Raw genomic sequence first — 71089 nt, 5'->3', positions numbered from 1 at the left:
GATGGACACTGGGAATGCAAGAAAACAGAGACACAGATAAAGGGCTAAAACGAGGGCTATAGAGTGAGAGAGGGCAGGAGAGAACAGGGTGACCAGAAGGAGTCTGCTGTCTGTTCGGTTAGGTCCAGCCCTGCTCTCTTATCTGAGATGGATCCTCCTCCTACCCCCAGTGGCACCAAGACCCTGGATCAATGGGGCCAGACCTGGAGTCAGGCCGTCTGTGTGTGTGTGTGTCATATGGACCAGCCCAATAGGACTGGAGCCACTGCGGGTCATTGGGACTGGATAGTGTTACACACCGACCCAAACGGTCCGGACAATCTATGACGTTAAATACAGTACCAAGGCCTCCCGAGTGGCGCAGTGGTCTAAGGCACTGCATCGCAGCGCTAGCTGTGCCTCTAGAGATTCTGGGTTCGAGCCCAGAATCTGTCGCAGCTGGTCACGACCGGGAGACCCATGGGGTGGCGTACAATTGGCCCAGTGTTGTCCGGGTTAGGGGAGGGTTTGGCTGGCAGGGATGTACTTGTCCCATCGCGCACTAGCGACTCCTGTGGCGGGCCGGGTGCAGTGCATGCTGCCACGGTCGCCAGGTGTACGGTGTTTCCTCCGACACATTGGTTTCCGGGTTAAGTGGGCATTGTGTCAAGAAGCAGTGTGGCTCCGTATGGGAGTTGCAGCGATGAAACTGTAACTACCAATTGGATACCACAAATTTGGGGAGACAAAGGGGTACAAAAACTATTTAAATAAATAAATACAGTACCAGTCAAAAGTTTGGACACACCTACTCATTCAAGGGTTTTTCTTTATTTTGACTATTTTGTACATTGTAGAATAATAGTGAAGACATCACGTTTGTGTGTGTGTGTGTGTGTGTATGTGTGTGTATGAATCTATTTTCCTCCACAGACACAGCGTCTCCACCTCTCCAACCCCTCAAATAAAACAGTCTCTTGTTTTTCCAGTATTCATCTACTTCAACAATCAAATATATTGACACAGATCAACTCACTGGAGCTCTTCCAGTCTGCTAGACGCACACACACACACACACACACACACACACACACACACACACACACACACACACACACACACACACACACACACACACACACACACACACACACACACACACACACACACACACACACACACACACACACACACACACTGTGGTCACAAATACAGTTGTTCTTGGTCCAAACACAGACACACACGCTGACTCCAGGCTTGTCTCATCAACTAATGAATACACACAAATGTCCTGTAATACAGTGTCAGTCCAAAGTTTGTACACACCTACACATTCCAGGGTTTTTCTTTACTTTGACTATTTTCTACATTGTAGAATAATAGTGAAGACATCAAAACGATGAAATAACACATATGGAATCATGTAGTAACCCAAAAAAGTGTTAAACAAATCCAAATATATGTTATATTTTACATTATTTTAAGTAGCCACCCTTGATGACAGCTTTGCACACTCTTGGCATTCTCTCAACCAGCTTCATGAGGAATGCTTTTCCAACAGTCTTGATGGAGTTCCCACATATGCTGACCACTTGTTGGCTGCTTTTCCTTCACTCTGCGGTCCAACTCATCCCAAACCATCTCAATTGGGTTGAGGTCAGGTGATTGTGGAGGCCAGGTCATCTGATGCAGCACTTCATCACTCTCCTTCTTGGTCAAATATCCCTTACACAGCCTGGAGGTGTGTTTTGGGTCATTGTCCTGTTGAAAAACAAATGATAGTCCCACTAAGCGCAAACCAGATGGGATGGCATATCGCTGCAGAATGCTGTGGTAGCCATGCTGGTTAAGTATGCCTTGAATTCTAAATAAATCTCAGACAGTGTCACCAGCAAAGCACCCCTACACCATCACACCTCCTCCTCCATGCTTCACGGTGGGAGCCACACATGCAGAGATCATCGTTCACCTACTCCGCGTCTCACAAAGACACGGCGGTTGGAACCAAAAATCTCAAATTTGGACTCATCAGACCGAAGGACAGATTTCCACCGGTCTAATGTCCATTGCTCATGTTTCTTGGCCCAAGCAAGTCTCTTCTTCTTATTAGTGTCCTTTAGTAGTGGTTTCTTTGCAGAAATTCGACCATGAAGGCCTGATTCCTCTGCAGCAGAGGTAACTCTGGGTCTTCCATTCCTGTGGCGGTCCTCATGAGAGCCAGTTTCATCATGGCGCTTGATGGTTTTTGCGACTGCACTTGAAGAAACTTTCAATGTTCTTGAAATTTTCCGGATTGACTGACCTTCATGTCTTAAAGTAATGATGGACTGTCGTTTGTCTTTGCTTATTTGAGCTGTTCTTGCCATAATATACACTTGGTCTTTTACCAAATAGGACTATCTTCTGTATACCACCCCTACCTTGTCACAACACAACTGATTGGCTCAAACACATTAAGAAGAAAATACATTTCACTATTTAACAAGGCACACCTGTTAATTGAAATCCATTCAAGTTGACTACCTCAAGAAGCTGGTTGAGAGAATGCCAAGAGTGTGCAAAGCTGTCATCAAGGCAAAGGGTGGCTACTTTGAAGAATCTCAAATATAAAATATAAAAAATAAAAAAAAATGGTTACTACATGATGTGTCATTTCATAGTTGCGATGTCTTCACTATTATTCTACAATGTAGAAAATAGTCAAAGTAAAGAAAAACCCTGGAATGTGTAGGTGTGTTCAAACTTTGGACTGACACTGTATTACAGGACGTTTGTGTGTATTCATTTGTTGATGAGACAAGCCTGGAGTGTGTGTGTCTTGCAGACTGGAGGAGCTGCAGTGAGTTGATCTGTGACAATATATTTGATTGTTTCAGTAGATGAATACTGGTTTTATTTGAGGGGTTGGAGAGGTGGAGACGCTTTGTCTGTGGAGGAAAAGGAATAGATTCACACACACACACACACACACACACACACACACACACACACACACACACACACACACACACACACACACACACACACACACACACACACACACACACACACACACACAAACTCCTGTACCTGAATGTCCCTCCCCCAATCCATCCCCTCCTCCCCCACACCCCTCCCTAATGTGTGATTTTTTTATTCATATCTAATGATGTTTTGGATCAAATCAATAAGGTAATCTACCATAGGAGTGTCGCAGCGCTTCAAAAGCGTTTGCATATTCTCTTGGACTGACATCATTAAAAAGCCATCCATCGTAGGCCGGAGCAACGACGTGTGTTTAATTAGTTTGCACAAACATATTGAGTAGCACACACACACATCTGTGAGGAACTGAGTGCGATAATGCTGATGCAGTATGATTATCATAAAACACTTTCAACCAGGAACAGAAGAAAGAGTGACACGCTTTTTCCTTTTTTTCTACCAGCATCTTTCTGAAAAAAATTATCCTTCCCTTCCACAGCCTCACTTCAATTAACACAGATGCAATGCATGCACATTTACCATGTGTGTGTGTGTGTGTGTGTGTGTGTGTGTGTGTGTAGTGTAGTTTGAATGTGTTAAGTGTGTGTGTGTAAGTGCCTTTGAAGTGGCTAGGCCCTATCCTCTGATGGGATACTTCTCATGTGTCGAAATGACCGCATCACTCCCCACCACCACCACTCTCTCTCTCACACACACACACACACACACACACACACACACACACACACACACACACACACACACACACACACACACACACACACACACACACACACACACACACACACACACACACCCCACACACACTCACCCCCATAACGCCCCCGCAAAGCCACAATGCATCCTGGGAACCATTAGGGAAACCGGAGATCACCGCAGCGGGCAGAGGACACACACAAACACAATCAGAGAGAGAGAGAGATGGAGAGAGAGAGGGAGAGAAAGAGAAAGAGAGGGAGAGCGAGAGAGAGAGATGGTGGGATGGTGAACATTATCGATTCTCTTTTACCTAAAAGTATAAGAAAGTCGTTTTTGGTAGAGGACTTGGTAACTATGGTAATCGTTACTACTCACAGTTAGTACACACAAATTCAGGTCATCTGGGTTGCAGTAAACATTGAATCTCCACCCCATGTAGTACTGGGTGATACCCTTGAGACATGCTGTTCCGCTAAGATCCTCTAGGGGGCAGTATGGGGGCTGGGGATTTGTTGATCACTTCAAATCAAATCAAATTGGACTTGTCACATACACATGTTTAGCAGACGTTATTGCGGGTGTAATGAAATGCTTGTGTTTCTAGCGCCAACAGTGCAGTAATATCTAACAATACACACAATACACACAACCTAAAAGTAAAAGAATGGAATATATAAACGTCGGCCAGTTCTGAGAAGTGCAATGCAGCTCAACAGTCCCTATTCAAATACATGTGACTTGTCCCGGATATCTGCACGCTCCACGCTGTGATGTTCTCATTCATCCAGAGTCAGATTGGTCCTCCCCGATGTAGACAGTCTTAGTTGTATTAGTGGCCGTGAAGCCACTCTCACAGTTGGTGGCGGTCTGGCAGAGCAGTGCAGTACTGAATGTGGGTGGCTAGATTGGGACGGAGGGTGTGAGGAAGGGAGGGAGGGAGGGAAGTGGTGCGATGGGTAGATGGATGTGAAAACGAGTGAGCGGACTGACAGTCCAGGGACCGATTGATCCTTCGCTCTTCTCCTCCTCCCCTCTCCCCCTATCCATCCCTCCCTCTTCCCTCCATCTCGGCAGAACACAGATACTGTTGAGCTCCACTGTATTGGATTTATGAGTTAATGGGGATGTCAGAGCATAACGGATGGAGAAATAAGGAAGAGGAGACAGTCTCTCTCTCTCTCTCTCTCTCCCTCCCTTCCTCCCTGTTAAGTCTGTATAATTTCTGTGCCTAGACTCGGTTCCTTCTGTCTCTTGTATTCCCATATCTTGTAGGAAGAATGTGAACTATTCTGTGTGTTTGAGCATGTGTGTGTGTTCTTTGAGGGCCTGTAGATCTACTGTCAGACTCCAGCCTCCCTCGGTATTGATCCCCTCTCAGGCCTCTCCTCTCCTCTGGCGGCTGCAGCCGCTCCTGTCATCAGGAGAGAGGGGGGGCGGCTCCACTTTCAGCCCCCGATCGATGGCCTCACTCACGGGGACTGTGTTCACCCGCTTCCCTGGTCCCAACAGGCCCGACTTGTCCGACCAGTCCAGGCCCAGTCTACTGAGGTCTAACTGTTGGGGCTACAGTGACAGTGCCCAGGCTTCTGGAAATGCTTTCAAATATGCACATGCACACGCATACACACAGTAAGCTATATAAATGACCATGACCTCACTCCACTGGACCTCAAGGTCATGACCTTGGTTTTAACCACATTACGGCAGAATCCCCCTCTTTTCCCTTCTCTCTCTCTCTCTATCTATGTCTCTCATATCTCTAACTATCTATGTCTCTCATATCTCTCTCTCTTTCTCTCCATCTATGTCTCTCATATCTCTCTCTCTCTATCTATGTCTCTCATATCTCTCTCTCTCTCTCTCTCTCTCTAGCTCTGTCTCTCTGTCTGTCTCTCATCTCTCTCTCTAATGCTCTCTAATCTCTCTCTCTCGTTCTCTCTTCCTCTTAAAAAAACAGTGTTTTCTCTGCTTTTTCTCTGCTTGCCATATTGAAGCACATCGATACAGGATATCGATAATAAATTAGAATCACAACAGCATTACAACATGAGTAGCACTGTGCACAATCTCTTATGCATGTACCTTGCCGGATATAGATAGTGAAACAAATATGCAAAAGTACTTCAGAACTCTGTGGCCTTGATCGATGGCCCGTGTTGGTGATTAGTTATCTCTGCTGACCAAAGGTTCGTCTAGATTGTGGTTTCTGCAGCGTCATGTCTTCCTATATCACGATACTGGACCCAAAGTGAACTGCACTTGAGTTACCTGTAAGGGGAGTGGGGAGATATTATCAGGCAGGTCTATGAGTTACCTGGAAGGGGAAGGGGAGTGGGGAGATATTATCAGGCAGGTCTATGAGTTACCTGGAAGGGGAAGGGGAGTGGGGAGATATTATCAGGCAGGTCTATGAGTTACCTGGAAGGGGAAGGGGAGTGGGGAGATATTATCAGGCAGGTATATGAGTTACCTGTAAGGGGAAGGTGAGTGCGGAGATATTATCAGGCAGGTCTATGAGTTACCTGTAAGGGGAAGGGGAGTGGGGAGATATTATCAGGCAGGTCTATGAGTTACCTGGAAGGGGAGTGGGGAGTGGGGAGATATTATCAGGCAGTATGATTCCTGTAAAGGAGTGCGGAGATATTATCAGGAAGGTCTATGAGTTACCTGGAAGGGGAAGGTGAGTGCGGAGATATTATCAGGCAGGTCTATGAGTTACCTGTAAGGAGGAGGGGAGTAGGTAGATATTATCAGGCAGGTCTATGAGTTACCTGGAAGGAGGAGGGGAGTAGGGAGATATTATCAGGCAGGTCTATGAGTTACCTGGAAGGGGAAGGGGAGTGGGGAGATATTATCAGGCAGGTCTATGAGTTACCTGTAAGGAAGAGGGGAGTGGGGAGATATTATCAGGCAGGTATATGAGTTACCTGTAAGGGGAGTGGGGAGATATTATCAGGCAGGTCTATGAGTTACCTCTAAGGAAGAGGGGAGTGGGGAGATATTATCAGGCAGATCTATGAGTTACCTGGAAGGGGAAGGGGAGTGCGGAGATATTATCAGGCAGGTCTGGTGATCTCACACGTTACAACACTAAGACCAGGGTTCTAATCACACATTGGCACTGGAAAGTACCCTGGATGGAAATAGTGTCAGACATGCAAAATATCTGATTTCTTAAGGTTATGGGGTTTGTCTGTCCGTGCGTCTGTAACCTCCCTCCCTCCTGACCTCCCCTGACCCCGTCTCTGCTCCCTTCTCCCTTATCCATGATTCCCTCATTTATCTAGATATTCATATACATTTAAACATTCTCCTCTCATCCCATCCCTTCATGCCGCGCTCAATGTCCTGGGGAGGGGGGTTCATAGAGGGAGGGGAATTAAATCTAACCGGCGGGGTTTGTAATGTGATCAGCATGACAGGTGATCAATGCCCGCTGCCACACCCACGACAAGCACTGATGCATGTCACAAATACAGGGAGGAGGAGGAGGGATGAGGGGGAGGAGGGAGGTAGAGGAGGAGAGAGGGAAGAGGGAGAGGAGAGAGGGAGGGAGAGGGGGAGGCTGACCACTCTCACTTTATCACCGGCCAGCGTCCTCCCTCCCTATCTCCCTTTCTCTCTCTTCTCATACACTCTCTCTCTCTCCTCATACACTCTCTTCCTCTCATACACTCTCTCTCTCTCCTCATACACTCTCTTCCTCTCATACACCCTCTCGCTCTCCTCATACACTCTCTTCCTCTCATACACTCTCTCTCTCTCCTCATACACTCTCTTCCTCTCCTCATACACTCTCTCTCTACTCATACACTCTCTCTCTCTACTCATACACTCTCTTTCTCTCTCTACTCATACACTCTCTTTCTCTCTCTACTCATACACTCTCTTTCTCTGTACTTGGCTCCGCCTCATCCTATTCTACTCATCCTATTCTACTTTTCTCACTCATTCTAACCTAGTCTATGAGAGAAAGATAACCTAGTCTATGAGAAAAAGATAACCTATAACCTAGTCTATGAGAAAAATAGCATATTCCATGTTACTGTAGGTGCTGAAAAGGCTCAAATTAACCCCCATCACAGAGTCATGTCGAGGTTGATCTGGTTCACACGTTTCTGAATGTTCCTCACACAGACAAACTGTAGGCATCCTGACTTTGACCCATAACCCCTAATCTTTAACCCTTGACTCTGTTGCACATCTCAGTGATGTCATCGCCCAGATATTCCATCGAATCTACACACAACAATAAGCTATTACTTCCCAAGAACCTTATCACTGAACTAACTATTATTACCTCAGAACCTTATCACTGAACTAACTATTATTACCTCAGAACCTTATCACTGAACTAACTATGATTACCTCAGAACCTTATCCCCGAACTAACTATTATTACCTCAGAACCTTATCACTGAACTAACTATTATTACCTCAGAACCTTATCACTGAACTAACTATTATTACCTCAGAACCTTATCCCGAACAAACTATTACTGCCCCAGAACCTTATCACTGAACTAACTATTATTACCTCAGAACCTTATCAATGAACTAACTATTACTACCGCAGAACCTTATCACTAAACTAACTATTAGTACCCCACAGTATTATCACAGAGCTCACTGCTATGACACTCTGTACCAGGCCTCTGGCTCTCTGTCTGCCTGCAAAGTCCAACACACAGATAGACACACAGATAGACAACCACATGGACATGCACATGAAGTGCACACACAGACATGGACACACATGCTGTCATGCACGTTCACACACTCTTACACACTTAAGGGTGACAGGTAGCCTAGTGGTTAGAGAGGTAGCCTAGCGGTTAGAGAGGTAGCCTAGCGGTTACAGAGGTAGCCTAGCGGTTACAGAGGTAGCCTAGCGGTTAGAGAGGTAGCCTAGCGGTTAGAGAGGTAGCCTAGCGGTTAGAGAGGTAGCCTAGCGGTTAGAGAGGTAGCCTAGGGGTTAGAGAGGTAGCCTAGTGGTTAGAGAGGTAGCCTAGCGGTTAGAGAGGTAGCCTAGCGGTTACAGAGGTACCCTAGCGGTTAGAGAGGTACCCTAGCGGTTAGAGAGGTAGCCTAGCGGTTAGAGAGGTAGCCTAGTGGTTAGAGCATTGGGCCAAATAACGGAAAGGTTGCTAGTTCAAATCCCAGAGCCGACAAGATGAAACATCTGTCGATGTGCCCTTGAGCAGGGCACTTCACCCTAACTGCTCCAGGGTTGCGGTTGATAATGGCTGACCCTGGCCGTGACCCCACTCTCTGAGGGTGTCTCAGGGAGAGTTGGGATATGCACAAAAGGGGAGAAATGCGAAGCGATCCCCTGGTGGTTCGTGTTGACCGCTTCGTCTGACCGCAGTGGTCAGCGGGAGATTTATAGCGACCGCGCATAAGTGTGTGTGGTCAGCTCACAAACCCACACTGGCCACAGACACACACACACACACCCTGGCCACAGACACACACACTGGTCCAACGTTACATCTTTATTAACAGAGAAACATCCCTATTGATCTGGCTCCCCCTGCGCCTCGCGTTACACCAGAGAAATATGTATGGCCAGCGCTAAACAGGTTATATACACACACACACAAAAATACACAACCACACACACAGAACGGGCCTGACCTGGTCCGGCATTAGACAGGAGAGGTAGAGATATGTATGTGCAGCAGGCAGTAAACAGGTTAAGTCCAGTGGATTAGCATTGAGCTGGGTCTTTATGGTATTATCTATGGGCCGGCCAGTCAGTGGGTGTCATAACTGTTAGAGCCTAATGGGGTAATGGCCAGCTGGGGGGGAGGGAGCGGGGAGGGCGAGAAGGGGGGAGAAGGGGGGCTAACTCAAATTGTCTCACAAATATCCCTTCGACATCCAACTCATGATAACACAAAAGTCAAGTCATTCTCGTGCATCTAACAGATTGATTTCAAAAGGCATATAGAATCTCCCCTCCCATTCTTAAGTATGTTTTAGCTAACCTGCCCTGTCCTGTCCCATCCTTCCTGCTCCTCTCCCTGCTATTGATCAGTCTGATGTCTAATAGCTACTTTATGATTATTACTGTCATACCGTTGGTCTGCAGCTAATAACACTATAACTCCAGATTTAGAGTGTGTGTTCATTTATCAGCACTGTGTGTGTGTGTGTGTGTGTGTGTGTGTGTGTGTGTGTGTGTGTGTGTGTGTGTGTAGTGTCATCATTCTTCAATGGAGTGTGTGTGGGACAAGTTGTCATTTTTCAGAGGTCTCTAAAGGGAGAATTAATCTCACTTTACTGATGTAAACGACGGGGACAGACGCTCAAGGACTTTGGTGCTTTACAGTAACTCTCTCTCTCTGTGTCACACAAACATGGACACAGAGACACACAAGCACGAACACACACACCCACGCACACACAGACCTGTATGCATCAGTATAGCCTACTACAGTATGTATCAGGTAGGAGTGGGGAAAATCTACGTGGAATCCAATTTGTCTGAGAGAGAGAGAGACACAGAAAGATAGAGAGAGAGAGAGTGGGACAGAGAGAGAGAGAGAGAGAGAGAGAGAGATGGTTATGAGTGACAGTAACTCAGATAGATGGATACAGGAGCTGCACTGTACACATCAATCTCTGCTGGCAGCACTTCAAACCCTGAACCAATCCTGTAAGTCCACAACAATAACCCATCCCATCCAAACTCCCCAGTAAGCGAATGTGTGTGTGTGTGTGTGTGTGTGTGTGTGTGTGTGTGTGTGTGTGTGTGTGTGTGTGTGTGTGTGTGTGTGTGTGTGTGTGTGTGTGTGTGTGTGTGTGTGTGTGTGTGTGTGTGTGTGTGTGTGTGTGTTTGACAGGCACCCCATACGTCCAGTACAATAAAGCCTCACATCCACCTTCATTGGGCTGGAGCTAAAATCAACCGGGGCCCTGACACACCGGCCAAATCCAATCACAGGTCAATACTCCGCATGATTGATTGGCTTCCAATCCAATTGCGTATCGTCAGGGGGCAGCTCCCCAGGCCCTGTTAGACATTGGCATTGGCAGGGTGGGGGGTTGGACGGGCGGGTTGGGGGTGTAGAGATGTGGCTGAGGGGGTGGGATAGAGAGGTGGTGATGTGGGGCTGTGGTTGTCTGCAAGCCTACCAACCCTTGTTTAATTGCCTTGTTAGTGGCGCCGGCTGGTACTGTACTGTACAGGGCTCACTGGGACAGTGACTAAACTGTCCTGATCACTGATCACTAAGGAAGTTGAAATTTAAGTTGTAGAGGGACTTTTCATTTACAGCCAAATCTCAACATGCTTCATATAGTCACAATTACAGTAGGTAGTCATAAGTACATCATTTACCCAGCAACACATTCAGTATCATGTACATGGTTAAAAAGAGTTATGTGAGAAATAAAATAGGGTTTCAATCTAAAAAAAGATTTGAAAGATGATGACATGTCTACAGAGAGAGGACAGTGGCCTCATTGTAACACAGCGTTTGTTTCCAGTTATATTCCTTTCTGTGTGTGTCTGTGTGAAACAAACTAACCACAAATCCCTCCGCACTGCCAAGAGGATATCACCGAGAGAGAGAGAGAGAGAGAGTCACAGGGAGAGAGGGAGAAAGAGAGACGGCGAGATAGCACATCCAGAGCAACCCACAGACCACAGTATGGTTGGGCTTCAGTTCCATGGCTAATGCGCTGGTTACGAATGATCTGAGAGGTCCGTGAATGTGACTACCAGCACAACACAACGCTGTTTACCATACTGTTACGATTCTTAGTGCACAGTTAGATACATGTAAAAGACCTAGCTAAAAGACAGTCAACAGGTTACTTTAAAATGGGCTAATGGGCTAATGTAGCAACAGGTCAAAGCATCATTAGCTAGCATAAAACCACCGGCCATAGAAGAGGTTACGCTCAATGCTCAGAGTATCTACTCGCAAGATGCAATATTATTTAAATCACCTAAATAGAGAAAGTTATGATTTCCCCAGTAATTTCTCACATGAATGTTTTAAGAGCATTCTCTACTGATCAGGTCTTAGAAGTGAGGAGGGTTCAAAGTTGGAGTGGGGGGATGAATAACTCTTAACTCTTCCTCCTCTCCTCTCCTATCAGTGTGTTCTGCGCAGGCCAGGGCTGTGTTATGGGTCGTAAAGCGGTCCTAAAGATAAGCAGCGGTCCATAGGTTCCTCTGCGGTCCAGAGGTTAGTGATAGCAGGGTAAGACCTAGCTGGCATAGGGAGCGGGTTCAACCATTGTGGTTCTGGCGGAGCTGAAGACAGCATCGGTCCGGTCCGGGACCCAGCGGTCTGCTGCTGCCCAGCCAACATAGCCGACCAACAGGAGGCCAGGTAAGTTGTCTTATATGACCCGATGCAACAGAGTTCACTTGACCTCTTCCTTTTAGCTCATAGCGGAGTAACAGCCATCCTTCAACCGATAGACAGGCTCAATTACTCAATTACTATTGCGACTGTTACTGTGTTTTCAACAGGGATCACATTAGTCGATACACACAAGATACGCTGGAAGAAAAGAAAGGTACAAGGACAATTCAGAGAAGGGTTCTAGGTCTTAGAGACAGTAGGGTTTTTTGGGGGGGGGCTTCCATTTATGCCTTTGACTCCCTTCTGAAAAGAACAGCTGTAAACTCCTCACAGACCGACTTCAGACACTATGATTAGAGTACAGTATATTGTTGTAGTAGGGCATTATTGCAGGGAATGTGTCAGACATACAGTCCAGACACACAAACAGAGAGTGAGTGAGTAAGTTTAGAGAGTTGCTGGGTGTTAATTGAGGTACTTGATCTGAATCCAATAGTGTCTGATGCTGCGAGCTGACAGACTAAAAGGGTTGTGAAATCAACATCACACACACATACACTGTAGTTACTCTGCAATTAACAACCTGTGTCTGGGCAACCCGATACACACTGACTAAGTAGAGAGGGAGGAGGGAGCGAAAGAAAGAGAGGAAGAGAAGAGGGGACAAGAGAGGTAGGGTAGAGAGTGAGTGGTAAAGGGAGAGAAAGAAAGAGAGGAAGAGAAGAGGGGACAAGAGAGGTAGGGTAGAGAGTGAGTGGTAAAGGGAGAGAAAGGGGGAAGAAGGGTTGGTAACCTGGGTAACCTGGTTCCTCTATCTTCTCCTCTCACACTTTCTCCTTCCACCTCTTTTTACTTGTCCTCTCATCTTCCTTTCTTCCCTCCTGTCCTCTCTCCTCTCATTCTCCTCTCTCCCCCTGTCCTCTCTTTCCCTCTTCTCCTCCTCTCTCCCCCTGTGCTCTCTTTCCCCTCTATTTTCCACTCTCCTCCACTCTCTCCTTTCTATTCATCTCCTCTTTCACCTCCCCTCTCCTCCTCCTCTCCTCCCTCTCCTTAACTCTTGCAGGTGTTATCTCTCTCTCTCTCTTAAGCGGAGGCAATTACCCGTCGACCTAATAAATAATTAATCTGATAGGCTCGTTAATTATTAATGTTAATTGCTGATTTAGGTTTCCTTCAACACAAAAAGACACAAGGGAGGGGAGAATGCCAACAACTCTAAGGTCAAAGAGTCTCACTCGCACACGCACACACACACACACACACACACACACACACACACACACACACACACACACACACACACACACACACACACACACACAGGGTTAGATGAAGGTGGTAGGGTTCAGGGTTAGGGTTAGATAAAGGTGGTAGGGTTCAGGGTTAGGGTTAGGTGAAGGTGGTAGGGTTCAGGGTTAGGGTTAGATGAAGGTGGTAGGGTTCAGGGTTAGGGCTAGATGAAAGTGGTAGGGTTCAGGGTTAGAGTTAGATGAAGGTGGTAGGGTTAGGGTTAGGGCTAGATGAAAGTGGTAGGGTTCAGGGTTAGGGTTAGATGAAGGTGGTAGGGTTAGGGTTAGGGCTAGATGAAAGTGGTAGGGTTCAGGGTTAGAGTTAGATGAAGGTGGTAGGGTTAGGGTTAGATGAAGGTGGTAGGGTTCAGGGTTAGGGTTAGATGAAGGTGGTAGGGTTCAGGGTTAGGGTTAGATAAAGGTGCTAGGGTTCAGGGTTAGGGTTAGATAAAGGTGGTAGGGTTCAGGGTTAGGGTTAGATGAAGGTGGAAGGGTTCAGGGTTAGGGCTAGATGAAGGTGGTAGGGTTCAGGGTTAGGGTTAGGTGAAGGTGGTAGGGTTCAGGGTTAGGGTTAGATGAAGGTGGAAGGGTTCAGGGTTAGGGCTAGATGGTGGTAGCGTTCAGGGTTAGGGCTAGATGAAGGTGGTAGGGTTAAGGATTAGGGTTAGATGAAGGTGGTAGGGTTAAGGATTAGGGTTAGATGAAGGTGGTAGGGTTAAGGATTAGGGTTAGATGAAGGTGGTAGGGTTCAGGGTTAGGGTTAGGTGAAGGTGGTAGGGTTCAGGGTTAGGGTTAGGTGAAGGTGGTAGGGTTCAGGGTTAGGGTTAGGTGAAGGTGGTAGGGTTCAGGGTTAGGGTTAGATGAAGGTGGTAGGGTTCAGGGTTAGGGTTAGGTGAAGGTGGTAGGGTTCAGGGTTAGGGTTAGATGAAGGTGGTAGGGTTCAGGGTTAGGGTTAGGTGAAGGTGGTAGGGTTCAGGGTTAGGGTTAGATGAAGGTGGTAGGGTTAGGGTTAGGGTTAGATGAAGGTGCTAGGGTTCAGGGTTAGGGCTAGATGAAGGTGGTAGGGTTCAGGGTTAGGGTTAGATAAAGGTGCTAGGGTTCAGGGTTAGGGTTAGATAAAGGTGGTAGGGTTCAGGGTTAGGGTTAGATGAAGGTGGAAGGGTTCAGGGTTAGGGCTAGATGAAGGTGGTAGGGTTCAGGGTTAGGGTTAGGTGAAGGTGGTAGGGTTCAGGGTTAGGGTTAGATGAAGGTGGAAGGGTTCAGGGTTAGGGCTAGATGGTGGTAGGGTTCAGGGTTAGGGCTAGATGAAGGTGGTAGGGTTAAGGATTAGGGTTAGATGAAGGTGGTAGGGTTAAGGATTAGGGTTAGATGAAGGTGGTAGGGTTAAGGATTAGGGTTAGATGAAGGTGGTAGGGTTCAGGGTTAGGGTTAGGTGAAGGTGGTAGGGTTCAGGGTTAGGGCTAGATGAAGGTGGTAGGGTTCAGGGTTAGGGTTAGGTGAAGGTGGTAGGGTTCAGGGTTAGGGTTAGATGAAGGTGGAAGGGTTCAGGGTTAGGGCTAGATGGTGGTAGGGTTCAGGGTTAGGGCTAGATGAAGGTGGTAGGGTTCAGGGTTAGGGTTAGGTGAAGGTGGTAGGGTTCAGGGTTAGGGTTAGGTGAAGGTGGTAGGGTTCAGGGTTAGGGTTAGATGAAGGTGGAAGGGTTCAGGGTTAGGGTTAGGTGAAGGTGGTAGGGTTCAGGGTTAGGGTTAGATGAAGGTGGAAGGGTTCAGGGTTAGGGTTAGGTGAAGGTGGTAGGGTTCAGGGTTAGGGTTAGATGAAGGTGGAAGGGTTCAGGGTTAGGGCTAGATGAAGGTGGTAGGGTTCAGGGTTAGGGTTAGGTGAAGGTGGTAGGGTTCAGGGTTAGGGTTAGATGAAGGTGGTAGGGTTCAGGGTTAGGGCTAGATGAAGGTGGTAGGGTTCAGGGTTAGGGTTAGATGAAGGTGGTAGGGTTAGGGTTAGGGTTAGATGAAGGTGCTAGGGTTCAGGGTTAGGGCTAGATGAAGGTGGTAGGGTTCAGGGTTAGGGTTAGATAAAGGTGGTAGGGTTCAGGGTTAGGGTTAGATGAAGGTGGAAGGGTTCAGGGTTAGGGCTAGATGAAGGTGGTAGGGTTCAGGGTTAGGGTTAGGTGAAGGTGGTAGGGTTCAGGGTTAGGGTTAGATGAAGGTGGTAGGGTTCAGGGTTAGGGCTAGATGAAGGTGGTAGGGTTCAGGGTTAGGGTTAGATGAAGGTGGAAGGGTTCAGGGTTAGGGCTAGATGGTGGTAGGGTTCAGGATTAGGGCTAGATGAAGGTGGTAGGGTTAAGGATTAGGGTTAGATGAAGGTGGTAGGGTTAAGGATTAGGGTTAGATGAAGGTGGTAGGGTTAAGGATTAGGGTTAGATGAAGGTGACAGTGGTAAGGTTAAGGCTGTTGGGGATATGATGAGTTAAAAGCCTATACCCAAGAATCCATGACAGATTAGCTCATGTACTTAACGTTGATCAATAAACTTGATAGTGTTGAAATGAACAGTGTAATGGATGGGCGTGAGCTGGCACTAACAGATATCTGTGTGTGGTACAATGACACGATTCAGGGACATTAGGAAATGCTTATTGTAAAAACCAATGAAAACTGAAACCTTTTCATATGGATAGCTGTTCCCTAGCCCAAATCATGATGTCACTTCACTAAGTTTGAACTTTGCACTTGAAGCTTTATCTTTTATCTTTGAGTTGTACTTGAAGTTCTGTTGAGTCAAGACTCACCCACTGACGTGTCTGTTTGCCTGTCTGCCTGTCCGTCTGTCTTTCTAGAATGCCTGGAGGAGATTTTTCTTTAATGGATGAGGGAAGGGACCGTTCTTTCCAGAGGAGTTGCTTGGATGGACCAGACGGAGACATAAAGGTGATTGGAGGGATTAGAGAAAGAGATCTTCTGATTGGAGAAAGAGATTCTGACCTCCCGCCTTCAGTAACAAGGATTCATCCTGTTGTTGTATTCTGAACTAGCAGGGAATCTCTGTTACTGGGGGTGAGGGTTCCGTCACACACACGAAGACTCACACACAGACACACACCTTTGTTATTTTACTGCTTACACTTCACCTGTACTGTCCTATGTATGTACTGTATCTAATTTGATTAAAGATGTGAGAAGATGTTCTTGACTTCTGGGGTCTGTATTACTAACTAGACTATGATTGTGTGAGGAATTGCTTGACTAAGTGTTAAGGTTTTGAAGGGAGACAATATTGACTCAGTGCAGAGGTTTTGCAGGGAGACAATATTGACTCAGTGTAGAGGTTTTGAAGAGAGACAGTATTGACTCAGTGTAGAGGTTTTGAAGAGAGACAGTATTGACTCAGTGTAGAGGTTTTGAAGAGAGACAGTATTGACTCAGTGTAGAGGTTTTGAAGAGAGACAGTATTGACTCAGTGTAGAGGTTTTGAAGAGAGACAGTATTGACTCAGTGTAGAGGTTTTGCAGGGAGACAGTATTGACTCAGTGTAGAGGTTTTGCAGGGAGACAATTTTGACTCAGTGTAGAGGTTTTGAAGAGAGACAGTATTGACTCAGTGTAGAGGTTTTGAAGAGAGACAGTATTGACTCAGTGTAGAGGTTTTGAAGAGAGACAGTATTGACTCAGTGTAGAGGTTTTGCAGGGAGACAGTATTGACTCTGAAGATGTTTTTCAGGGAGACAGTACTGACTCAGTGTAGAGGTTTTGAAGAGAGACAGTATTGACTCAGTGTAGAGGTTTTGCAGGGAGACAGTATTGACTCTGAAGATGTTTTTCAGGGAGACAGTATTGACTCAGTGTAGAGGTTTTGCGGGGAGACAGTATTGACTCAGTTAAGATGTTTTGCAGGGATACAGTATTGCAAATTTCCTGTGTGTATTTCCATTTCCCTCCTCTGAAATAAATAAATATTGTGTTTATCCAACACTGAATCACCACTGACCCCCACCCCCACAGCCCTTTGTTGGTCTCACCCTGTTGGGTCCAGGACAGGGCCAGAGCTTTGTTGGTCTCACCCTGTTGGGTCCAGGACAGGGCCAGAGCTTTGTTGGTCTCACCCTGTTGGGTCCAGGACAGGGCCAGAGCTTTGTTGGTCTCACCCTGTTGGGTCCAGGACAGGGCCAGAGCTTTGTTGGTCTCACCCTGTTGGGTCCAGGACAGGGCCAGAGCATGGAGAGGGTGGAAGGAATAATCCTCATGTGGGCGGGTATTTACTTATCTGACACTTTCATCCAGCACACTATGAACCCCCGGGAACCTCTACACAAATGCACACACATGGCACACGGTTCAGTTCCCGTGGTAACGGTCCTAAACTACCCCCTCACCCACCCACCCAACACACAAACTCACACAAACACACTCAGATCCCGGGGGCAGTCCTGTGAGACCTGGTCGACGTTTGGCCGTGACACACTGGCAAGGGTGTGATGCGGCGGAACGACCGGAAAAACAAACATGCCAAAACGATGGGCTGGAGAGGGGTAATCAAACGGAGCAGAGGAATACACACACACACACACACACACACACACACACACACACACACACACACACACACACACACACACACACACACACACACACACACACACACACACACACACACACACACACACACACATACTTAAAGGTTAAGTAAACAAAACAAAGTGCTGATATGAATATGAGAGGAGTTGAGAAATGCTCCAGAGAGATGTATGTGGACCCTGTAGGTCTGTTAATGATTCTAGCTCTTATTACTGGATGGGAAAATATGATCTGATGTTATGTAGTCATCTGGTGTGTTGTTTAAGTCCCTCCGGAGCCCTTTCCCTTAAATGACCTGGATAGCAGTAAACTTCAAGCACGGCATGAGCTGAACACAGCCCTGCTTCCCAAAACTACACCTGCACGCTCAATATTACTGATGCCTACTACAGATCTGCCTGGTCAGGTATCTGGAAAGTCACTGGGAATCTGAAATCACTTATAGGAGGAGAGAAAGACATAGAGGGAGAGAGAGAGGGGAGATGATGGGAGGATGAAGAGAGATAGAGAGAGAGAACGTTTTAATAATAGAAGAAAATAATCATATAATTGCTCCAGGATTGCTCTTCAATGAAGCTTACAGTAAGTTCTAATTGTGTAAAGAAGAAGATTTGGAGACTTACTGTAAATGCAAACATGAGAGAGAAAGTTCTCTCTAACAGCCTGATTTTGATTCCTTTGTGGTTGAATTAAGCCAGCGCTGTGTCTCCTCACTCAGTCTCTCTCTCTCAGACCTGGCCGGCTAAAGTGTATTATTTTCTGGAAATGTTTTCTGTTCAGACTCAGGGTCGCTAAAGTTAACCCTTATGAGCGCACGTACACACTTGATTGATCGCACACACACAACACACGCTCTTACACACACACACACACACACACACACACACACACACACACACCGTCCCATACAGCCATCCATCACCATGGAAACATGGACATCCCTAAACAGATTTCTTCCTGATATCCCATCAGAGAGACGGGGGATGGAGAGAGACAGAAAGAGAGGGATGGGGTGGAGAGATAGAGAGAGGGATGAAGTTCACGGTAGGTGACTTTATGGTCGTCAAGGACAGAAGTATAGCGCTGTCTAACCACTAATCCTATTTCAATCACCAACCCTAACCTTACACCCTTAACCCTAATCAGAACACACCTTTACTTTGTCAACAGCTCTAACAATATCGCCACCATTTTCCTCTCTAGCATGGCCGTCTAGTGCCTAGCACGGCTCTGTATTGTAGGGGAATAGATCATTGGCCAGTGTGATGTCTACAGGTATTGTAGGGGAATAGATCATTGGCCAGTATGATGTCTACAGGTATTGTAGGGGAATAGATCATTGGCCAGTGTGATGTGTACAGGTATTGTAGGGGAATAGATCATTGGCCAGTGTGATGTCTACAGGTATTGTAGGGGAATAGATCATTGGCCAGTGTGATGTCTACAGGTATTGTAGGGGAATAGATCATTGGCCAGTGTGATGTCTACAGGTATTGTAGGGGAATAGATCATTGGCCAGTGTGATGTCTACAGGTATTGTAGGGGAATAGATCATTGGCCAGTGTGATGTCTACAGGTATTGTAGGGGAATAGATCATTGGCCAGTGTGATGTGTACAGGTATTGTAGGGGAATAGATCATTGGCCAGTGTGATGTGTACAGGTATTGTAGGGGAATAGATCATTGGCCAGTGTGATGTCTACAGGTATTGTAGGGGAATAGATCATTGGCCAGTGTGATGTCTACAGGTATTGTAGGGGAATAGATCATTGGCCAGTGTGATGTCTACAGGTATTGTAGGGGAATAGATCATTGGCCAGTGTGATGTGTACAGGTATTGTAGGGGAATAGATCATTGGCCAGTGTGATGTCTACAGGTATTGTAGGGGAATAGATCATTGGCCAGTGTGATGTCTACAGGTATTGTAGGGGAATAGATCATTGGCCAGTGTGATGTCTACAGGTATTGTAGGGGAATAGATCATTGTCCAGTGTGATGTGTACAGGTATTGTAGGGGAATAGATCATTGGCCAGTGTGATGTGTACAGGTATTGTAGGGGAATAGATCATTGGCCAGTGTGATGTCTACAGGTATTGTAGGGGAATAGATCATTGGCCAGTGTGATGTCTACAGGTATTGTCAGGTGGGTCATCTCTGTTCTGAGCCTGGAGGTAACCTCATACTTCCTGGGTATTACTGCTCCTCTCATATCGCCATGGAGATACACTATTAATAGATAGCTGGGAGGCAGCAAGTCTAAGACCTGATCCACTAAGGTCATTTAAGTTCGACATAGCAGATATTTATGATAGTGAGTGCAGTTATTAAAACCAATTAGGTATTATTGTAAATTCCTGGGTTATTCATATCAATTGGTAATGAATGTATCTGTTGCCAGATTGTACATGTTCATCAATGAATTGTCATTTTAGTATGTCTTTAGGAAAATACCAGGTATAGCGGTCTGTAAATTGAAGCATAACCAATAGCATTTACAGAGACTGTAGAAGGCCGTCCTGCCTTTGTCTCTTCCCTGTGACTGTTGTCCTCTATTTCTCTGTATGAGCCAGACCTCAGTCCACTAAAGCACCCATCAATCAACCATAGAGTCAATCAGTGGTATTACTGTCTCACCCACAGCATTACTCATACTGTGGGAAGAAAGAAAGAAGGAAAGAGGAGAATAGATGGAGAAAGAGAGAGAGGGGGAGAGAGAGAGGAGGGAGAGAAAGAGTTCTGCTAGAGGGGGAAGAGATGGAGAGAAAAGATGGAGAGAAGGGGAGAGTTATAGAGAGAGAGGTAAAGAGAGGAGAGAGAGGTAAAGTGTGTGGGTGAGAGAGATAGAGAAAATGAGAGAGAGAGAGAGAAGACAGAGAGAGAGAGAGATAGAGAGAGAGAGAGAGAGATAGAGAGAGAGAGAGCATGAGAGAGACACAGAGAGAGAGAGAGAGATATATATATAGAGAGAGAGAGAGAGAGAGATGTCAGCAGCAGTGGTACAATGTCATTTTTGCAGTAGGACTCTGAGGCGATCGATACACCAGATCTGTCCCACTGTGACATCATCACCCGAGACATCGCCTGTCATTGTCATGGTAACCCGTCTTGCTGTGACCTCTGACCCTGTAGATAATTATGTGATGGAGCAAAGGAAAAGAGGGGTTCTCTTCCCCCTCTATATCCCTCAATCTCTCTTTCCCTATCCCTCCTGTCACCCTGCTAGAGTACATTACCCATCACCATAGACTGTTTCACTCACACAGCTTTTCTTTTCTCCCTCTACACTCTTAGATAAAAGGGTTCCAAAAGGGTTCTTTGGCTGTCCCCTTTTTGGTTCCACATAGAACTCTTTTGGGTTCCATGTAGAACCCTCTATGGAAAGGGGTCCTACATGGAACTCAAAAGCATTTTACCTGGAACCAAAAGGGTTCTACCGGGAACCAAAAAGGGTTCTTCAACGGGTTCTTCTATGGGGACAGCCGAAGAACCGGTCCTAGAGTGTTCTCACCCTTTCCCTTCTTGTCTTTCCCACCCACCTGTCCCCTCCTCCCTCCCTCCCTCCCCTCCTCCCTCCCTCCCTCCCTCCAGTGGGGGTGTGTATGTATAATTCATCCGCGTTAATGGGGGAGCAGGAGGAGGGGCGTTGGGTTTCACCCTCCTGACATTCGACACCCTTCCGTGTGATGTTACATACCCTTTAATTACAGCTGCAACTGGAGCCCAGAGCTCAGGTAGCCACTGACCTCAAGAGGAGAGGAGGAGGGGAGAGGAGGGGAGGGGAGGATAGGAGAGGAGGGGGAGGGGAGAAGAGAGGAGGAGGGGAGGGGAGGATGGGTGAAGTAGGTGGGAGCTTGTCAAAGTCAACTCTTTTTGAGGAGATTTGAAGCCTGTGTGATATCCTTTCATGTTTCATAATGGAACCAGATATAGTGAAACTTTGCTGTGCACTCTAACTTTCAGCGGAACACATACAAATAAATAAATGTTTGCTTTCCCCAATTTAAGGTCATACAGTTTTCCCCCTTTCAGTATGGATGAGATGGTGAGAGAAATGAAACAGACAACTAGAGAGAGAGAGAGAGAGAGAGAGAGAGAGCGAGAGACAGAGCGAGAGAGAGAAGTGGTTCAGTGTGAGAGGATGAACTGAGACAATCTCTTTTCTCTCTCTCCATCTCCTTTTTCCTTTCTTTTCTCTTTTTTTCGGGGGTGGGTGATTAAATATTTAGAGTTGTGCGTCGGGGGGCGATGGGGAGAGTGCGAGAATGATTGATGTGCTAGCGGGAATGCAGCAGTTAGCACTAAAAAACAGGTGACTGTGTTACCCAACCCATCGATGGACCCACCATTAGTGTCTGCTAATAGACAGCGATCACAGGATTGTCCCTTTCCATATCCTTCAGGACACGACACATCTCCAAGCTAACTACATGTCAGGGAGCCCTCTCCCCATCCATCTATCTATCTATCTATCTATCTATCTATCTATCTCTCTCTCTCTCTCTCTCTCTCTCTCTCTCTCTCTCTCTCTCTCTCTCTCTCTCTCTCTCTCTCTCTCTCTCTCTCTCTCTCTCTCTCTCTCTCTCTCTCTCTCTCTCTCTCTCTCTCTCTCTCCTCTCATTTCTCCTCCACCTCTCCTCTCCTCATCTCTCCTCTCTATCTCCCCTTCTATCTTTCCTCTCCTCTCTCTATATCTCCTCTCTTTTCGTCTTGATCTGTCCTCTCATCTCTCCTCTCTTCTCCGCTTCTCAACTTTTCTCTCTCCACTCATCTCTATCTCTTCTCCTATCCTCCAATCTTTTACATTTTCTCTGTTTTACCTCTTTTCACATGCTCTCATTTTCCTCCTGTCGTTTCCTGATAGTTTCCTCCATTATCATGGAGTCTGGTGTCTGGAAGCTAGTTTCTCAAATCGTGTAGCTATATCAGTGGCTGTCTGAAGGCAAGGGGAGCAGGCAGGCAGGCCGGTGTTCCATCCTACACCGTGTCAGAGAAGGCCGGTGTTCCTGGTCGGTTGGCTCCATCCTACACCGTGTCAGAGAATGCCGGTGTTCCTGGTCGGTTGGCTCCATCCTACACCGTGTCAGAGAATGCCGGTGTTCCTGGTCGGTTGGCTCCATCCTACACCGTGTCAGAGAAGGCCGGTGTTCCTGGTCGGTTGGCTCCATCCTACACCGTGTCAGAGAAGGCCGGTGTTCCTGGTCGGTTGGCTCCATCCTACACCGTGTCAGAGAAGGCCGGTGTTCCTGGTCGGTTGGCTCCATCCTACACCGTGTCAGAGAAGGCCGGTGTTCCTGGTCGGTTGGCTCCATCCTACACCGTGTCAGAGAAGGCTGTGATTCAAACCACACTGGACACACACACAGACACACACACGCTGTGGTTAGAGGTTTCCAAACCCCTCTGAACCACACTGGCCTCTGGTGAGCCACAGCGTCCGCGGGGTGTAGAGTGACAACTGAACTGCCCTCAGAGCACAGACACACACACACACACACACACACACACACACACACACACACACACACACACACACACACACACACACACACACACACACACACACACACACACACACACACACACACACACACACACACACACACACACACACACAAGCTCAGATAATGATACAGTGAGGGAAAAAAGTATTTGATCCCCTGCTGATTTTGTACGTTTGCCCACTGACAAAGAAATGATCAGTCTATCATTTTAATGGTAGGTTTATTTGAACAGTGAGAGACAGAATAACAACAACAAAAAATCCAGAAAAACGCATGTCAGAAATGTTATAATGTTAATGAGGGAAATAAGTATTTGACCCCTCTGCAAAACATGACTTAGTACTTGGTGGCAAAACCCTTGTTGGCAATCACAGAGGTCAGACGTTTCTTGTAGTTGGCCACCAGGTTTGCACACATCTCAGGAGGGATTTTGTCCCACTCCTCTTTGCAGATCTTCTCCAAGTCATTAAGGTTTCGAGGCTGACGTTTGGCAACTCGAACCTTCAGCTCCCTCCACAGATTTTCTATGGGATTAAGGTCTGGAGACTGGCTAGGCCACTCCAGGACCTTAATGTGCTTCTTCTTGAGCCACTCCTTTGTTGCCTTGGCCGTGTGTTTTGGGTCATTGTCGTGCTGGAATACCCATCCACGACCCATTTTCAATGCCCTGGCTGAGGGAAGGAGGTTCTCACCCAAGATTTGACGGTACATGGCCCCGTCCATCGTCCCTTTGATGCGGTGAAGTTGTCCTGTCCCCTTAGCAGAAAAACACCCCCAAAGCATAATGTTTCCACCTCCATGTTTGACGGTGGAGATGGTGTTCTTGGGGTCATAGGCAGCATTCCTCCTCCTCTAAACACGGTGACTTGAGTTGATGCCAATGAGCTCCATTTTGGTCTCATCTGACCACAACACTTTCACCAGTTGTCCTCTGAATCATTCAGATGTTCATTGGCAAACAGACGGGCATGTATATGTGCTTTCTTGAGCAGGGGGACCTTGCGGGCGCTGCAGGATTTCAGTCCTTCACGGCATAGTGTGTTACCAATTGTTTTCTTGGTGACTATGGTCCCAGCTGCCTTGAGATCATTGACAAGCTCCTCCCATGTAGTTCTGGGGTGATTCCTCACCGTTCTCATGATCATTGCAACTCCACAAGGTGAGATCTTGCATGGAGCCCCAGGCCGAGGGATATTGACAGTTCTTTTGTGTTTGTTCCATTTGCGAATAATCGCACCAACTGTTGTCACCTTCTCACCAAGCTGCTTGGCGATGGTCTTGTAGCCCATTCCAGCCTTGTGTAGGTCTACAATCTTGTCCCTGACATCTTGGAGAGCTCTTTGGTCTTGGCCATGGTGGAGAGTTTGGAATCTGATTGATTGATTGCTTCTGTGGACAGGTGTCTTTTATACAGGTAACAAGCTGAGATTAGGAGCACTGCCTTTAAGAGTGTGCTCCTAATCTCAGCTTGTTACCTGTATAAAAGACACCTGGGAGCCAGAAATCTTTCTGATTGAGAGGGGGTCAAATACTTATTTCCCTCATTAAAATGCAAGTCAATTTATAACATTTTTGACATGCGTTTTTCTGGATTTTTTTTTGTTATTCTGTCTCTCACTGTTCAAATAAACCTACCATTAAAATGATAGACTGATCATTTCTTTGTCAGTGGGCAAACGTACAAAATCAGCAGGGGATCAAATACTTTTTCCCCTCACTGTACATACATCACTCTCAGACTAAATTGTCCCAAACTGCTTTGCTTTCCATTCCATCACTTTCCATCAGTCTAAAAGCTTTCATCCCTGCAGTATGAACAGCTTATTCTATTACACACATTATTAACATACAGTATACACACACACACACACACACACACACACACACACACACACACACACACACACACACACACACACACACACACACACACACACACACACACACACACACACACACACACACACACACACACACACACACACACATACAAAATCAAGCAGTCACACACACACGATCATAGAGTAATGTCCATTCAATCATAGCTCATAGCCAACACACACACAGCACACGTGTGTACACACACACACACACACACACACACACACACACACAAACATTCAGGTCTTGCCCTTATTGTGTTTCTCAGTCTCTGGTTTCATCCTGACACATGGTAATAGATTCCGCTGTAGGGCTGCGGCGCTGCTAAGTGGGGGAGAACGCTCACGTTTCACTGAAAACAAATCGCTCTTTTCTTTCTCTCTCATCTCCTTCTTAGCCCTGACCTTCCTTACCTCCCCCTCCTCATCTGTCCATCCTGTCTTTTCCCTTACACTCCTTTATCACTCCCTAGTTCCTCTCTCACCTCGTTCCCTCAGGTCCTCTCTTCTTCCTCTCAGTCATTTACTTCATCCCCTCGTTTTCCCCAGTTTCACTATTTCTCCATTTTCCTGTTGGAATCATTCCTCTCATATCACTTTAGAACATGTTATATTCAACACTAATGCAGAAAGAGAGGCTGTACACAGATCTCTGCACCGCCTAAAAGTGAAGCTTGACAAAGAAAGTGAGCAAAAGGAATGGCGGAAATGTTGTCAGCTATGCTCACCTTGAAACCAAATGTCCCTATTTGGGAGCTTAAAACAGAGTATGAATCTGTATCTTTCTTTTTTTATAAGCCTGCTGAGCTAAAGCCCTAGGCATTACCTTCGGAAGCTAACACAACCCTACAGCCAGTTGCTCTCCAGGACTGGAGATGGAGCCCCTTACTGCAACTCGCTGTTGGCTGGGCTCCCTGCCTGTGCCATTAAACCCCTACAACTCATCCAGAACGCCGCAGCCCGTCTGGTGTTCAACCTTCCCAAGTTCTTTCACGTCACCCCGCTCCTCCGCTCTCTCCACTGGCTTCCAGTCGAAGCTCGCATCCGCTACAAGACCATGGTGCTTGCCTACGGAGCTGTGAGGGGAACTGCACCTCCGTACCTTCAGGCTCTGATCAGGCCCTACACCCAAACAAGGGCACTCCGTTCATCCACCTCTGGCCTGCTCGCCTCCCTACCTCTGAGGAAGCACAGTTCCCGCTCAGCCCAGTCAAAACTGTTCGCTGCTCTGGCACCCCAATGGTGGAACAAGCTCCCTCACGACGCCAGGACAGCGGAGTCAATCACCACCTTCCGGAGACACCTGAAACCCCACCTCTTCAAGGAATACCTGGGATAGGATAAGGTAATCCTTCTAACCCCCCCCCTTAAAAGATTTAGATGCACTATTGTAAAGTGGTTGTTCCACTGGATATTATAGGTGAATGCACCAATTTGTAAGTCGCTCTGGATAAGAGCGTCTGCTAAATGACTAAAATGTAAAAAAAATGTACAGTGGAAGCACCTGCTGTTGTCCTGTGGAGGAGCAACACTGCCTCTCAGTGGCCACAGGGTGTAACAGCAGAGAGAGAGAGATCCCACTATAAAGTCCCTTGTTAAGCTTTACCTTACAGCACAATATTCATATCAGGGGCACAACTTTAGTATATATGTATACATATTTTGTATCCCGTCGGATAAACACTCCAAACAGCCTACCCGACCGCTCGGAAGCGCCCACATGGTCCTAAAGCACACTGTTGCCTTGTTTGTATCTCATTCCAAATGAAAAACTGTGGGGGACAAAAATGACATTTCTGAATGTAGGGGGGACATGTCACCCCATCCCCAGTGAAAGTTGTGCCTCTGATTCATATGGTAATTGAAATATAATGAAATGGTAAGTGCATAATGGCTAAAGAACAATTTGCCATTGAATATCATCAGCATTTAAAGAATCGTTGGTCTTCTGGTGAAATAGGCGTCAGAGTGAGAGAGAGAGGTGGGGAAATGTTGAGCTAACGGATTATACATGGTAGATTAGTCATTAGTAATTAGAACTGCCTCTGACGACCAACCAGAGACAGATTAGATTTGACATTTGATTCCTTTAGCAGAGGCTCTGACCCAGACTGACAAATACAGAGGCTGAGCCAGAGAGGGACAGAAAGCGACGAAGACAGACAGACAGAGATAGAAAGAGAGAGAGAGAGAGAGACACACAGACAAAGAGAGACAGACAGTCTGGATTTTTAGGACCATCAGGAATGATGAATGGATAGGAAAGGAACACACCGTCCCACACACACACACACACACACACACACCCCAGTCTCGGTCGAGAGACTCCGTTCAGACAGAGGGTAGTGAATAGCTTGATGCTCTCAGTTTGAATGTTCTCCTCCCAGCAACAAGTCTAAACCACAAATCACACACACACACACACACACACACACACACACACACACACACACACACACACACACACACACACACACACACACACACACACACACACACACACACACACACAGTGCATTCGGAAAGTATTCAGACCCATTTACTTTTTCCACATTTTGTTACGTTACAGTCTTATTCTAAAATGGATTAAATAAATCTTCTTCATCAATAGAATACGTGGACAACTACAAATACCTAGGTGTCTGGTTAGACTGTAAGCTCTCCTTCCAGACTCACATTAACCATCTCCAATCCAAAGTTAAATCTAGAAATGGCTTCCTATTTCGCAACAAAGCATCCTTCACTCATGCTGCCAAACATACCCTCGTAAAACTGACTATCCTACCAATCCTCGACTTCGGCGATGTCATTTACAAAATAGCCTCCAATACCCTACTCAACAAACTGGATGCAGTCTATCACAGTGCCATCCGTTTTGTCACCAAAGCCCCATATACTACCCACCACTGCGACCTGTACGCTCTCGTTGACTGGCCCTCGCTTCATACTCGTCACCAAACCCACTGGCTCAAGGTCATCTACAAGACCCTGCTAGGTAAAGTCCCCCCTTATCTCAGCTCACTGGTCATCTACCTGGTTAAATAAAGGTGAAATAAATAAAAACATTATAAAAAATTGACATACAATATCAAAATCAAATCATATTTGTCACATGCGCTGAATACAACAGGTGTAGAACTTAGAGTGAAATGCTTACTTACAAGCCCTTAACCAACAATGCAGTTTTAAGAACATACATCAAAAAAAGGTAAGAGATAAGAATAACAAATCATTAAAGAGCAGCAGTAAATAACAATAGCGGGGCTATATACAGGGGGTACCGGTACAGAGTCAATGTGGAGGCTATATACAGGGGGTACCGGTACAGAGTCAATGTGGAGGCTATATACAGGGGGTACCGGTACAGAGTCAATGTGGAGGCTATATACAGGGGGTACCGGTACAGAGTCAATGTGGAGGCTATATACAGGGGGGTACAGGTACAGAGTCAATGCGGAGGCTATATACAGGGGGTACCGGTACAGAGTCAATGTGGAGGCTATAAACAGGGGGTACCGGTACAGAGTCAATGTGGAGGCTATATACAGGGGGTACCGGTACAGAGTCAATGTGGAGGCTATATACAGGGGGTACCGGTACAGAGTCAATGTGGAGGCTATATACAGGGGGTACCGGTACAGAGTCAATGTGGAGGCTATATACAGGGGGTACCGGTACAGAGTCAATGTGGAGGCTATATACAGGGGGTACCGGTACAGAGTCAATGTGGAGGCTATATACAGGGGGTACCGGTACAGAGTCAATGTGGAGGCTATATACAGGGGGTACCGGTACAGAGTCAATGTGGAGGCTATATACAGGGGGTACCGGTACAGAGTCAATGTGGAGGCTATATACAGGGGGTACCGGTACAGAGTCAATGTGGAGGCTATATACAGGGGGTACCGGTACAGAGTCAATGTGGAGGCTATATACAGGGGGTACCGGTACAGAGTCAATGTGGAGGCTATATACAGGGGGTACCGGTACAGAGTCAATGTGGAGGCTATATACAGGGGGTACCGGTACAGAGTCAATGTGGAGGCTATATACAGGGGGTACCGGTACAGAGTCAATGTGGAGGCTATATACAGGGGGTACCGGTACAGAGTCAATGTGGAGGCTATATACAGGGGGTACCGGTACAGAGTCAATGTGGAGGCTATATACAGGGGGTACCGGTACAGAGTCAATGTGCGGGGTGTTGAGGTATTTGAGGTAATATGTACATGTAGGTAGAGTTATTAAAGTGACTATGCAGAGATAATAACAGAGAGTAGCAGCAGCGTAGAAGGGGGGGCAATGCAAATAGTCTAGGTAGCCATTTGATTAGCTGTTCAGGAGTCTTATGGCTTGGGGGTAGAAGATGTTTAGAAGCCTCTTGAACCTAGACTTGGCGCTCTTGCCATGCGATAGCAGAGAGAACAGTCTATGACTAGGGTGGCTGGAGTCTTTGACATTTTTTAGGGCCTTCCTCTGACACCTGGTGTAGAGGTCCTGGATGGCAGGAAGCTTGGCCCCAGTGATGTACTGGGCCGTACGCACTACCCTCTGTAGTGCCTTGTGGTCGGAGGCTGAGCAGTTTCCATACCAGGTGGTGATGCAACCCGTCAGGATCTACTCGATGGTGCCACTGTAAAACCTTTTGAGGATCTGAGGACCCATGCCAAATCTTTTCAGTCTCCAGAGGGGGAATTGGTTTTGTTGTGCCCTCTTCACGACTGTCAATACCCCATAATGACAAATGGCAAAAACAGGTTTTTCAAAATTTTAGATAAAAGCTCAGGTACATCCTGTTTCCATTGATCATCCTGGAGATGTTTCTACAACTTCATTGGAGTCAACATGTGGTAAATTAAATTGATTGGACATGATTTGGAAAGACACACACCTGTCTATATAAGGTCCCACAGTTGACAGTGCATGTCAGAGCAAAAACCAAGCCATGAGGTCGAAGCACAGATCTGGGGAAGGGTACCAACAAATGTCTGCAGCATTGAAGGTCCCCAAGAACACAGTGGCCTCCATCATTCTTACATGGAAGAAGTTTGGAACCACCGAGACTCTTCCTAGAGCTGGCCGCCTGGCCAAACTGAGCAATCAGGGGAGAAGAGCAACCAAGAACACGATGTTCACTCTTAAAAAGCTCCAAAGTTCCTCTGTGGAGATGTGAGAACCTTCCAGAAGAACAACCATCTCTGCAATACTCCACAAATCAGGCCTTTATGGTAGAGTGGCCAGACGGAAGCCACTCCTCAGTAAAAGGCACATGACATCCCGCTTTGAGTTTACCAAAAGGCACCTAAAGACTCTCAGACCATGAGAAACAAGATTCTCTGGTCTGATGAAACAAGGATTGAACTGTTTGGCCTGAATGCCAAGTGTCACGTCTGGAGGAAACCTGGCACCATCCCTACGGTGAAGCATGGTGGTGGCAGCATCATGCTGTGGGGATGTGTTTCAGCGGCAGGGACTGGGAGACTTGTCAGGATCGAGGGAGAGATGAACGGAGCAAATACAGAGTAGATCCTGAGCTCCAAAGTGCTCAGGACCTCAGACTGGGGCGAAGGTTCACATTCCAACAGGACAACAACCCTAAGCACACAGCCAAGACAATGCAAGAGTGGCTTCGGAACAAGTCTCTGATTGTCCTTGAGTGGCCCAGCCAGAACCCGGACTTGAACCTGATCTAACATCTCTGGAGAGACCTGAAAATAGCTGTGCAGCGACGCTCCCCATCCAACCTGACAGAGCTTGAGAGGATCAGCAGAGAAGAATGGGAGAAACTCCCCAAATAGAGTTGTGCCAAGCTTGTAGCGTCATACCCAAGAAGACTTGAGGCTGTAATCGCTGCCAAAGGTGAGTAAAGGGTCTGAATACTGCTAAAAATGTAAAAAAAACTGTTTTTGCTTTCTCATTATGGGGTATTGTGTGTAGATTGAGGGAAATAAAACAATTGAATCAATTTTAGAACAAGGCTGTAACTTATAAAAATGTGTAAAAGGTCAAGGGGTCTGAATACGTTCCGAATGCGCTGTAAACTCCTCAGCTCTGTCACCAGTGTCATCTCGACAATATTCAGTATTCTATTGCCCATGTCTTTCAACTCCTCCTCTCCTCTCTCCCTTTCTCAACTCCTCCTCTCCATTCCTCCTCTCCTCTCTCCCTCCTCCCTCAACTCCTCCTCTCCCTCCTCTCCCTCCTCCTCTCCTCTCTCCCTCAACTCCTCCTCTCCCTCCTCCTCTCCTCCTCTCCTCTCTCAACTCCTCCTCTCCTCTCTCAACTCCTCCTCTCCCTCCTCCTCTCCTCTCTCCCTCCTCCTCTCCTCTCTCAACTCCTCCTCTCCCTCCTCCTCTCCTCTCTCAACTCCTCCTCTCCCTCCTCCTCTCCTCTCTCCCTCCTCCTCTCCTCTTTCAACTCCTCCTCTCCTCTCTCCCTTTCTCCTCTCCTCTCTCAACTCCTCCTCTCCCTCCTCCTCTCCTCTCTCCCTTTCTCCTCTCCTCTCTCAACTCCTCCTCTCCCTCCTCCTCTCCTCTTTCAACTCCTCCTCTCCTCTCCTCATTTCAAAACGTCTTTCTGACATCACAGCGAAGGACAATCAATGCGTCCAGTACACCGTCATCTTCCTGTGTGATTAAGCTTAGTGACAGGCAGAAAAACCCCCTCTTTTATAGACTGAACATGACTCTCTTTGACTGCATCTCCCTTTGACGTGTGTCACACAACACTGTCTGTCTGCATTTGATGATTGTGTGTGGGTGTGTTTGGTGATGCTGTGTGTGAGTGACTGTTGGTATATGTGTTTATTTGTGCGTGGGGGTCAGTCTGCTGGCCGGATTCAAGCTAACCTCTGCCTTTTGCAAACAAATAGTGTGTAGTATTTTTGAGTGAGTGTGTGACGTTATCAATTCATGTCTATTATTATCAGAGTGTGTGTGTTTCTGTGTCTGCAATGTTTTCATTGTGTGTGTGTGTGTGTGCATGGTCTGGGCCAACTTTGTGTTGGAGACAGGCTTTTGGCCCTCCTGCGTCAGAGGGTCTTTCTCTGTGGGCCCCTGAGCAAACACATTAAGAAGAATCTTATCACTGCTTATACAGCGATGCGCTGACACACACACACACACACACACACACACACACACACACACACACACACACACACACACACACACACACACACACACACAATGGCGAGCCTGACGCCAAACACGCCAAATGTCATCACGCCGCTAAGAAGGAGCGGGCGGGATCACAAGAAATTAGCAGCCCCCTCATTGGGCAACGGCGAGGTGTTGGTTTGGCCCGTCATGAAGGAACCGTTGGGTTTATAAAGAGAGGATGGGACAGGTCTACGTTAGAAGCGACAAGAGCGAAATTCGCACACGCACTTCTGCACACACACACTCTCGACAAGCCTTCTTCACAGAGGCGCATCGGTGCTGAACAACAAGTGTGTGCACGTCAAACAAGTTAGCGAATTCAGAGACAGAAATTAAGAAACAGACTTTGCACAAGAAGACTAACAGACACCCAAACGATTGGCTGAACACTGACCCCCAGGAGACAGGTTCTCTCAACGCGCAGCTAAAGAAGACGAGGAGACGACAGAGCTAACTCAGCTCTTTGAGACTAAAACGAGACCTTGTTGGTACCCGAAGACCTGAGCTTTAGAACCAGACCGGTACTTGTGGTTGAAGCCCAGAAGCTGTGGTCAGAATTGGTTCAGAAACGGTCAGAAGTTCCGGTAAGAAGGTGCAGTCATGCAGAAAGTATCTGTGGTCCTGTTGGTGGGAGTCCTGACGGTGCTGGTGACTCTGTGGGCTGGAGTGGACACAGCCCCCACCCTGCTGACTGACAGAGGTAAGGAGAGAGGGATGGAGGGATGGGATGGGATGGAGACTTAAGGGATTGAGGGAGGATAGAAGATGGGTGAGAGTAGAGGTATAAAGGGAATATGGAGGGAAAATATGATGGAGAGAAAGAATAGAAGGGAACGGAGAGAGTAGGAAGGAATGCTGAGAATGAGTGGCTGAAGGGAGAGTGAAGGGATGGGATGGAGAAGGTGAAGGAAGAGAAGGATGGAGAGATCACGGTTAAGGACGAAGATGGCTGAATGAAAGTATTCAGGGAGTATAGATGAAGAATTTGTTGCTCACACTCCTCTTTTCCTAGAATACTGTCCTCGCCCACACAATGCTGAATTATCCTTTGGGTTTGTCCTATGTACACACACACACACAAACAAATGCAAGCAAGCATACACACACTCAAAGCCGCTCGTGTCCACTCTCCACTTCGACACTAGCTGACATTGGTACTGGAGGATTCCATGGCGTCGCTATGGGACCGCTGTGACGTTCAGAGGGTCTTTTGGTGGCCACATAACAATACGGCTCAGTTGACACAGTGACCCTCTGAAGACCGTGGACAGACAGAAAGCTGAGAAAGGCTGGGAACTATGTCTACATTACACAACAGACTGTCTCTGAGCTGAGACTTGGTCTGTCTCTGAGCTGAGACTTGGTCTGTCTCTGAGCTGAGACTTGGTCTGTCTCTGAGCTGAGACTTGGTCTGTCTCTGAGCTGAGACTTGGTCTGTCTCTGAGCTGAGACTTGGTCTGTCTCTGAGCTGAGACTTGGTCTGTCTCTGAGCTGAGACTTGGTCTGTCTCTGAGCTGAGACTTGGTCTGTCTCTGAGATGAGACTTGGTCTGTCTCTGAGCTGAGACTTGGTCTGTCTCTGAGCTGCTGGGGTTTGGTGGAATCAATCAATCACATTTTATTTGTAGGACACTTTCTACGAATAGCAACCCTGGCCTGAACCACCATGGAGCACACAGAGGAGAAAGCGAAATGTGTCATCATCCTGAATCATTATGAGAGGCATTATAGAATGAGGATGGCATTCTGCCAGGTGTTGAATATGACTCTGAGACCACAGAATGTTCATGTGTGTCTGTAATGTTGTCTTTCAGGAGACATAAAGCTGACAGGTCCAGCTACAGGCGACTCAATTGTGCAAGAGAGAACGGAACCGTCAACGGTCAACGCTTCTAAACTACTGAAGACCCTACTGATGACCAGCATCCCTGTTGGTCCAGAAAAGACGTCCACACCCACCAGCAGTCTGGATAGACGATTGAAGATGGATCCGGTGATGAGCAGCCCAGATAGACGAGCCCAGATCCTGAAGATGCTGTCAGCGCTGGAGGAACTCAGCAGGACGATCAACAGCACCCTGAGCACACGGATGACCATGATGCCCAGAGGGTCAGCAAATGGCAGAAATTCAGGAAAGAAGAAAGCGGTAAATCAATGCTGTTTGTGTTTATTATATTCCTACCTGCCTTGGGATAGAATAGTTACTTTCACACCCGGATGTGTTTTAAAAAGTAATAAATCAATGGGAGTGATAGGGGCAACTATGCAATTTTTCTCAATTCTACGGACAAATCAACTCAATATTTTGTTTAATGTTAATTTAAATGTGATTTGGCCATTTATATTTCTTTTACATTGCACTTTTGCCCCTGTCACCTACATTGATTGTTAGCTAGCGATTGGCTAAAGCTACCTGATGTTTGTAGTGGCTGTTTAAAGAAAACTTAACCATGGAATACAGTTTGTCTTCGCCCGTAGACTACTTTCAGGGTGCGGAACCATCTTACATTAAGTTGTAAACCTGAACTTCTCCTTTATAAAATGTTAAATACTGTACCTGTGATACATCATTTGAAAGGATCCTCCTGCCTGCTTGGAACTAAAGTGTGACTTCTTCTATTACTGTACTGAAGGTAGCTGAGGCAGATAGAGTGAAAACCACCACAGTGCCTCCTGTGGATGTTGGAGGTAGCGTTACTGCATCCCGGGCCAGCACTGACGGCATAGACAGCCTGAGTGGCCGAAACTTCAAGAAGTCCCTCCCACAGCAACCCAAGAAGCCCAGCAACAAGAGAGGTGACAGCAAGGGGACAAAAGTCAATTAGGAAGTCTTTGTCACTAGTTTCCTGTTTTGTCATGTTTGCTAATATTTGAAGATAATGCTCAACTTCCTATCTCGTTCTCTTTCTCTCCAACAGTGTGTTTCTGGAAGTACTGCTCCCAAAACTGATCCTCCACAGACCCTAACAAACACCCCTATAAACATCCATGGTACCCTCCAAACCAACATTCACCCCATCCTACCCCCACCCTACACCCGGGCACTAGGCAACCAATGCGGCGAGGCATCGGAGGCCCGGCGCCACCACTGACCTTTTCATTGGCTCATGAATAACAGTACTGACCAATCAGGTTGCCCCATCATCGACGTGTGTACTTGTGCCTATGCGCACAAAAGTCTGTTAACCGTTTATAGAAGAGAAAACGCTGTGTGTGATCTCTAATAAAGATGACCCAAGCACGATAAAACTATACGACAATAAAGACAGGTTTATTTTTCTACAGATCCCTCACTCTCTCTCTCTCGCTCTCTGTTGTTCATTATGGAATGACCAATATGTCCAAAATGACCAAAATGACTGAAACTGTGTGCAGTTGGCTGCTAAACATGAGGTTGAGGGCAGATGTATTGCTGTTTTTTGAGGGGCTCATAGGATCATTTGAAAGGGTTCGTGGCATCATCGCAAAGCTCAGAGACTATTGTCTTAAAGGTTATGTACACATTGGTTGTTTAAAGTAATGTTACTGGACTGCTTACATTGGTGGTAGAGATTTACATAAGAGATTTACACACTTCTTGCAAAACTAGAATTCCTGGAGAGGATGTCCCCATGGTAACCCATGGTGGCACTGTAAACTACGCTTGTTGATATTAGGGCTTTTAAGTTTCGGGTTCCACAGTAGAGTCAGTTGTACCGTTGCCTTGGTGACTGTGGGTGACTGGGTTGAGGTTTAAAGGGAAAGTTCACCCCATATTCAAAAGTCTGTCAGAAGTTGGCATACATCAAAAGATACACAAAGCAAGGTAACAAAAATATCAAAGACAAATCACTGTTCTGAAATCAGTTTAATAAAGTCTCCTCTGGTGAGGATTATAAGGCGAGTACACAGGGTTGTGTCAGTATTTGTTTGGTGCATGGAGAGATACAGTACACACTTCCGCCACAATCAAAATGGCTTCCGATTCAACCTGCATGTTCAGGAAGGCCCGAACAGGTGATGTTATGATCAATAGAATTCGATATAAATGGTATTAAAGCAGATTTGCTTATACAAAATGTACAAATAGAAAAGTCAGACCTTGACATCAAAAAGCTTTTTACTATTGATTATTATTCACCCATAGATAGCCAAAATAAGACGGGGGAGAAACTAAAGAAAAGTGAATTTATAAAGTATATGTATGTTCATTTTTAGATATAGGTTAATACTGTGGTCAAGGCCAAAGTGTTGCACATTCATATAAGTATGGCGTGTCTACCTGTGCTCTGCTATTCCTCTAAGACACAGAGGTTATAACACTCTAATGAATGCTTATGGCTGCTTTAGGACAGTTTTACAATGTTGCAGTATTAGTAGATAGTACTATACTCTGTTAGAGTTCGTGCTCTAGATTTCTAACAGTGTCTGTGTCTTCAATGAAACCATATACCTATATTATAGTGCACCGCAAGGACTGGATGTGAAATGGATGCAGACCTCTCTGTCTAGTGGTCTTACATTCACAGCAGCCATGACACTACATATGAGTGCCGTGCAACCCAACCTGTGAGTGCACAAAGACACACACACACACGCACACACACACACAATTTGGGATTGGGCCTTCTCAGTCTCTCCCTCCTCCCCCTCTCGCTATTTGATTCGTTTGGCCACATCTATGTAGGCAAATTCGATTTCGCGCTCAACAGGACAGGTGTTAGTAAACTCTTCCCTCTTGTAGGCGTGGTTCAGATAGCGCCACACCCCCGCCATCTCCGCCGGGATCTCAAAGCCACGGTACTTCCTGGCCACCACCTGGGATAGGACCGAGACACAGGTGATGTCATGAAACAGACCAGGAAGTAGCCTAAACATGGGAATCCCTTTGAGAGAAATAAATCACAGCTCATATGGATCAGTGATAGAAGTCAGTGATAGAAGTCAGTCAGAAGTCAGTTGTTGATGAGAATTTAGAGGATATAAGTCATTAAAGTAGTTCCTTTATTATGTGTAGTCTGGGCAGCAAGGTGGGTATTATTGGTAGTAGTACCTTTATAATGTGTAGTCTGGGCAGCCGTACCTTTATAATGTGTAGTCTGGGCAGCAAGGTGGGTATTATTGGTAGTAGTACCTTTATAATGTGTAGTCTGGGCAGCCGTACCTTTATAATGTGTAGTCTGGGCAGCCGGGTGGGTAGTATTGGTACTAGTACCTTTATAATGTGTAGTTTGGGCAGCAGTACCTTTATAATGTGTAGTCTGGGCAGCAGTACCTTTATAACGTGTAGTCTGGGCAGCAGTACCTTTATAATGTGTAGTCTGGGCAGCAGTACCTTTATAATGTGTAGTTTGGGCAGCAGTACCTTTATAATGTGTAGTCTGGGCAGCAGTACCTTATAATGTGTAGTTTGGGCAGCAGTACCTTTATAATGTGTAGTCTGGGCAGCAGGCTAGTAGTATTGGTACTAGTACCTTTATAATGTGTAGTCTGGGCAGCAGTACCTTATAATGTGTAGTTTGGGCAGCAGGCTAGTAGTATTGGTACTAGTACCTTTATAATGTGTAGTCTGGGCAGCAGTACCTTTATAATGTGTAGTCTGGGCAGCAGTACCTTTATAATGTGTAGTCTGGGCTGCAGTACCTTTATAACGTGTAGTCTGGGCAGCAGTACCTTTATAATGTGTAGTCTGGGCAGCAGTACCTTTATAATGTGTAGTCTGGGCAGCAGTACCTTTATAATGTGTAGTCTGGGCAGCAGTACCTTTATAATGTGTAGTCTGGGCAGCAGGGTGGTAGTGTTGGTAGCAGTACCTTTATAACGTGTAGTCTGGGCAGCAGTACCTTTATAATGTATAGTCTGGGCAGCAGTACCTTTATAATGTATAGTCTGGGCAGCAGTACCTTTATAACGTGTAGTCTGGGCAGCAGTACCTTTATAACGTGTAGTCTGGGCAGCAGTACCTTTATAATGTGTAGTCTGGGCAGCAGTACCTTTATAATGTGTAGTCTGGGCAGCAGTACCTTTATAATGTGTAGTCTGGGCAGCAGTACCTTTATAATGTGTAGTCTGGGCAGCAGTACCTTTATAATGTGTAGTCTGGGCAGCAGTACCTTTATAACGTGTAGTCTGGGCAGCAGTACCTTTATAACGTGTAGTCTGGGCAGCAGTACCTTTATAATGTGTAGTCTGGGCAGCAGTACCTTTATAACGTGTAGTCTGGGCAGCAGTACCTTTATAATGTGTAGTCTGGGCAGCAGTACCTTTATAATGTGTAGTCTGGGCAGCAGTACCTTTATAATGTGTAGTCTGGGCAGCAGTACCTTTATAATGTGTAGTCTGGGCAGCAGTGCCTTTATAACGTGTAGTCTGGGCAGCAGTGCCTTTATAATGTGTAGTCTGGGCAGCAGTACCTTTATAATGTGTAGTCTGGGCAGCAGTACCTTTATAATGTGTAGTCTGGGCAGCAGTACCTTTATAACGTGTAGTCTGGGCAGCAGTACCTTTATAATGTGTAGCCTGGGTAGCAGTACCTTTATAATGTGTAGTCTGGGCAGCAGTACCTTTATAATGTGTAGTTTGGGCAGCAGGTTGCAGTCTGCCAGTGTGAGGTCAGGTCCATCCAGGAAGCAGCGTGTGGACTCCTGAGGGTCTTCTGTGCTGTTGGCATCGATCTCCTCCGGCAGGGGGGCCCTCAGAAATTCATCCAGCCGCCTCAGAGACTTCAACAGGGCCTTCTCCAGGCCTATACAGTGAGTGAACACAGACAGACAGAGATGCACACACACAGACATTGTAATCACAGTCAGAGACACACAGGCTACAGTGTAAACACGCAAACACACAGTACACACACGCAGTACACACAAACTTACACACACACAAACACACACACAAACACAAGCCTTACCGTCGTTGGTATCTTTGCGGGGGTTCTTGATGTAGGCAGAGAACTTGGAGAACACATCTATACCTGCAGTGTTTGACTCTGGGTGTTTAGTCGCCAACTTGGGGTACCTGAGAAAGATATATCAGACATCAGGATTGGTCAGTTGAATCCAGGAAGTGGTCGTTTGATTGACAGGCAATAGACAGGAAGTGGTGGGTGTGTACCGTGGTGGCGTGAGTTTTTCCTCAAGGAACTCTTCTATCTTGTTGACGTCGACCTTCACCTCCCCGTTAAAAGTGACAAACGGAGGGTTGGTCCCCGGGGCCAGGTCCTGCAGGTCCGCCGGTTTCCTGGGTAACACATTATTACAAGATTCTTACAGGGCTCCTGTGTCAGGGTAGCCACATAAACATCATCCAGCATTAATGGCTGAATGTCTTTAGAAAGTATGTCAAATCCAGTTGATCTTGATATAGAACACAATTGATTGATTGATAGATGTATCGGCCAATGGGATGATCCATACCTTTTGAGGTCGACTGTGGTGACGTTGAAGATAACTCCCTTCAGCCACAGGATCATGAAGAGGCGCTGGGAGAACGGACAGTTCCCGATGCTCTCACCATCACTGCCAGCCTAAGTAGGAGACACACAAAAGGTTCAGTCCAACTCATACACATACAGTTGAAATACATACAGTACATACAACAGGCCCCAATCACAAATGCCCTGGTCATTATTCCCTGTGTGGTAAAACACACTACTACAACACGGTGAATCGGCCCTGACGATCTCTTGCCACTAGAGGTCCTCAACAAACCTGAGAGATCATCAACAACACTAGCACCACCAGCAGCAGTGGTGCTGTTGTTGCTGCTGCTGCTGCTGCTGCTGGTGGTGCTGATGGTGGTGGTGCTGTTGTTGTTGCTGCTGATGGTGCTGCTGGTGGTCCTGTTGTTGCTGCTGCTGGTGCCAGCAGCAGCAACAACAGGACCACCAGCAGCACCACCAGCAGCAGCAGCAACAACAGCACCACCAGCAGCAACAACAACAGTACCACCACCAGCACCAGCAACAACAGTACCACCAGCAGCAGCAGCAACAACAGTACCACCAGCAGCAACAACAACAGTACCACCACCAGCACCAGCAACAACAGTACCACCACCAGCAGCAACAACAACAGTACCACCACCAGCAGCAGCAACAACAGTACCACCAGCAGCAGCAGCAACAACAGCACCACCACCACCAGCAACAACAGAACCACTAGCAGCAACAACAGCACCACCAGCAGCAACAACAGCAACAACAACAATACCACCACCAGTGGCAACAACAACAGTACCACCAGCAGCAACAACAGCACCACCAACAGCAACAACAGCAACAACAACAATACCACCACCAGCGGCAACAACAACAGTACCACCAGCAGCAACAACAGCACCACCAACAGCAACAACAGCAACAACAACAATACCACCACCAGTGGCAACAACAACAGTACCACCAGCAGCAACAACAGCACCACCAACAGCAACAAAAGCAACAACAACAATACCACCACCAGTGGCAACAACAACAGTACCACCAGCAGCAACAACAGCACCACCAACAGCAACAAAAGCAACAACAACAATACCACCACCAGTGGCAACAACAACAGCACCACCAGCAGCAACAACAACAGTACCACCACCAGCAGCAACAACAACAGTACCACCACCAGCAGCAACAACAACAGTACCACCACCAGCACCAGCAACAACAGTACTACCACCAGCACCAGCAACAGCAACAACAGTACCACCACCAGCAGCACCTGCAGCAGCACCAGCAGCAGCAACAACAACAGCACCACCACCACCAGCAACAACAACAGCACCAACACCACCAACAACAACAGCACCACCACCACCAGCAACGACAACAGCACCAACACCAGCAACAACAACAGCACCACCACCACCAGCAACAACAACAGCACCAACACCAGCAACAACAACAGCACCACCAACACCAGCAAGAACAACAGCACCAACACCAGCAACAACAACAGCACCACCAACACCAGCAACAACAACAGCACCAACACCAGCAACAACAACAGCACCAACACCAGCAACAACAACAGCAACAACAGCACCAACACCAGCAACAACAACAGCACCAACACCAGCAACAGCACCAGCAGCATCAAATTCCTCCATACTTCAAGCTCAACTCTTACCTTGACAAACAGCTCGATAGTTGGGAACCCCAGCTTTTTGGCTGCTATGTCAAACCAGGCCATGGTGACAACACAAGTCAAGGTATCAGTTTATGGACTCATAACCTAGAGGTCCAAAGACACAGCCCGATCCGTAAATCAATCTGCCTCCAATCAGTCAGGTTCTGTCAGCGAAACTCGTGAAAGTTACTGTCTCTGTCTGGGCTGACTGAGACCGGACCGGGTCTGAGGGTTCTGTAGCTGTGGGTGTCCATGATATGCAGAGCAGGACAGTGAGACGTTTTGCACAGCACACTCCCTCTTTGTTAGCCACACACGGCTAGCATAATAGACACACTGTTTGGGTGTTTTCCTTGTCTGGTGGGGCGTCTTTCGTTTACTTTGATAGATTGTAGTTCTGATGTGTTGATTTCAGCTACAGGTACTGACGCAATGAATTAATAATAGCCCATGCCAAACAGAGAACAGTGTGTAAACTTGTTTAGATACGTAATCAGGTCCATGTGCCCCTCTACAATCATTTCTTCCTGATGCAAAAGTTTCAGTTTATGATTCCAGTAAAATGATCTCATTCACTGCCCTAATAACCTACAATGCAGAAACTCAGCCTCATTTGGTGCACCAGGATACGTTTTTATCAATCCTCAAACAACAGCAACAATAGGCCCCAACTGACTGACCCAGAGTCTGTGGGTATGGTGTCAGTGTAGGCTGGCGGAACAGTGTGAGGTCTGTTCTGGGGTCAGTGTGTGGGAGTTGATGGAATCCTCAGGCCTGTTCTGACCCTGATGGAAAAGGGCAATGTGTTTCTCACACGCACGCACGCACGCACGCACACACACACACACACACACACACACACACACACACACACACATGCACACGCACACACACACACTGAAAACGTACTCCTTGTAGGCAACCAACCACACTGTGCATGCATATCATAGAATTACCTCATTGGGTAGAAAGTTGTCAGCAACATAAAGTGGATCGTTTGATCATGTATATTTCTACTGAGATCATTACAAACCCAACCAACTCCGACTCATCACACTTCAACTCCGACCCCAAAACTCATGGCAATAGGTGACCATTCAGGTGTGCTGTGTGACTTCGTTACCATAGTGACAACAACAGCGGACCAATAAGTCAAATATCTGCGTTGTGTGTTGGCGGAGTGGGCCCTGTCACCCCCTCTTGTCCCCAGCTTGTCCCCAGCTTGTCCCCAGACACCCCAGTCAGCTCCAAACAAGCAGGCCTGATAATCAGCTTATTGTCAGAGAAAAAGAGAGAGAGAGAGAGAGAGAGAGAGAGAGAGAGAGAGAGAGAGAGAGAGAGAGAGAGAGGGGCGAGAAGGGGAGAGAGAGAGAGGGAGAGAGAAAGAGAGAGAGAAAGAGAGAGAGAAAGAGAGAGAGGGGCGAGAGGGGCGAGAAGGGGAGAGAGAGAAAGAGAAAGAGGGGAGGGGAGGGGAGAGAGAGAGAGAGAGAGAGAGAGAGAGAGAGAGAGAGAGAGAGAGAATGCAAAAATAATTTCCTCCATGTTTTCCTTGACTCTCTAACTCCGGTGAAAGCCACAGTTGGAGCTTGCTCCTGCCTCCTGCTTCCCTGACCTTGGCCATGGAACATACCTACAGTTGCTCTCGCACCAAGAGCAAGACAAAGGCGTCTATTGTATTATGTGAGCAGGCGCCCCGGGAGAACAGGCCAGAATATTAGAACATTTTCCCCCAGGCTTAATCCTTCAGCTGGGCGCCAGGGCACCTTCATCAAACACTGGAATGTGCCTTTGTTGTGTTGGTCACGTCCTGGGCCCATGGCATGCAGCCCTCCAGACCTACAACGCCATAACAATATGACCATTTTTAGCAGGAGGTTTTATCTAGGCAACTGACGGTTAGCACACATATTATGTAGCACATGTGGGAGTCAAATCCACAGCCATGGGGTTGTTATAGAGAGCCACACTCCAACCAATTGAGCCACAGTAGGTACCATGTCAGGTAACTTTTTAATACAGGCTTTTTATAGACTTCTGACCAGAAATGCATGGCTCAAAGCAATACAGTCGCGGCTAGAATGGAGCGTAATGATGTAGTGCCTCGATGTGGTGCTCTCCACCTAGTTCTCAAAGCACTTTACATTGATAGTGGGCCACAGGTGATAGTACGGCAGCCATTTTGCACCAGAACACTCACCAACAACACTACTAGAATTCCCTAACACAGACGCACGCATGGGACAATGGGGCCGGCAAGACTGTGTGTGTGTGTGTGTGTCTCCGTGTAACTGTGTGTGTGTCTCCGTGTAACTGTGTGTGTGTGTGTGTGTGTGTGTGTGTGTGTGTGTGTGTGTGTGTGTGTGTGTGTGTGTGTGTGTGTGTGTGTGTGTGTGTGTGTGTGTGTGTGTGTGTGTGTGTGTGCGTCTGTGTGTGTGCGTGTGTGCGTCTGTGCGTGTGTGTGTGCAATCAGCTAAAGAGGGATAGAATTACAGTAGGATATCACTCTCTTAATGGGATGAGATAAGGAGATCACAGTGGGATCACAGGCAACCCAACGACATGACTCCCACATGCCAACACAATCACACACAACCCCAACAAAACACCTCACATGCAATCATAACACAGGGAATATTACACAACATGCCTCACACCCAAACCATAAGTATGCTTGATGTTTCCTTAGCAACAGATTTTCAAAATGGCGGTGTGTTTTTGAATAAGGTTCTGCAGGCTAATACTTTACTGGCCAGACACACAAACCCTCTTCTTTCCTTACTACACCACCTCTGACCTGCAGGGCCAAACAGTGTCTTTATTACGACGTAAATTAAGTTACCTGCTAACTTCTCCCTTCCAGTATATTTTCCAGGCCCAGATCTGAAGCGAAGCCAGTATCATTGTATGTTGCCATGTTGCTACACTCAGTGGTAAAGAAGAACAGGCCACAGAAAGTAGGCTAATGATAACAACAACGGCCTCTCCCTCTCAACGACTCCCGACAGGCGGCCATTTCAAGTTGTCAAATCGCATTACTTTAAACCAGCTAGAGGAGAATCAACCACAACAACAGAACAATGTCTGGGGCTTTGACCGGACAGTGTCTGAGCTAGCCTTTATGACCAACTGAACATGACCATAGACCAGACACTAATATAATTAGCCACTAAGTAGCTAAGATAAGATAAAAGGTGGGCTAGGGCTAGTGGCTGGCATGGGTTTTCCTATGATGCTAGCTAGCACGCTACATGTAGCCGCATTTGTAATCTATAGAACAGGATGACAGGAAAGTTCCATTACGAGCTAAGTAGATCATTCTCGAGGATTCCGAAACACTGATTTGATTACCAGATGAGAGAGGGAGACAGTTAGAGAGAGAGAAAGAAGGAAGAGAAGGGGTGGGTCTGTATTGTTGTGACATGTGGACAGATACATCTTGTAGCCGTTACCTGAATAGAAGCTACACTTGACTTTAAACACATGCTAAACTATATCCTGCCACAAGTGGAGTTGCCAATACACGGAGACAATGGCTGAGAGATCTATACATTTTAGACCACACCCTTCAGTGTTCTTCAGCCCTGGTCCTGAGCACCCACAGGATGTGCAGGGTAACACACCCAATTCAGGTAATCAGCTGATCGATACAGCCTGTAGCTCTACAGGACCAGGGAGCACTGGGGTCTGTTCAGGAAGATGCAACATAACAGAACTTTCAGATATAAATTCACTGTGTACTACACAGGGTGTATTGTAGATAGAACACATGTGATTGCCTGTCGTCTAAAAAAAGGGAATTGTGTCAGCTTTATTCATCATTCATGTCTATCTGCAATGTTCTTAATGTCATAGCTAACACATAGTTAACCGTTGGTGCTACTGTACCTTGACATAGAGGGAGATCTCGTACTCCTGGGGCTCCGGACTGTCCCTGTCTTCCCCGTGAGGAGTTGGGCTCTGCAGCCTCACAGACTTCTTTGGCGTCTTCTCCTCCCCCTGCGCCTCCTTCTCTTTCTTCACCTCTGTCCTCTGGTGCATGAACGTGGGCACCTCGTCCATGACCACCACCTTCTTCTTCTCTTTCTTCACCTCTGTCCTCTGGTGCATGAACGTGGGCACCTCGTCCATGACCACCACCTTCTTCTTCTTTTTCTTCACCGGCTCCTCTCTCCTCTTCGGGGAAAGTACCTCCTCTTTGAGCACCGACTTCAGCTCCTTTATCCAGTCCTCCCTCCTCCCGGGGGTCTGTGCTTCCTCTGGGGACAACTTCTTAATCCCGTCCTCCTTCCGCCCAGGGGTCTGCGCCTCCTCTGGAGACAACTTCTTAATCCAGTCCTCCCTCCTCCCGGGGGTCTGTGCCTCCTCTGGGGCCTTCTTGATCCAGTCATCGCTCCTTCTGCGGGTCTGCACCTCCTCTGGGGCCTCCTTCTTGGCCCAGTCCTCCCTCCTCCAGGGGGTCTGTGCCTCCTCTGGGGCCGCCTTCTTGTTCAAGTCGTTGCTCCCTCTGCGGGTCTGCGCTTCTTCTGGGGCCGCCTTCTTGTTCCAGTCGTTGCTCCCTCTGCGGGTCTGCTCCTCCTCTGGGGCTGCCTTCTTGTTCCAGTCGTTGCTCCCTCTGCGGGTCTGCACCTCCTCTGGGGCCACCTTCTTGTTCCAGTCGTTGCTCCCTCTGCGGGTCTGCGCCTCCTCTGGGGCCACCTTCTTGTTCCAGTCGTTGCTCCCTCTGCGGGTCTGCTCCTCCTCTGGGGCTGCCTTCTTGTTCCAGTCGTTGCTCCCTCTGCGGGTCTGCGCCTCCTCTGGGGCCACCTTCTTGTTCCAGTCGTTGCTCCCTCTGCGGGTCTGCGCCTCCTCTGGGGCCACCTTCTTGTTCCAGTCATTGCTCCCTCTGCGGGTCTGCACCTCCTCTGGGGCCGCCTTCTTGATCCAGTCATTGCTCCCTCTGCGAGTCTGCACCTCCTCTGGGGCCACCTTCTTGTTCCAGTCGTTGCTCCCTCTGCGAGTCTGCACCTCCTCTGGGGCCTCCTTCTTGATCCAGTCATTGCTCCCTCTGCGAGTCTGCACCTCCTCTGGGGCCACCTTCTTGTTCCAGTCGTTGCTCCTTCTGTTGGTCTGTACCTCCTCTGGGGCTGCCTTCTTGATCCAGTCATTGCTCCCTCTGCGGGTCTGCGCCTCCTCTGGGGCCACCTTCTTGTTCCAGTCGTTGCTCCCTCTGCGGGTCTGCACCTCCTCTGGGGCCTCCTTCTTGATCCAGTCGTTGCTCCCTCTGCGGGGTGTCACCCTATCTCTTTTTACTGTCGCCTCCTCTTTCATTTCTGCTTGTCTCAGCCTTGTGGGAGATAGCAGCATCTCATTCAGGAGTTGTCGTTTCACCTCCTCTGTTCCAGGGAAACCATTCTCTATCCTGGCTTTGCGACCTTTGACCCCTAGCTCCACCTCTTCTTTCTTCTCTTTCCTTCGTTCCTTCGCTGTGTATTCCTTCCCGAACTTTACTGGCTCATCCTTAGTGGCAGGCACTGGCTGTTCTACTCTCTTGCTGCCTCCCTCTAATGCAGATTTAGAATCATCCTCAATGAGATCATCTGGCTCTTCCGCCATCTCAATCGCTCCCTCTGATTGTGAGTCTAGATTATCGTCAATGTTTGTCACTGGCTGTTCCTCCAACTCACCCCCTCCCTCTGCTCCTCCCGTCCCTATCTCTGAGACCGGGACCGGATTATGCATCTCTTCAGCCCCTCCCACCTCTGCAGCTCCGGGCTCATCCAGAATGACCTCTCCTGGCTGTTCTTTCTCCATGTCTCCTCCCTCCTCAAGCTCAAAAGCCTCCTCGACATGCTCTAAATCCTTGTCGTCATCCTCCTGTGTAGCTCCTGCTGCTGAACCCTTGAGTATCTGTACCTGTGGCTGAGCTACAACTTTGCCTTCTTTCTCTTCCCCCTCTTCTCTGGCAGCATTATCAGGCTCCAAAGCCTTTTCCGTCTGTTCCTCCATACCGCCACCTCTTCTCTCTTCCTCTGCTATGTCTACATTATCCTCCTTCTTTTGCTCCTCCTCTACTTTGCTGCCTCCTGTGTCCATCCCTACCACCGCATTATCCCCAACCTGTTGCGGCTCTTCCCTCTCCCCACCACCTCCCTTCACTGCCCTATCACTGTCACCCTCTTCCACCTGTAGCTGCTGTTCTGTCTGTTGTAAACCTCCCTCCTCTTTAGAGCCGTTCTCACCCTCCTGACTCTCATTGGGCTGTATCAGTGGCTGTGCCTTGCTCCCTCCCTCTACCTCAACAGGTGGAGTGACAACATCCTGTGGTTGTTGAGCCGTGGTTGCCTGACTCTTGACGACTCCAAGCTCTATGAAGTCCTTGGTAACGAACAACGGGGGCTGGTGCTCTGTCGCTTGATGCCCCTCCTCTTTTTTCTCTAAAACTGCTTTAGTTGTCTCTCCCTGTTCCTCTGTAACAGGGCTTTTAACCTCCTTTTTTTTCTCTGTACTCTTCTCACTTCCCTGCTGGTTCTCATCCCTCTCTTTTTGTGAAACCTGTCGATTTTTTGCCAATTTATTGTTACTTTCCTCACTCTCTCCTTCATTGTCATTGGCTGGCTGATGTTTAGGCTCCTCTTCCTGTCCTTCCTCCTGCCGTGTCTCTCTGACCACATCACTAGTGGACACAGTTTGACAGTCCTCAGTCACTTGACTCCCGCTTTCATCACTCACTCTCGCCATGCCATCATCATTAGTCACCTGGCTGATGGGCATCTCTGCGTCCTGACCGCCACTCTGCTCTCCCTTCGCTAACTCATCTGTAGTGGATGTGGTTTCTGGCTTTCGACTCTCTGTACACAGCTCTTCTTTACTCTCCACCTCATCATTAGTGGACGGGACTGGCGGTTCTGTTGTCGTCAAACTGACATCGTCGTCTGTCTTCTCTGTCTCATCAACAGGCAAAACGATTTGTGCCTTTTCTGCCTCTGAAGATGTCTCCTCGTCTTTCCTCTCTACCTCATCATTAATGGACTCCGTTTCAGGTAAACTAGGGGGTGGTGGGGGGAGAGGAGGTTCTCTCTCCTCTATTTCTCTCTCTTTGTCCGCCCCTGCTGACTCCTCTCTCTCAGCGGACTTCTCTTCTTCAACAGCCTCTACAGATTTCTCCTGCTCCTCTTCAATTACAACAACTGGCACGGTCCGCTCCCCCTCCCCTTTATCTCCCTCTCTCTTTTCCTGTAAACCAACCTCCTCTTCAATCCCCCTCTCCCCCTCCTCTCCCTCCTTTCCTCCGCTCCCGCTAGCTTGCATCGTCACTTCGAAATGATCAGCTGCACCTTCCCCCTCACCTGTCATCCCAATGTCCTCCATGTCCTCGCCCACCTCCTCCCCCAGTTCTAACACCTCCTCTGCTAGTTCTACATCCTCCTCCTCCTCCTCCTCTTCATCTCGTTGTCTCTGTCTGTCCGGGTCGGTACAGGTTCCTATAGGGCTGTGGATGATGGCTCCATTGGAGAGGTCCGGGCTGAGGCCATTAGGTTCAGACTGAGCCATGGTTACTGGAAGACCAACACACACTGGGAAGGAGTGTGTTCAAGGTTCCAACGAGTATGTGTCCAGGAGTTCAAGCCAAGTTTGAGAAAGTTGGATAAGTGTGTGTTTGTAGGTTCCACGGACGCACACACAGCTTCTAGTTGTCGCTGCCTGGGGCTCCAATCTGTAATTAGTGCCTGTGTACAGTTGGTCAAAGTACAATCTCTTCGCCTCTCTCTCTCTCTCTCTCTCTCTCTCTCTCTCTCTCTCTCTCTCCTTCTCCAAAGGATTAGGCTGAGTTTCAGAAGTTGATCCCCCACATGACCAGCCTGCCTCATTTAAATCTGCCCAGAGCCTATATCCCCCCAGCCTAGCTCCAGAGCCTATATCCCCCCAGCCCAGCTCCAGAGCCTATATCCCCCCAGCCCAGCTCCAGAGCCTATACCCCCACAACCATGCCTAGCCCAGCATAGCCCCAGTATCCCACATCCCTCCCCATACCCCAAGCCCCTCTACTCCACTCCAACCCCCATCCATTCAACCACTTCCCTAACAATATCCTCCTCCCAATGGCTGCCTCCATACATGGCTGAACCCCTCCCCCCCCGATCCTAAAACACATCCAACCTGCCACACTTTCCCCAACCCCAAACCATCTTTAACCCCCCTTCTGACCCCTTTGCAGTTTTCAGTTCTCCTTTAACATAACTCATAGGCTGAGCCTCTGCTGAGGTCAGGGAGGATGCACTGAGTTAGCTTTTCAGTAAACCACAGTTGTCCTAGTACAATCCCTTATCCTCTTTCAGGCTTTAGGCAGAGTAGACCTATAAAACCACTGTCTGACAGTCAGAGGTAGACCTACAGGCAGAGGCATTGGAAGGTAAAGGATTGCATTGTTGACCAACTTTAATTATTCACACAAGAGAATTTTGGTACAAAAGGATGAATAACCTTATAAATAATTACTCTTTTTAATTTCATTCTTCGATCTAAACATATTGATGATGCTTCCATCATACTCTTCAAATAAAGAAGAGTCAAATCATCTACTGCTGATTGTAGGCCTTACGTTTTTCAACGTTAGAGGGCAGTATTGCTTTGTCTATGATGGTATTAAATATGATAAAATTGCAGGTCATTTACATATAAATAAATAGACGTCACTTCAATAGACATAAGTATGGCATTTGCAACGAACAGTTCAGGGCAAAATGACAGTGTCTAAAACTCAACACTGACAGTGACAGCTAATGTGCCATCACCTTCAGAGCGTTCCAGTAATTTGCAATGGGGTAAAGCGCTGCGTAGACATCACTGATCTAAAACAGACTGTATGAGTCAAACTCGTTAACATGTCATCTCTTGGACAATCCCGAATTGCAGTGATCAGTGAAGCTGCGTTGCGACAGTTCTAAACCGGAAAATCGCATCAGCTGTTTTTCGTCCCCTTGACGTCATCTCCTTTATTCGATGGGCCACCAGCTCTATAACAGTACTTTCAGTTTTTAGTGTAATATGCATTTTGAATGTAATTTACTGAGAAATATTTGGCCATAAAACAACATAGCTACATTAGTTATTTAACTTTTGCTCATTAATTAATGACGAATCTAAGGAGCTTGCGATGAGATAGTAGCTAAGCGCTTCTGCTAGCTAGCTAGCTGAAAGCTAACGGAGGACCACAGTATATTTAGCTACAGTGACTGCTAGGTCCGAACTGCAAGTTGAAACAACTAACCTGGCGCGATTAGAACAAGTACGGTTCGCAAGATGCAGAAATCAGAGAAGAGCGATGGTGCTGAGGCAACGGTCGATGTGCGGTTTACCGACCTACCCAACGCCCTTATCGCATGCAAAGTAACTGAAGATGTTTTCAATGACCAAACTCTGAAGGTAAGGATGTGTGTTATGGTGGATCAAAGTATTCAACCAAAGCAAGCTTGCATTACATTACAATGGTTCCCTACTAAACAACTTAAACCTGTGTGTGTGTGTGTGTGTGTGTGTGTGTGTGTGTGTGTGTGTGTGTGTGTACATACTCATGTTCAATCCAAAGATCGTATTACATTCCACTCCTCCAAAGAATTGGTGTCTTTCTAAAGATGAGTCTTAGGTTGTGTAGTTCCAAGCCACCACTCACACCCTTATCACACACATGGAAATGGTTCCCTTCCATCCCCTGCCTGATTCCATAGGGGTTGGAACAGTTCCATCAGCAAGAACATTACAAGATTTTCCCCCATAACAAGACCAGAATACAGGAAGCTTGGAAAAACTGAGGTTCTGTCCTAACTGGGCCAGAATCTCAGAGCTTAGCCAAGGACAGATGGACACAGGCAGAGGTCCTAAGAGTGTTTATTTTACTGCTTCCTTTCCTTGTCTTCTTTCCTTCATGACCACTTAGCTAGCCAATAAGTGAAAGTGATATGGCACAAACATGTCTAGTCATCTCTGCTCCTCTCACCGATCTCTTGTCAGGGGTTTTGGCTGAGGAGGCTGTGACCTCTTTGTCAGTCAGATAAAGGCCACTTGAAGTAGGCTATGTGATAACACGCTGTAATCGGAACAATGGAAAAGTGTGTGTGCTCTAACTAGGCCAGATGTCACTCAGGAGATCCTCCTGAACAACAGCAGGGAGAGAATTGGCAAGCAGGGGCCCTATTCAGTCAAAACCCTTTCTGGACTTTGAGGATATAGCCTAAATCATAAACAAAGATTGGTATCTTTAGTAAAATGCATATCTGGTACATACTCCCATTATCTCAGTCTCTGATAACATCTAGTCTTCCTGAGGTCAGGTGAATGTGTCACAGGGGCTGAGTTATTGCGTTGGAAATCTGACTAATGTATTTTTCAGTGTACACAACATTCTTCCGCTCTGTGTAGGCTAGTCTTTGATTCAGAGAGAGTTTCCATTGGAGCTGGCAGGAAGGAAGGAACAGGAAGGACAGCAGTCATAAGCAGGAAGAGATGAGATTGAAAAGGGGAGAAATTAGAGACTTTGTTCTACGTAGTATTCCCACATCCAAAGACTAGGCCCTATGCCTTGCAATTTGTTTAAAGCAAATAGAGTAAATCCACACACTAGGGCTGTCCCGATAAAAACATTTATATTGGTTGACCGAAAGTCGTCCGTTCTGCATATAGTTGATTTTATTAAAACAAATAGGGTGTCTAAATCGAGGGGAAAAAAACAGGTAAAAAATTGAGTGATCGGAATTTTTAAACATATTTTTCCATATAGACACACTCTATTTGTTTTAATAAAATCAACTATATGCGTTGAGCTTGTCTGATGCTTTAAGCTCACTGTTTGATGAAATAAGACGCAGATGACTCAAGAGGGAGCCAGAGATCAAGATAACCAGAAGAAAAAACCTTAACCTGACCCAACCATCCTCCTGAAGTTGCTGGTAATAGGCTACACAAGGAGTCCACAACCTTTTATCATGAGCAATGCCAGTTTATCTTACAAATTCTACTGATTTGCGTGCTAGTTATGATTTTCAAATGCACTTTTTCATGGAACAGTTTAGAATAACATCTTCGTATCTCAAAATTATTGTCATGTGGTTAATCAAAATTCTATCCAAATCTAAATAAAAATTATACAAACTTAAAAAGCAACTTCTGTTGCCATTGCAACTATGTAAAAATAGCCTAAATAAAGCCAACAAATAAAAACATTGCAGCCTGCAGGTATAAAATATCCTGATAAAAGAAATATAGAACCTGGTTGTTTTCCCCACTAAAACAGTTAGTCACATTGGCTACACATGGCCTGTCTGCAGCGAACTTGAAACATTGTATCAACTATTAACTTGGGTCTGGCCTAGCTCACACTAGCAAACTTGCAACATTGTATAACATATTCTGGGCCCTCAGTTTCCTATGCCAGTGACCTCAGGACAGACACAGCTGTAGGCTATTTGCGCAATGGATAAGAAGTAATCAGGTAGGTCTATTTTATGACGTTTCCACTGGATAAGAGCATGACATTTTTCCCTTTCACGCTGAGTTGTTATCGAAAGGGAGAGAGCTGTAAAGATTTTTCAAATACACTACCAGTCAAAGGTTTTAGAACACCTACTCATTCAAGGGTTTTTCTTTATTTTTACTATTTTCTACATTGTTGAATAATAGTGAAGACATCAAAACTGTGAAATAACACATATGGAATCATGTAGTAATCAAAATAGCCACCCATTGCCTTGATGACAGCTTTGCACACTTTTGGCATTCTCTCAATCAGCTTCGGCTGGAATGCTTTTCCAACAGTCTTGAAGTTCTCACATATGCTGAGCACTTGTTGGCTGCTTTTCCTTCACTCTGCGGTCTGACTCATCCCAAACCATCTCAATTTGGTTGAGGTCGGGAAATTATGGAGGCCAGGTCATCTGATGCAGCACTCCATCACTCTCCTTGGTAAAATAGCCCTTACACAGCCTGGATGTGTGTTGGGTCATTGTTCTGTTGAAAAACAAATTATAGTCCCACTAAGCCCAAACCAGATGAGATGGCATATCGCTGCAGAATGCTGTGGTAGCCATGCTGGGTAAGTGTGCTTTGAATTCCTAAATAAATCACAGACAGTTGCACCAGCAAAGCACCCCCACACGCGTCTCACAAAGAAACGGCGGTTGGAACCCAAAATCTCCAATTTGGACTCCAGACCAAAGGACAGATTTCCACTGGTCTAATGTCTATTGCTCATGTTTCTTAGCCCAAACAAGGCTCATCTTCGTATTGGTGTCCTTTAGTAGTGGTTTCTTTGCAGCAATTTGACCATGAAGGCCTGATTCACACAGGTCTCCTCTGAACAGTTGATGTTGAGATGTGTCTGTTAGTTGACCAGCATTGGACTAGTAACCGAAAGTTAGCAAGATTGAATCCCTGAGCTGACAAGATAAAAATCAGTCGTTCTGCCCCTGAATAAGGCAGTTAACCCATTGTTCCTAGGCTGTCATTGAAAATAAGAATTTGTTCTTAACTGACTTGCCTAGTTAAATAAAGATAAAATAAAAATGAAGCATTTTTTGGGATGCGATTTCTGAGGCTGGTAACTCTAATGAACTTATCCTTTGCAGCAGAGGAAACTCTGGGTCTTCCATTCCTGTGGCGGTCCTCATGAGAGCCAGTTTCATCATAGCGCCTGATGGTTTTTGCGACTGCACTTGAAGAAACTTTAAAAGTTCTTGAAATTTTCCGTATTGACTGAACTTTGTCTTAAAGTAATGATGGACTGTTGTTTCTCTTTGCATATTTGAGCTGTTTTTGCCATAATATGGACATGGTCTTTTACCGAATAGGGTTATCTTCTGTATACCCAATAGAAGTTGACCGTTTATGAGTTTTCACCGCCAATACCGATTATTGGAGGGCCCCAAAAAAGCTGCTACCGATTAATCGGCCGATTTAATAAATAAATAAATAAATAAATAAAGAGAAAGGAAAAAAAATATATATATATATATATTTTTTATTTTATTTGTAATAATGACAATTACAACAATACTGAATGAACACTTATTTTAACTTAATATAATAAAGAAGAAAGCTACCGTTTAAGTTCCTTGCTCAGAACATGAGAACATATGAAAGCTGGTGGTTCCTTTTAACATGAGTCTTCAATATTCCCAGGTAAGAAGTTTTAGGTTGTAGTTATTATAGGAATTATAGGACTATTTATCTCTATACCATTTGTATTTCATATACCTTTGACTATTGGATGTTCTTATAGGCACTTTAGTATTGCCAGTGTAACAGTATAGCTTCCGTCCCTCTCCTCGCCCCTACCTGGGCTCGAACCAGGAACACATCGAAAACAGCCACCCTCGAAGCATCGTTATCCATTGCTCCACAAATGCCGTGGCCCTTGCAGAGCAAGGGGAACAACTAGTTAAAGGTCTCAGAGCGAGAGCTGTCACCGATTGGAACGCTATTAGCGCGCACCCCCTAGCTAGCCATTTCACTTCGGTTACACCAGCCTAATCTCGGGAGTTGATAGGCTTGAAGTCATAAACAGCTCAATGCTTGAAGCACAACGAAGAGCTGCTGGCAAACGCACGAAAGTGCTGTTTGTATGAATGCTTACGAGCCTGCTGCTGCCTACCACCACTCAGTCAGACTGCTCTATCAAATATCAAATCATAGACTTAATTAACATAATAACACACAGAATTACGAGCATTAGGTCATTAATATGGTAAAATCCGGAAACTATCATTTCGAAAACAAAATGTTTATTCTTTCAGTGAAATACGGAACCGTTCCGTATTTTATCTAACGGGGTGGCATCCCTAAGTCTAAATATTGCTGTTACATTGTACAACTTTCAATGTTATGTCATAATTATGTACAATTCTGGCAAATTAATTACGGTCTTTGTTAGGAATAAATGGACTTCACACAGTTCGCAACGAGCCAGGTGGCCCAAACTGCTGCATATACCCTGACTGCTTGCACGGAATGCAAGAGAAGTGACACAATTTCCCTAGTTAAAAGAAAGTCATGTTAGCAGGCAATATTAACTAAATATGCAGGTTTAGAAATATATACTTGTTTATTGATTTTAAAGAAAGGCGTTGATGTTTATGGTTAGGTACACATTGGTGCAACGACAGTGCTTTTTTCGCGAATGCGCTTGTTAAATCATCACCCGTTTGGAGAAGTAGGCTGTGATTCGATGATAAATTAACAGGCACCGCATCGATTATATGTAACGCAGGACACGTTAGATAAACTAGTAATATCATCAACCATGTGTAGTTAACTAGTGATTATGTTAAGGTTGATTGTTTTTTATATGATAAGTTTAATGCTAGCTAGCAACTTACCTTGGCGTCTTGCTGCACTCGCGTAACAGGTAGTCAGCCTGCCACGCAGGCTCCTCGTGGAGTGCAATGTAAGGCAGGTGGTTAGATTGTTGGACTAGTAACCGGAAGGTTGCAAGATTGAATCCCCGAGCTGACAAGGTAAAAATCCGTCGTTCTGCCCCTGAACAAGGCAGTTAACCCACCGTTCCTAGGCCGTCATTGAAAATAAGAATGTGTTTTTAACTGACTTGCCTAGTTAAATAAAGGTATAAAAAAAAAGGAATCGGCCACAATCGGTGTCCAAAAATGCCGATTACAGATTGTTATGAAAACTTGAAATCGGCCCTAATTAATCGGCCATTCCGATTAACCTGTTGAGGACAGACGTTCCGCCTGCGGAACCCCTAGCCAACAGCCAATGGCATCGCACGGCGCGAAATACAAAACCAACTAAAATACCTCAATTCAATTTTCTCAAACAATCAACTATTTTACACCATTTTAAAGATAAGACTCTCATTAATCTAACCACATTGTCCGATTTCAAAAAGGCTTTACAGCGAAGGCAAAACATTAGATTATGTTAAGAGAGTACATAGACACAAATAATCACACAGCCATTTTCCAAGCAAGCATATATGTCACATAAACCAAAACCACAGCTAAATGCAGCACTAACCTTTGATGATCTTCATCAGATGACAATCCTAGGACATTGTTATACAATACATGCATGTTTTGTTCAATCAAGTTCATATTTATATCAAAAAACAGCTTTTTACATTACCATGTGATGTTCAGAACTAGCATACCCACCGAAAACTTCCAGTGAATTTACTAAATTACTCATGATAAACGTTGACAAAATACATAACAATTATTTTAAGAATTATAGATACAGAACTCCTTTATGCAATCGCTATGTCCGATTTTAAAATAGCTTTTCGGCGAAAGCACATTTTGCAATATTCTGAGTACATGGCTCAGCCATCACAGCTAGCTATTTTGACATCCACCAACTTCGGGGTCACCTAAACTCAGAATTACTATTAGAAAAATTTGATTACCTTTGCTGTTCTTCATCAGAATGCACTCCCAGGACTTCTACTTCAACAACAAATGTTGTTTTGGTTCCAAATAATCCATAGTTATATCCAAATACCTCAGTTTTGTTTGTGCATTCAGGTCACTATCCGCATTTCGTGACCAAAAAATTCAAAATATTCCATTACCGTACTTAGAAGCATGTCAAACGCTGTTTAAAATCAATTTTTATGCTATTTTTCTCATAAAATAGCGATAATATTCCAACTGGGCAATGTTGTATTCATTCAAAGGCTGAAAGAAAAAAATGGAGAAGTCTTGTGACCGCGCATCTCCAGTCTCACTGTCCCCAGGCTGACCACTTACAAACTCTGCTGCTGTACTTTGCCCAGAGACAGCAGACACCCCATTCCACTTTCTGGCGGCTTTAGAGAGCCAATGGAAGCCTTAGAAAGTGTCACGTTACAGCACAGATGCTGTAATGTCGATAGAGATGCAACAGAAGGACAACAAATTGTCAGACAGGGCACTTCCTGTATGGAATCTTCTCAGCTTTTGGCCTGCCATATGAGTTCTGTTATACTCACAGACACCATTCAAACAGTTTTAGAAACTTTAGTGTTTTCTATCCAAATCTACTAATTATATGCATATTCTAGTTTCTGGGCAGGAGTAGTAACCAGATTAAATCGGGTACGTTTTTTATCCGGCCGTGAAAATACTGCCCCCTATCCCAAAGAAGTTAATCGGTCGGCCTCTAATAGCCACCCTACCTTGTCACAACACAACTGATTGGCTCAAATGCATTAAGAAAGAAATTCCACAAATTAACTTTTAAGAAGACACACCTGTTAATTGAAATGCATTCCAGGTGACTACCTCATGAAGCTGGTTGAGAGAATGCCAAGAATGTGCAAAGCTGTCATCAAGGCAAAGGGTGGCTAAAATAGATTTCTTTAACACTTTTTTGGTTACTACATGATTTGTGTTATTTCATAGTTTTGATGTCTTCGCTCTTATTCTACAATGTAGAAAATAGTAAAAATGAAGAAAAACCCTTGAATGAGTAGATGTTCTAAAACTTTTGACCGGTTGTCATTCTCAATGAATGTAAAAACAGACTTTGTTTGCTTACTGTTTTAGGTGAAGAAAACATTACTTTGAGAAGCTCCACAGCTCATTAGTGGTGGTGCATTAAGCCAATCAGAAATACAATCATATCCCCAAATGGGCACATTTATATGCCTACATTTGCACATAGGCCAGGTAGCATATAGGCCTACTTCAATGCATAATCAGGTGCGCGTCCTTACTCAACATTGACAGGAGCGCTCCAAACAAAGGAGAAAAGGAAAAACTTGGCCTCGGTCGACCATCAACCAGTCAACTAATTGGGGTCAGCCCTACCACACACTGTTGCTTTGTTTATGAGAACTAAGTGTCAACTCACCATGGGTCTACTACAGACCACTATGGGCCATACAAACAGTACTGTTGTGAGTAACGGCAAACAGAAGTCAATGCTGGTTGGAATTTACACATTGTTTAACATAGAGGCCTGTCTGGTGTGGTGACATTGGTGAATAGTGTCGGATTCAGCTGAAATGTATTTTCCTACTGATGGCCTCTTCCATGGAAGGGAGGGGGCAGAAACAGTGAGACAGGTGATCAAACCAGAACAGCTGGTCAAGCCACACACACACACGCACACACACACACACACACACACACACACACACACACACACACACACACACACACACACACACACACACAGAGAGAGAGATCAATGATTAAATAATCAATTGGGCTTAGAAGGAAGTGAAACAGGGTAAAGGTCATAAAAACTTGACTGTTTGGAATAAAAGTGTTTTTCTTTTCAGAGGGTCACGTCCTTTAAGGAGCTTTGAGTCAGCTGAGAGATCATGTGACGGAATATTCCGCTGTGTGCATCAACACTGTGTTCTCCTTTAGGAATGTTTGACAAAGACACACAACGTTTCCATCCTATTCAGATATCCATCTAGTTTTAAGACCCATCCCTGCCCTTAATCCGGTAAACTGTCCTGTCCAAATCAAAATGGCTTCCCTCCTGCAGTAAGGGTCACACAATATTACAACAGGACATTTTAATACAGGTCACCACCAGGGACTGGCCACACACGTGACACCCCAGAGGTTACCTAATGTAAACTGTGACCTGTACTGTCTTACTGTACTCACTGAGGGATTTGCGTGGTAGAGATATTTGATTCACAAAGCCTCAGGCCTGGAGAGAGAACAGAGCAGGTAGTGTGTGTAGTGTGTGTGTTCTTGCACGCTAGTACCAGACTGCAGCTGGTAGGCTTAAAGCTACATGATGTAACTTTTCTGGGCAATTTACCAAATTCACATATAAATGTGAGTTATAGATCTGCCATTCTCATTGAATGCAAGTCTAAGAAGCAGTATATCTGTTCTATGTGTGCTATTTCTATTCTTCCCGTTCTTATGTTTTGTTTTCGCGTCTTTTACTTTCAGTTTTGTACACTAGCTTCAAACAGCTGCAAATTCAATATTTTTGTTTATAGAAAATATATTTCACAGCGGTTTAGATGGTACAATGATTCTCTACACTTGTTTTGTCACAAACTGAAATTAGGCGAACAATTTAGAATTTTAGCAACCAGGAAATGGTGGAGAGATTTCTGCATATTGCACCTTCAGTACTCTGCCTGAGTACAACCTCTGTGCACTTGTCTCTCTCTACGATGTGCTGGGGGGACAGAATCTCTTTGTTGTCTAGTCTTTGATGTGAAGGTGTGCGTGCGTGCATGCGTCTGTGCTGTCTGGTTTCCGGTGCTCTTCATAACTATCAGTGACACTTTGGTCTTTCCTGCTGTTTCTGCCACTCAGATCAGACAATGGTGGAGTGTTCTAGAATATACAACCAGTTCTGAGGTTCCACCTGTCACTGTCTGAGGTCACACTCTGTTGTTCTAGGTTCTGTCTTCTAGCCGACTGGCTTGTCAGTCACAGCAAACGGCTAGTATGATTGGTTACTCACTACCTTTCATGTAGCAGCAGCTGGAGACAACATCTCAGACAAGAGTTGATTATCTCTGCATGCAGAATACAAGTAGTGTTGTCAAAAAGTGTCAGTCGAGTGTCCAGACACAATACCTCTATGCTGTTAACTTGCATGTAGGCCTGTGGGTGTAGTCTTGAGAAAATGGATGTGTAGGCTAGTTTTTAAAGTTCGTGGGTGTTGTATGGAAACATGTGCCTCCCCTCCTCTTCCTCCCTGCAGAGCAGCTGAGGTTTAATGTGAGTGTTTGTGTTTGTTCTTGTTAAACATCTCCAGACCTCTGTCCCACCGTGTGTGTGTGTGTGTGTGTGTGTGTGTGTGTGTGTGTGTGTGTGTGTGTGTGTGTGTGTGTGTGTGACGGTGTACGTGTGTGTGTTAACCATCTCCAGACCTTTGTCCTACCCTGTTAGTTAGTCTCACACACACCCACACTTACTCTTTCAGAGACACTTTGCATAACACTCATTGTGGGGGGTGGGGCATTTTTTCCATCCTCTGTTTTGGTTTCATATTCCTATTTTCCATTCCCTCACTGGAACATTTGCTTTCTAACACACACACACACACACACACACACACACACACACACACACACACACACACACACACACACACACACACAGATTGTCACTATACTACTAACACACAAACAAGTGTATACTACATTTAGCACATACATTATAGACACACATGCTTAGCCTTTACTTTAGTCTCTCTCTCTCATCCATTTTTCCTCTCACAGCACCTCAGTGCTATTAATACCACTCTCATACAAGCTTCTGTGTTATCAAGCCTCCAGCCGCATACTTTCCATAAGAACCAGTTCTCCTTCATCTCTCTCTCTTCTTCCCTTACTCTCCACACAGACCTCTGTTTTTCAGGCTGTCTCTCTCCCTTTCTCTCATATACTCTGTGTTTCTGCCACCTCTCTCTTTTAGTCCATCTCTCTCTCTCGTCTGTGTCTCTCTCTCTCTCTCTCTCTCTCTCTCTCTCTCTCTCTCTCTCTCTCTCTCTCTCTCTCGTCTGTGTCTCTCTGTAGTGAAGCTCTCGGGCGTATTTATACCCAGAATGACGTGTGTTTTCCACGACTGACGCTCAGCAGGCCAGAGTCAAGTGCCCCGATAAGCTGATTCAGTGTGTGTGTGGCTTTATTGTGTCAGAGTCATGGACTCAGTTTCTGATTTGCACATATTTTCCATTCACAACTAAGCAACAGATTTGTCATATATTTTGTGTGTTGTGTGAGTGAGAGAGAGAGAGAAGAGTGAAGAGATTAACACTTCAGTCTACTAAGGCTTGATTTCGTTATTTTCCAGTCCTCTGTCTCTCTCTCTCTCTCTGTCTCACTGCCTCTCTAATTAGTCAGCGAAGGAGAGCGGGAGGGACTATGTCTGAGGGGGGGATGGAGGGAGGAGAGAAAGGAAGGACACACCCCCTGTGTCAGCGGGTTGGCTGGGAGTGAATGAACCATGGAACGAAGGAAGAGAAGAGAGAGAGGGAGGGGCTGTGGTGTACGTCAGTAGTTGTGACTCTCATATAAGTGGCTGCAGAGGCAGAGAGATCTAGAGACCAGACAGAAAGAAGGCTGAATTATATGAGACTTTTACAAATGCAGCCCCTAGTCTCGTTGGAATGTTCTATAGCCTAGACGGAGGACTGTTTTCAGCTGTCGTGTAGCTGCCTGTCTCTGTCCTACAGACCTCACTGCCAAGGGTGGAACCTGAGAGCTATCGCTAACGTTGCTAACTCTGGACCTGGGCTAGCTGCTCAGTAGCTATCTGGTTCCGGCTTGGACGTCACTGGACATTTTTGTTTGGTTCTTCATTTGGCCAGGACTGCAGGCTTTTGCAGCTCTCTTAGTGGGGTGTGGACTGTACAGACAGAGAGAGAGAAGAGAAAAGGGGAATTTGAAGAGGGTAATAGAAGAGGAGGAAGTAAGGGAAACGGGAAAAATAAGGGTTCTTTTTTTTTTGTGGGAACGAGATCTCCCTCAACCCTCACGCTGGGGAAGGCGGCGCAACCCCCCCACACCTGTCATCTTCATCCCGGCCCCTCCTCACAAACTCTGACCTCCCGCATTATCAGGTGGAAAGGCCTCTGCCTCCCTGCCCTTCCCATCATGCACCTCAAGACCATCAAGTGTAACGCCTTCTGCCTGGTTGCTTCGGTGACCAACCAGGAAGTGTTTGACAGGCCTGAGTCCCGGGTAAGAAGGCTTTATATGTCGCCTCTGATCTGTCTCCTAAAACTGATCTAAGGTCAGATTCTGTAGCCTTTGAGGTCCATTTCCCAGTGGTTGTAATGGTTAGGTAATCTGTTCCTAGATCTGCTTTAGACGAATGAGATGCAGCGGTCCTCATGGTCTGAGCTGAGCTCCTATCAGACCGCTGTCACACTGGGTCTTTCTTTAGCGACGGACCCCCGACGCTCACCAAGGCCAGGCACGCACAAGTTGAGCAGGGTTGCCATGACAACCGGGCAGTGTTCCTCATTTTAAGGGGATAGTTTAGTCAAGCATTTTGCAGCAGCTATTTTTAGAAGGGCGGGGGCGGGTAACGTTAGCCCTGAAAGACTGAAGATATGAAACGAGGTTGGTGACAGGGTTTTCAGGAAAGGTAACAAGTCTTCATACACTTGATAAATTTGCCTTTCAAATCACCATGCATTTGCCTTTATAGGGTTTGGTTTTATTGTCATTGTGCCTGGACTGGTCTAGGGTTTTTATTTTTTACCCCTTTTTCTCCCCAATTGTGGGGTATCCAATTGTCCCATCGCTGCAACTCCTGTACGGACTCAGGAGAGGCGAAGGTCGAGAGCCGTGCGTCTTGACACAATGCCCGGTTAACCCGGAAGCCAGCCGCACCGATGTGTCGGAGGAAACACCGTACAACTGGCGACCGTGTCAGCGTGCATGCGCCCGGCCCGCCACAGGAGTCACTAAAGCGTGATGGGACAAGGACATCTCGACCGGCCAAACCCTCCCATAACCCGGACAATTGTGCGCCGCCTCATGGGTCTCCCAGTCGCGGCCGGCTGCGGCACAGCCTGGGATCAAACCCGGGTCTGTACTAACGCCTCTAGCATTGCGATGCAGTGTCCTAGACCGCTGAGCCCCTTGGTCTTGGGCTTTTTGTTGGTCTTCTCTCCCACTGCTGGTTCTCTCCCTGGCCACAGTCCCATAACTGTAGTTAATGTTAGTTAGACTATTATTATCTGTGGGATCATGGTGACTGAGCAGTTTTGAGAAGCATTAGCCTATTTCTGGGTAAACAGACGATTATGTATTTAATGTATTACATCATCCCATTACTAATGCTGTGTGGCAACATCACTATCGAACTCACTTGTACTGTACCGTCTCTCTCGCCCTCTCTTTCTCTCTCGCCCTCTCACCCTCTCTTTCTGTTTCGCCCTCTCTCTCACCCTCTCTCTCGCCCTCTCACCCCCCCCTCACCCTCTTTCTCTCTCTTCTCTCTCGCCCTCTCTCCCTCTCTCTCCTCTCTCTTCTCTCTCTCCTCCTATAGGCCAGTTTTGAGTCTCTGTTCCGCTCCTTCGACCCGGACGTAAACTTCCAGTTCTTTAAGAGTTTCCGGCGTGTGAGAATCAACTTCAGCGATGCACTGGCCGCCGCTGAGGCGCGGCTTCGACTGCACAAGAGCGACTTCAACGGCAAAGAGATGCGCCTCTACTTCGCACAGGTACACGACTTCTGTACATCACCCAATGCCCCCATAATTTCAGTAACTTTTGGTAGTGGAAATATGCTTTACATTACAAATACTAGCTCCCGAGTGGCGCAGCGGTCTAAGCACTGCATCACAGCGCTGGAGGCGTCACTACAGACCCGGGTTCGATCCCGGGCTCTATTGCCGTGATCGGGAGTCCCATAGGGCGGCACACAATTGGCCCAGCATCGTCCGGGTTAGAGGAGGGTTTGGCCGGGTGGGCTTTACAAGTAGGCCGTCATTGTAAATAAGAATTTGTTCTAAATTGACTTGCCTCGTTAAATAAAGGTTAAAAAAAAATTTAAAAACGTGTTCATCACTATTTGGTTTAGCACTGATTGATTCCATTGATCTACATTGAGCCTCTTCCCCCCCCCGTCTGCCCTGCAGTCCGTCCTCATAGGCAGTCCCCGCCTGGAGCCCCCTAAACCAGACAAACAGTTCCTGATCTCCCCCCCAGCCTCGCCACCGGTGGGGTGGCAGCAGGCCCCGGACGCCGTGCCCGTCATCAACTACGACCTTCTCTGTGCCATCTCCAAACTAGGGCCAGGTACAACACACACACACACACACACACACACACACACTTGCTACAATGAGGATGGGAACCTAAAATTAGAATTCGTTAAAATTAGAATTGATTTTAATTCAATATGATGGAATTACAGTAGCTGTCCTTTGTATTGCCATCAGTTTGATTGTGTCCAGTCCTACAGTGTTAACGGTCCTCTCTCCAACTCTAAATTAGGTGAGAAGTACGAGCTGCACACCGGCACCCCCACCACCCCCAGCGTAGTGGTCCACGTGTGTGAGAACGAGCAGGACAGCTCGGGGGGCGAAGACGACACAGAAGGAAGCACCAGCAGCAGCAACCGCCCCCCTCGCCCCAAAATCATCCAGACACGGCGTCCGGACATCACCCCCGGCGTCATGCAGTGAGCGGCAGAGAGAGGGGGCGCTCTAACATCCTCCACAAAGCATGTCTCCCACATCTGCCTCTCAGAAGTCAATGACAACCTGGCCCTGGGAGGATGCTGTTGGGACATGTAATACATCCTCTCTAACACTAGGGGGAGTCGCCTCTCAAAGCCCTGCCTTTTCATGAAGAGAGAGAGAGAGAGAGAGAAAGGAAAAGAGAGCGAGAGACATTCATCTCTTATCATTTCATATTTAATTTTTCTTTCGTCCTCCATTTGGAACAATATTAGACACTTGAGAAAAAGAGAAGTAGATAGAGAATAAAGAGCAAGGGATGTTTTGAATATTTTTGCTGTAAAAAAAAATGTTTTACTTCCTCATTTGCTTTGTATATGTTCATGGTCAGGCATGGTAGTGTGAGAGAGAGATGTTGTAGTCCTCTCTAGAGAGACACCGGGGGATCAACTTTCTTTGGATTCATTGTGACTTGTAATTCAGAACCCTGTAACAAACCCTGTCTATAGACTCATTTCCTACTGTGTACTGGATCCATCATTTTCCTGTCTGTAAGATGTGTGCGCATGCTGCAGTGGAGGCTGGCTCATAGTAATGGCTGAAACGGCGCGAATGGAATGGCGTCAAACTATGCGTTTGATGTATTTGATACCATTCCACCTATTGCGCTCCAGTCATTACCACGAGCCCGTCCTCCCAATTAAAGTGCCGCCAATCACCTGTGGCATGCTGCCATCACTAGCTCAGCGATTTACAATGTTTCACTCATCGAGGAGTACAAATTACATTCTATTTGAATACATCACAATAGACCTAATTATTATTATTCATGAATATTCTAATTCCTAATGGTCTCTACTCCAGGCCTAACATTTGTAAACAGAACACTTCAGAGTTACTTTCTTAGCAAATGAACCTGTCAAGGAGGGAATTCTATGAAAGGGACTTATTGTTCAATAACGTCTCCAATAATGACTCATCTGCTTCCATAGCATTGATGTTACTGTATGTTAATACAAGCTCCCCTCCTAGTTCATCCTCCTTTGATTGACAGAAATGTCTGCCATATCCCGCTGATCACACGGGGCAGGGATGACTGCCTGCATGGGTCTTCATAGCTTACTGCACATCTTCCTGGCCTGTATGGCTTGTCTCACTTGACTTACACTGCTATTTTGGGGCCGACTGGGGGCCATTAGGGCTCTGAACTGCAGTTACTGTAGGAGGGTTGGTTGTGGCGCTGCTGTCAGAGAGGGGGGGGGTTCATAGGTTGTAGTGGAAGGCTTGTGTAGATGCACTGTGAAATGTTTAATGCATGCGCCATCACAGCACATCTGGAATGAAGTTATCCACCCCAGCGGTTTGCATTAGTCATTTAGCTACTTTTGTACTCTGAACTATTGAGATTCATTATTATACTTTCAATAATAATCTAGTGAGTTATCATGTAATAAAGACTTCACTGCTAAAGTCATGTGAATGTGTGGTTTGTTTTAATTATGTGGTGCTTTATTTTCATCAAATGTTCAACATAGTACTTGCCTGGCTGGAGCCACTTCACATTCTGGCCATTTGGTGGCACTTCGCTGCCTCCCTATGGTGACAGTTGGATGTGCACCCTTTCAAACTATCACAAGTTAAAGTTTTGTCACAGGTGTAACCGATGTGAAATGGCTAGTTAGTTAGCGGTGGTGCGCCCTAATAGCATTTCAATCAGTGACGTCACTTGCTCTGAGACTTGAAGTAGGGTTTCCCCTTGCGTTGCAAGGGCCGCGGCTGGGTAACGATGCTTTGTGGGTGTCAGTTGTTGATGTGTGCAAGGGTCCCTGGTTCGAGCCCGGGTTGGGGCGAAGAGAGGGACGGAACCTACACTGTTGCACAGGCACAAAAGTACAGTGAAATGCTTAACTTGTAAGCTCTTCCCAACATCAAAATAACTAATAATTGTTTAAGAAAAACATCAGAAATAAGAGGAAGCTATATAAACAGGGTCAGTGCCAATACCAAATTTACAATGTGCAGGGAACCGAGCCATGTACAGTAACTAAGCCACTAAGACTTCAATAGTCTAATAAATTTAAGTGTTTTTCACTTAACGGAGATAATCAGCAAGTAAAAAAAAAAGCTCTAAAATAAGTACCAAAAGTACACTAATACAGACAAACCAGAGAAAACAGTCAACATGATAAGAGTTTAGTGCTATAGTGGCTTCCTCATCTCCTTGATCAGGACAAATTAAATGCCCCCTAATGTGTAGTCAATAGACTGACCACCTCTCCATCACACCACTGTCTCCAACATTCAGCTCTATATATCAAATGTGACAAAGAAAGGCCGCTCCAACAGAGGTACAAAAACAGTCTTTATTTACAAAACATCTGGTGGCTCTGAAGTTAAAAGTTTGTGTAAAAAAAGAATGACACCCGCAGCAATGTCCAGGACCCCAGGCCTGTTCTGGGTAAGTACTGTCCAATAGGAACTATACATTCTCCCCAGACCAGCCAATCAGAGCTCCGCCCCATCCTTGGAGCATGTAGGTCCCCAGTCTGGTCAGGTGACATACTGTAGTTCCTGGGAAGAAAGAGGGGAAATGTTTAGCTCAAACTGATCAATAACTACTGTACTTTAAGGCATTATACCCTTTGAAACACCCATTGTTATCTCCCAGTCTGTATTGCTGACTGATTTCCACATTTTGTATTGTATTCACTTTCACCTTTCATCTCCTCACACTCTCCCTTGTTCCTCTGGGTCAGTCATCCTTCTTGTTGTCCAGGAGCTCGTTATCCAGGAGCTCCTGCACCTGCTCCGCTATCCTCCTCTGCTCTGCCCTCTGTATCTTCAGCTTGGCCTCTTCCTTCTTAGCCTGATAGATCTTCACTCCAGCGAAGCCCAGGCACAAGACCAGGGTCTTCAATGCCAGGATGTAGAAGAGCAGAGGGACATTGTCCAACGCCTGGAGGGAGGGTCAGATAGAAAGGAGCAGGGTGATGAGAGAGAGAGATAATGAGGCTATGTGCTGTGTGTTTAGGTCATGAAGGCTCATGAAGGTTGGTAATGTACAGGTTAATTCACTATAGAACAAATCTATAAAATATAAAAATCAGCCATTCTGTGGCAAACTAGATGGAAAGAAAATGAGTGCTTGTTTGACCAACAAAGTTGGCCTACTTAATATAATCCTCTGTCATGCTCAATTGCACAGCGGACCAAGTAGAGGACCAAGTCACTCTCCACCAGCCCCTCTTACCATCCCTCAAGGAAGGAACACTCTAGAACAACGGTTCCCAACCTTTTTCGGTTACTGTACCAACTGAATTTTGCTCTGCCCGGAGTACCCCTAAAGTACCCCCAGTAAGCCTATGGTCTCATGAGCCTTCACAAGTACCCACTGTGGACTCCCTGATTGGGAACCACTGCTCTAGAATTCCACAAGGGACCAAAATACTACGCCGACCCCCCCCTCAACCCCCACACCAAAAGGTCCAAAGAATAGAAGTCAGCTGACACCCAAACAGTCACCATAGTTGGCAGGACAGCTGCAACCATCCGTATACTAGGCCTGTATTCTGTCAGTCACACACACACACACACACCTCAGAACAAATTAGCTGATCTTCTATAATTAGAACCTGTCAGTTCAGTTACTTGTCGAATGAGCTGACTTTTAGATCTGCTTCTCTGCGCAGCGCCTGCTCAAGACGACCCCCCTCGTGAACTAGACCACATAAACGATGCTGCGTAGGCTGCAGTATTTATAGCAATACTATCCTAAAAACATTGCATATGCGTCACTGTACAAAGCACTCATAACAATGTAGCTAACCAACAAGAGAATAAGAAATATCTTAACAATGTAACACTGCACTGTCCATGCAAATAGCAAGGGGTGGGTATAATTTGTGGAACGTTCCAACAGGAATATGTTCCAAAAACGTAGTAAAGTACAAGGTTGCCAACAAACAACGCATACAAAGTAGCATGATCAATTCACCTAGCTAACTAGCTGCCGAATAGGGAACAACTCACCACGTAGCTTATTCTTAATGTTTGTCCATAGGCTACCAGAGTGAAGACAGACATTTTTTCTGAATAAACGTGGTGAGTGACAAATTTAATGAAATAGCCCACTCCCTAACTTTGTATGCGTTGTTGTTGGCAACCTTGTTATTTACGAAGCTTCTGGAACAGATTCCTGTTGGAACGTTCCACAAATTATACCCACCCAATAGCAAGTGTCACTATCAAGTCACAACAACATTGGAGAGGATGGGCAGCTTGCCAGACGACAACGACCTCGTAGCGAAATAAGGGACGATTTATAGAACACAATACAACATGGGATGCTCAGCATATGTTAATTGTTACTAATGAATAGACTTTTATTAATAGATCTGATTTACCTTCCAGTTGATCATGTGGTCCATGTCTGCTGTAATGTGACGTCGGACGGAACTGTGTTAAGAAAGTGGCTTTGGGTGAAGTTTCCCCTAGCACAGATATATGTGGCACTGCTCCGGGAGGAGGTAAAGTATAATGTATTACTTCTAAAGGCGGGGATTAAGAGTTCTACCAATAAGAACGCACAATTTGTTTGATGTACATTATTTGGACCAATCGTCATCTAAAAATCGTAGAACACACTGGTAGGTTAGCCAATGAATGGGCACTGAGAGTTTCACGGGAAACATGTTATGACGAATGGAAAAGAACCGTCTAGAAGTGACTCCAGAGATATTCTTACTTCATACTATAAGGTTACAACCTTGTAACGGGGTTTGCTAATCTGATTAGCCATGTTATTATTGCTGAATCAGATTAAATGTAGACCTACTCCATCACCAATTATGGATTTAACCTTTCGAGTTTCACACACTTTGTTGTACTTCTAACCAACATCTACCTATAGACACCGCCATACAGTTCAAATTATATTTATAGCCTATTATAAACCAGGTAGTTTGAGACCAGGATGCTGATTGGCAGAAAACAGCATTTCAGCTGTGTGTATATCAGACAATATACCATGGGTATGGCACAAAATGCTTGTTAATTATGTTGGTAACCAGTTTATAACATGAATAAGGCACCTCAGGGGTTTATGGTATAGGCCTATGGCCAATATACACTACCACTGCTAAGGGCTGTGTCCAGGCAGTCCACTTCACGTCGTGCATAAGAACAGTGCTTATAAGGGGGGTATATATTGGCCAATACCCCACCCCCTCGGGCCTTAATGCTTAAAGGTATGCTGTGTTCTATGAAAAACAATGTTGGCTATTTGAGGTCAAGCAACTATGACAATGCAGTATTGTTCAGTATCCTCTAGAGGGCGATAAATTACCTCTCCATCAGTCTGTTGCCTAGGGCGTTTATACTCCTAGGCACAGATCTAGAATCTAGAATCACTGACCTTAGATCTGAGTCTGGAGGCTGTTAGAGATACTGAAGAAGACACGGGGCATGGAGCGGATCACTTTTGTCAGGGCAGTGATCATTGTTGGTCGCCACCCTGACAAAAGTGATCCGCTCAAATGCGCCCTGTGTCTTCTTCTACATGCCAGGATGTAGAAGAGCAGAGGGACATTGTCCAATGCCTGGAGGGAGGGAGAGAAAGAAAGGAGCAGGGTGATGAGAGAGAGAGAGAGAGAGAGAGAGAGAGAGAGAGAGAGAGAGAGAGAGAGAGAGAGAGAGAGAGAGAGAGAGAATAAGGCTATGTGCTGTGTGTTTAGGTCTACAAGAAAATGTTACAGAGCCAACCAAGGCTCATGAATGTTGGTAATGTACAGGTTAATTCACTATTGAACAAATCTATAAAATATAAATCAGCTATTCTGTGGCAAACTAAATGGAAAGAAAATGAGTGCTTGGTTGATCAACAAAGTTGGCCTTTCAAAGTGTGTTGCATTATGGTTATAAAAAGACTTGTGACTACATGTCGACTGAATTCACTTTACAAAAATCTGTTTTTTATGAAGTCGCCTTCAAGTCGCTGCAGTTGCTTCTCAGCCATCACCTGCATTTTGAGTCGGCTTCGTTAGGCTTAACGCTCGAACACACCAGCAGGAGGACACACACGTTTGTATGTGCATTTGGAATGGCTGTGTTCGAGAGAATCAAAACCGCAAATTGTGACTGACTGACTGATATACAAATAATAATGAGTGTTATTTCTGATGCAAGGTGATTTGTAGATCAGTCAGTTAGCAGTCGCCTGCAGTCATTTTGATGCTCTTGAACATGGCCAATGTATCGCCCCCTTTCCACATCTGCACTGATCTGAAAATAATTGGACAGGTGGGAAGAAAAGGAAATAGTATTGTGACCTCTAACCCCTTCCTCCGCCTCCTTCCATCTCTCCCCGGGCCTCACCACCCAATGGGCTGACAGGGCGCAGAGCCTGCTGGAAGAAACAACACAGGATTCTGGGAAAAGCAGAGGGAGGGCTTTTCTTCTTAATGAAAACACCACCTGTGTCTGTCTCTTTATACAGTAGAATATCTGGGTATC

General features: G+C 46.2%; 4 protein-coding genes across 9 annotated transcripts; 2 read left to right on the top strand and 2 right to left on the bottom strand.

Annotated features, from left to right (window-relative positions):
- The first annotated feature begins 32573 nt into the window (after positions 1 to 32573).
- On the top strand, positions 32574 to 36114 carry LOC123727876 (uncharacterized). Its single transcript, XM_045697852.1, has 4 exons — positions 32574 to 33086; positions 34200 to 34531; positions 35019 to 35181; positions 35304 to 36114. Exons 1-4 carry the CDS (start codon positions 32987 to 32989, stop codon positions 35333 to 35335), a joined length of 627 nt encoding a protein of 208 aa, XP_045553808.1. The 5' UTR covers positions 32574 to 32986; the 3' UTR covers positions 35336 to 36114.
- A 99-nt stretch (positions 36115 to 36213) lies between these two features.
- LOC106574727 (chloride intracellular channel protein 4) lies at positions 36214 to 51262 on the bottom strand. 5 transcript variants are annotated; one of them, XM_014150744.2, is made up of 7 exons: positions 45576 to 49379; positions 45372 to 45506; positions 39780 to 39889; positions 39478 to 39603; positions 39275 to 39381; positions 38928 to 39109; positions 36214 to 37182 (listed from the first exon to the last, which is right to left on the bottom strand). In XM_014150744.2, the coding sequence occupies exons 1-7, from the start codon at positions 49014 to 49016 to the stop codon at positions 37021 to 37023; spliced, it is 4263 nt and encodes a 1420-aa protein (XP_014006219.2). In that variant the 5' UTR covers positions 49017 to 49379; the 3' UTR covers positions 36214 to 37020. The 5 variants fall into 5 exon arrangements, with proteins under 5 accessions (XP_014006219.2, XP_014006218.2, XP_045553806.1 ...); XM_014150743.2 differs by having other exon boundaries at positions 45372 to 45554; positions 45624 to 49379; XM_045697850.1 differs by lacking the exons at positions 45372 to 45506; positions 45576 to 49379 and adding an exon at positions 51035 to 51262.
- On the top strand, positions 50444 to 66053 carry LOC106574721 (calcipressin-1). 2 transcript variants are annotated; one of them, XM_045697851.1, is made up of 4 exons: positions 50444 to 50888; positions 63446 to 63619; positions 64037 to 64196; positions 64395 to 66053. In XM_045697851.1, exons 1-4 carry the CDS (start codon positions 50766 to 50768, stop codon positions 64583 to 64585), a joined length of 648 nt encoding a protein of 215 aa, XP_045553807.1. In that variant the 5' UTR covers positions 50444 to 50765; the 3' UTR covers positions 64586 to 66053. The 2 variants fall into 2 exon arrangements, with proteins under 2 accessions (XP_045553807.1, XP_014006211.1); XM_014150736.2 differs by lacking the exon at positions 50444 to 50888 and adding an exon at positions 61452 to 62127.
- An 870-nt stretch (positions 66054 to 66923) lies between these two features.
- LOC106574722 (small integral membrane protein 11) lies at positions 66924 to 69137 on the bottom strand. Its single transcript, XM_014150737.2, has 3 exons — positions 68983 to 69137; positions 67296 to 67535; positions 66924 to 67150 (listed from the first exon to the last, which is right to left on the bottom strand). Exons 1-2 carry the CDS (start codon positions 69004 to 69006, stop codon positions 67332 to 67334), a joined length of 228 nt encoding a protein of 75 aa, XP_014006212.1. The 5' UTR covers positions 69007 to 69137; the 3' UTR covers positions 66924 to 67150; positions 67296 to 67331.
- Between the last annotated feature and the right edge of the window lie 1952 nt (positions 69138 to 71089).

This window comes from Salmo salar, chromosome ssa16 (assembly GCF_905237065.1).
Source record: "Salmo salar chromosome ssa16, Ssal_v3.1, whole genome shotgun sequence".
In the NCBI taxonomy this organism is placed as follows: Eukaryota; Metazoa; Chordata; class Actinopteri; order Salmoniformes; family Salmonidae; genus Salmo; species Salmo salar.
Note: the sequence above shows the minus strand (reverse complement) of the source record. Positions and strands in the feature narration are given on the sequence as shown.

Excerpts from the sequence above, each read along its gene's own strand:
- LOC123727876 (XM_045697852.1), top strand. The coding sequence starts at position 32,987 with ATGCAGAAAGTATCTGTGGTCCTGTTGGTGGGAGTCCTGACGGTGCTG. Across the intron at positions 34,532-35,018 it reads ATTCAGGAAAGAAGAAAGCG|GTAGCTGAGGCAGATAGAGT; the intron begins GTAAATCAATGC and ends ACTGTACTGAAG. Across the intron at positions 35,182-35,303 it reads GAAGCCCAGCAACAAGAGAG|TGTGTTTCTGGAAGTACTGC; the intron begins GTGACAGCAAGG and ends TCTCTCCAACAG.
- LOC106574721 (XM_045697851.1), top strand. The coding sequence starts at position 50,766 with ATGCAGAAATCAGAGAAGAGCGATGGTGCTGAGGCAACGGTCGATGTG. Across the intron at positions 50,889-63,445 it reads TCAATGACCAAACTCTGAAG|GCCAGTTTTGAGTCTCTGTT; the intron begins GTAAGGATGTGT and ends CTCCTCCTATAG. Across the intron at positions 63,620-64,036 it reads TGCGCCTCTACTTCGCACAG|TCCGTCCTCATAGGCAGTCC; the intron begins GTACACGACTTC and ends TCTGCCCTGCAG.
- LOC106574722 (XM_014150737.2), bottom strand. The coding sequence starts at position 69,006 with ATGGACCACATGATCAACTGGAAG. Across the intron at positions 67,536-68,982 it reads ACCACATGATCAACTGGAAG|GCGTTGGACAATGTCCCTCT; the intron begins GTAAATCAGATC and ends CCCTCCCTCCAG.
- LOC106574727 (XM_014150742.2), bottom strand. The coding sequence starts at position 49,016 with ATGGCTCAGTCTGAACCTAATGGCCTCAGCCCGGACCTCTCCAATGGA. Across the intron at positions 39,604-39,779 it reads ACCACAGTCGACCTCAAAAG|GAAACCGGCGGACCTGCAGG; the intron begins GTATGGATCATC and ends TGTGTTACCCAG. Across the intron at positions 39,382-39,477 it reads GAAAAACTCACGCCACCACG|GTACCCCAAGTTGGCGACTA; the intron begins GTACACACCCAC and ends TATCTTTCTCAG.